Source organism: Myxine glutinosa, chromosome 6, assembly GCF_964187855.1.
Source record: "Myxine glutinosa chromosome 6, kmMyxGlut1.1, whole genome shotgun sequence".
NCBI lineage: Eukaryota > Metazoa > Chordata > Myxini > Myxiniformes > Myxinidae > Myxine > Myxine glutinosa.
In genome coordinates this window covers 41,449,710-41,521,798 of record NC_136266.1, presented here as the reverse complement: position 1 = coordinate 41,521,798, position 72,089 = coordinate 41,449,710, and the positions used below count along the sequence as shown (strand labels likewise).

At 46.9% G+C, this 72,089-nt stretch overlaps 1 protein-coding gene across 2 annotated transcripts; it reads left to right on the top strand.

The window, feature by feature from the left end:
* The first annotated feature begins 18,592 nt into the window (after positions 1 to 18,592).
* On the top strand, positions 18,593 to 66,467 carry CCNH (cyclin H). 2 transcript variants are annotated; one of them, XM_068119886.2, is made up of 10 exons: positions 18,593 to 18,646; positions 18,755 to 18,931; positions 21,619 to 21,741; positions 22,970 to 23,043; positions 60,334 to 60,544; positions 61,273 to 61,436; positions 61,610 to 61,677; positions 63,044 to 63,155; positions 63,752 to 63,818; positions 66,364 to 66,467. In XM_068119886.2, exons 2-10 carry the CDS (start codon positions 18,815 to 18,817, stop codon positions 66,394 to 66,396), a joined length of 969 nt encoding a protein of 322 aa, XP_067975987.1. In that variant the 5' UTR covers positions 18,593 to 18,646; positions 18,755 to 18,814; the 3' UTR covers positions 66,397 to 66,467. The 2 variants fall into 2 exon arrangements, with proteins under 2 accessions (XP_067975987.1, XP_067975988.1); XM_068119887.2 differs by having other exon boundaries at positions 18,614 to 18,646; positions 18,814 to 18,931.
* The last annotated feature ends 5,622 nt before the right edge of the window (positions 66,468 to 72,089 follow it).

Here is a 72,089-nt window from a genome sequence, read left to right as displayed (position 1 = left end):
TGTTGCTTATAGTTTGAAAATGATGACGTTGTAGGTCACGTGGTTTGGCAGCCATCTTGGATAGAAAAACGAACCTTATCCGATCAACACGAAACTTCACAAACATTATCCCATACTCATACGTATGCAGAGCGTACATTTTTGATGTCATATGTCACGTGATTTGGCAGCCATATTAGCTTGAAAGCCGATATTAAAAAAAAAGAAGTCCCTTCTCCAAAAACGCTTCACCGATCGATGTGAAACCTGTCCTGTGGTAAAAATGTGATACTTCAAAACAGCTGAAGGGATTTAAAGCAAACTTATTTATTTTTCGGACAGTGAATTAGGGCATCTACCCAATTGTCACGGGTGGGGACTATGAGGAGGCATATTGGCGACAGTCGCATTGCTCTAGTTTTTAGCTCACCTGGAACAAAGTTCAGTGGAGCGTAGGTGATGGTGCATCGTCCGTCAGTCTGTCCGTCCATCCGTAAACACTTGAAACTTCTTCTCTGAAACCGCTGATGGGATTGCGACCAAATTTGACACAAATTATATTTGTTGTGTTGTGACAAGTTTGTTCACAGCATTAAAAAAGATCGGGGTTTAAGGGGGTTTACCAGGGGTCAAATTGTGTCCAGGTTTGACCGCCCAAAATAGGTATTTGCTATTTCCTCTGAAACTACACACACTATTTCGATGAAACTTTATCACAACCTTCATCACCTGTGATGTACCGAAGTGCCTGACACCCACAGCACCACGACCGCTCTCTGGCTGTAAAACTCGGCACGTATCCCGGTGACATCCCCGATCGCTGCCTGGAGCCAAACAGTTCAATCTTGGTTTCATCAGGCCACAGAATCTTGTTTCTCAGTCTGAGAGTCCTTTAGGTGCTTTTTTGCAAACTCCAAACGGGCTTTCATGTGTATTTCACTGAGGAGAGGCTTCCGTCTGGCCACTCTGCCATAAAGCCCAGATCGGTGGAGTGTTGCAGTGATGGTTGTCCTTCTGGAAGTTTCTCCCATCTCCATACAGGATCTCTGGAGCTCAGCCAGTGACCATCGGGTTCTTGGTCACCTCTCTTACCAAGGCCCTTCTCCCCCGATTGCTCAGTTTGGCCAGGCGGCCAGCTCTAGGAAGAGTCCTGGTTGTTCCAAACTTCTTCCATTTAAGAATTATGGAGGCCACTGTGCTCTTGGGAACCTTCAATGCAGCAGAGATTTTTTGTAGGCCTCCCCAGATCTGTGCCTCGACACAATCCTGTCTGAGCTCTGCAGGCAGTTCCTTCGACCTCATGGCTTGGTTTTTGCTCTGATATGCATTGTCAGCTGTGAGACCTTATATAGACAGGTGTGTGCCTTTCCAAATCATGTCCAATCAATTGAATTTACCACACTTGGACTCCAATCAAGGTGTAGAAACATCTCAAAGATGATCAAGAGAAATGGGAGGCACCTGAGCTAAATTTCAAGTGTCATAGCAAAGGGTATGAATACTTATGTCAATGTGATATTTCAGTTTATTCTTTTTAATAAATTTGCAAAATTTTCTAAAATCCTGTTGTCTCTTTGTCATTATGGGGAATTGAATGTAGATTGATGAGGGAAAAAATGAATTTAAACAAATTTCAGCATTAGGCTGCAACATAACAAAATGTGAAAAAAGTGAAGGGGTCTGAATACTTTCTGAATGCACTGCATATATATATTGTAAATAATAGCACACTGAGAAGTAAAAACAATTTTAAAATCTTTATTAATAGCCTGACGTTTCGAGAACAAACTAGTTCTCTTCCTCAGAGGCATTGAGTGTGGTGTTAACCGTTAAGTTCCGTTGGGGACGGTTCGCGTCATGGATTGGTCCAAGTCCTTGCCAATCACAGGGCTTCCCTGCATTCAAATGACTCTGCCGTTTTTGACGTTGTAATTGATTGCATAGTGCTTTGTTTGTGGGATGTAAGTCGATGTGTCGGTTGATGGAGTTTTTATTGGAGTACCAGGCCTCGATAATCTGGCGGTTCTCTCTCAACGATCCTGTGCCAAGCATCGTGGTCTGATTCCATGAGAATGTGTGTTGGTGTGTGAGTGTGTATGTGTGTCACAACCAATGACAACCTGTCTTGTCGTCTTACAGGATGTTGGTGTTCAGTTAGCCTTGTTGTTAAGCGTTTGGATGTTTGGCCCTCATAATTGGCTTCACAATTTATAATCACACAATTCACAATCTTCACAATATATCTATAATTTCAAAACACACCTGGTCACAAGTGTGCCTCACTGACCGTGTCCTCAGCATCATCCCGTTTCGGCCTTTCATCCTCCATAGGATCAGCTAAGGTGGGCCAGCAGGGGCACATATGCCTCCACATGCAGCAGCTACACCTGGATGCGTACATACCCCCACCACCAACCAGTGAGAACACAGACAACAACAACAAAACCGCCTCCACTCCCAGAATCCACAGCCCCTCATCCACTCACTCATACACCAAAAAAACAAAAAAACAACTGACCACCACCCTTACAACATGCACCACTCAAATAAAAATACATTGATGCAAAATCACACCCACTCCAGCAAAACGCACACACACACACACACACACACACACACACACACACACACACACACACACACACACACACACACACACACACACACACACACATCTCCATTTCTCCTCCGTGCTGAGTCACTACCCCTTTAGGATGAAATGAACCACAACCCTCGACCAACACCGCTCGACGTGCCCCCATAAACCTCCTCCATATCCAAAGTGAGCCTTTCAAGGCAACCTGGGCCACTCTGTCACACATCCTCCTTCTTTCTGTCCCACATACACCAAGCCGAGCAAGAAATGCAGAAAAGGAATTGCCAATATACCCTCCACACCCCACCTCAAATGGCTGACAAAAAACTCGCCAACCCTTCTCCCGACACTCTGCCTCCAGCTCACTGTACTTTCCTCTCTTCCACTTGTGCACCTCCTCCATGTTCTCTTCCCAAGGTACCGACAATTCCCCGAAGATGAACTGTCTTGTTGCACCTGACCAGATGACAATGTCAGGCTGCAACCTTGTCACACAGCTCTCCTCTGGGAATACCAATTGTGGCTTTAGGTCTGCCAGCACCTGCCAATCACAAGCATCTGACAGCCCTTTTGCTTTCCACCTCCTCCTCTTTCCACCTCTTACCTCTTTGACAAACAACACCTCTCCCCCATCGGTCTCCTTCTCCACTCTTCTCTCTCTCGATCTCAGCACCTCTTGTTGCACCATCTGCACTACCACCGCCAGCAACTGATCATGTCGCCACTTGTATCTTCCTGCTGCCAATGTGACTGAGCATGCACTCAGTGCATGCTGCACCGTTTCCCCACCTCCACACAAATAACATCTCTCCTCCTGCAACAACCCCCACAATCTCAAGTTTACTGGTGATGGAAACACATCAAACGTTGCCCGCAACAGGAAACGCAACAATATTAGCTCCATCCTCCAAATCTCGTCACCTCAATATCCTCACCCACACACCTTCCCACCACGTCCAAGCACCTTGCTGTGCCTGACCGACTGCTTTCACATATCTCCCCTCCTCCTCCTTTCTTCTCACCTCCCTCTCAACCATCTTCCTCCTCTCTTTCACACATGCCTTTCCCCATCGCTCATGCTTCATCCACCCCAAGCCATGCTTCCCATGCTGTACCATCCCCACGACCTCCTCCTGTTATATATGTAATTATATTTTAATATCTTCGACATAATAAAACTGGACTGTCTGTCTGCCCCCAAACTACTCCCTCAGTTTTGGGGCTTGCCCCACCAAACCACCTGTGCAACGTTTTGGTGTCCCAGCTGATGTTGTAAGGTAGTTAGGAGGTTTAAAAAATTCCTCAATAAATTTATGATTTTGAAAATAACTCGATACGAACCTGCCCCGAATCCGGAAGTGGGCAGGCGACGATAATGAGGTGGTCTGATAATATCCCAATACAACCGTCATGAAAAACAGTATTTTATTGAAGTAACAATTTATTATTGGAATGTCGTTTGGAATTGAGTGAATACAATTATGAATTTTAATTCGTAATTGTATTCACCCAGCCATACAAAACTACTTCCCATCCGGATTTAAATATTTGTTTGTGTCATATAGTCATGTGAAAAAGTAAGTACACCCCATGTAAAGTTTTGACTTTTTCAACATATTTCAACATACAGCTATTTGATCTTCATTTGGACAGTATTGACAGATAAAGGTGATATAATATAACAAATATCATGAAACATTTACATTTTGTAGTCCATTGTATAATTTAAATAAACATAAATGCAAATTTCGCATGTGGAAAAAGTAAGTACACCCTTGGCTCTAAAGGTGGTATTGCCCCCTTTGGCAGAAACAACCTCAAGTAGGCGTTTCTAATAAACTGTCGACCAGTCTCTGACATCGACTGGGAGAAATTTTTGCCCACTCCTCCATGCAGCATTCTTTCAGCTGTGCGATGTTTGAGGGGTTTCTTGCATGCACAGCTCGTTTCAAATCCCCCCACAACATCTCGATGGGATTTAGATCCAGGCTTTGACTTGGCCATTCCAGAACCCTCCATTTCTTTCTTTTCAGCCATTCCTTGGTGGATTTACTGGTATGTCAATGTCATGTTGCAAGGTCCACCTTCGGTTGAGCTTCAACTTTCTGACAGATGGCCTCACATTATCCTCAAGAACCCTCTGGTACAATGAAGAATTCATAGTGGATTCTGTGATGGTGAGCTGCCCAGGCCCTGATGCAGCAAAGCTGCCCCAAACCATAATATTTCCACCACCATGCTTTACAGTTGGTATCAGGTTCTTGTGGTCAAATGCTGTCTTTGGTTTTCGCCAAACATGTCTTCTGGTACTGTGGCCAAATAGCTCTGCCTTTGACTCATCTGGCCAGAGCACATTTTTCCAGAAGTGTTGGTCTTTGCCTAGGTGTTTATTGGCAAACATTAGTCTTGCCCTGATGTTCTTTCTGGACAGCAAAGGTTTCCTCCTGGCACACCTCCCATGTAGATCAAATTTGTGCAGCCTCTTTCTAATGGTAGACTCGTGCACTTTGCCATCAACAGTGGCAAGAGCTACCTGTAGGTCTGGTGATGACATTCTGGGGTTCTTAAAGACTTCTTTCAGAATCTTGCGGTCTGCTCTCGTGCTGAACTTGCTGGAGCGGCCGGGCCTGAAGAAGTTGGCAGTTGTTTGGAATCTTCTCCACTTGTAGATGATCTTCTGGACAGTCGAATGATTGATTTCAAATTGTTTGGAGATCTTTTTAAATCCCTTCCCAGACCCGTAGGCATCTATAACCTTTTTTCTGAAGGCCTTAGAGAGCTCTTTTGATCTTGGCATGGTGACACCGCTCACTTCAACAACAAAGAGCAAACCAAACTAAATGTCTGAGGTTTAAATAAGACAGGTTCCTCCAAGATCCTCTCCAACGATGTTCTAATCATTTGCACCTGAGCTGGTGCACCTGATTCTAATTTTAGGTGTTTGAAGTAGTGATAAATGTGGGGGTGTACTTACTTTTCCCACATGCAAAATTTGCATTTATGTTTATTTAAATTATACAATGGACTTCAAAATGTAAATGTTTCATGATATTTGTTGTTATATCACCTTTATCTGTCAATGCTGTTGAAATGAATATCAAGTAGCTGTATGTTGAAATATGTTGAAAAAGTCAAAACTTTACATGGGGTGTACCGTGTACTTACTTTTTCACGTGACTGTATATATATATATATATATATATATGTGTGTATAATTATCCCTCGTGAATTTAAGTTGATATACGATGAGGGCATGATGGGTGAAATGGCCGACTCGTACCAAAGGTCGTTGCGTTTCCCAATGTATCACAATGTGGAGCTGTGCTCTCACGTCGAACTCCAACAATATGGACGCGACAACGAGCTGATTTTCACAAAGCTGTTTATTCTGAGCTCGGCACGAATGCACTGAAATAGGCTATGCCGAGCGGCAATATATCTTTCAAAATCAAACAGTAAGCCACGCCTCTCAACGGGGCGTGGTATGCAATCCGAGTGACCGCCCGCTGATTACGTCACCGGCCGGTACAGGAGAATTGTGTCCGGTAACCGCTACATGCGCCCCCCATAATTCACTTGTACAGGGAGAGTCAGTTTGTGGGGGGCCTTAATGACCCGGCTGAAACGACCCCTGGCGATTCGTGTGGGGGTGGGAGGCGGCTTGGCGGCGGATGGTCGGGCGTGGGGCTTGGTCGACGGGGGACGGCCCCGCCGTGGAGGAAGGGCCAACCATGGAGGTTGGTTGAGGTCCAAATGGGCCGACTTGAGGCGGTCCACGGAGATATGGTCCGGTTTGCCGCAAATGTCGACGACAAACGACTTGTCGCCTCTCCTCAAGACCCGAAAAGGCCCATCGTACGGCGGCCGGAGTGGTCCCCGGTGCGCGTCGTGGTGCACAAAAACGTACTCCGCTGTGCGAAGCGCTGGGGGGACATGGGGTTGAGGACAGCCATGATGAGACGTGGGCATCGGGGCAAATCTCCTGGCGGCCTCCTGGAGGACCGAGCGTTGGCGAGCCGCGGACCAGGGGCCGGTGGTGCCGGGGATGAACTCCCCCGGCACGCGCAGTGGTTGGCCGTAGACCAGCTTGGTGGTAGAAGCCTGGAGGTCTTCTTTAGGGGCCGTCCGGAGGCCCAATAGCACCCACAGAAGCCTGTCAGCCCAACCGTCGTCCTGGAGGCTGGCCCTGAGAGCGGCCTTCATTGAGCTGTGAAACCTCTCGCACAAGCCATTGGCCTGGGGGTGGTAGGCCGTGGTGCGGTGAAGTTTGACCCCCAAGGCCTGAGCGACCGCGCCCCAAAGCTCAGAGGTGAACTGTGGGCCTCTGTCAGAGGAGATGTCCGAGGGGGTGCCGAAACGGGCGACACAGGTGCCGATGAAGGCCTACACCACGTCGGCGGACGTCGTTGACGTCAGCGGGACGGCCTCCAGCCACCTGGTGGTCCTGTCCACCATCGTGAGGAGATGGTTGAAGCCCCGTGAGGGGGGAAGGGGTCCCACCAGGTCCACATTGACGTGGTCTAAACGCCGCGCGGGCAAGTCGAATGGTGCCAACGGGGCCTGGGTGTGCCGGTGGACCTTCGCACGCTGGCAGGCGACACAGGCGTTGGCCCAGTCGCGGATGTCCTTCCGGAGCCCGTGTCAGATGAATTTCGCTGCTACGAGCTTCTGCGACGCTTTCCGGCCCGGGTGGGAAAGGCCGTGGATGGCGTCAAAAATGAGCCGTTGCCATCCAGCGGGCACAATGGGACGAGGTTGGCTCAGGGAAACGTCGCACAGAACTGTGCCTGTGTCCTTGAAGGGGACGTCGGACAACCGCAGGCCCGTGTCCGCTGTCCGGCGGGCTTGCACCGCGGGGTCGGAGACCTGGTCGGCCGCCATGCGGGCGTAATCTACGCCGAGGTGGACGGCGCCCGCGACGGACCGGGAGAGGCAATCGGCCACAGCATTGTCCTTGCCCGCGACGTGCCGGATGTCCGTCGTGAATTCGGACACGGCGGAGAGGTGGCGCTGCTGACGAGCCGACCATGGCTCTGAGACCTTGGCCATGGCGAAGACCAGGGGTTTGTGGCCCACAAACGCCGTGAATGGGTGGCCCTCTAAAAGGTGGCGGAAGTGGCGAACCGCCAGGTAAAGGCCGAGGAGCTCGCGGTCGAACGTGCTGTATTTGCGCTCGTTAGGGCGGAGCTGCCGGCTGAAGAAGGCCAGCGGTTGCCAAGCCCCGTTAACCCACTGCTCGTGTACGGCGCCCATCGCGTAGTCGGAAGCGTCCGTGGTAAGGGCGATGGGCCAGCATGGTTGCTTTGGCGAGGGCCAGCTTAGCGCCCGTGAACGCCCCGTCCATCTCCTCGGTCCAGGCGATGTCGTGCTTGGCCGGCTTACCCCTGAGGGCCTCGTACAGGGGGCACATGAGTTGGGCGGAGCGAGGCACGAACCGGTGGTAGAAGTTTACCATACCCAAAAACCCTTGCAGGGCCTTGACGGAGCGGGGGCGCGGGAAACCTTTAACGGCCTCCACCTTGGTCGGCAGCGGAACGGCCCCGTGCTTCGTGATGCGGTGTCCCAGGAGGTCGATGGCAGCCACGCCAAACTGGCATTTCGCCGGGTTGATGATGTGGTCGTGCTGGCTGAGGCGCTCAAAGAGCATGCGCAGGTGAAGGAGGTGCTCCGCCCGGGAAGGGCAGGCGATGTGAATGTCATCCAGGTAGACGAACAGAAAGGTGAGATCACGCAGCACACTATCCATCAGCCGCTGGAAGGCCTGGGCCGCGTTCTTAAGGCCGAACGGCATTCGGAGGAACTCGAAGAGGCCAAAAGGTGTAATTACAGCCGTCTTCGGAACGTCGGCCGGCCGGACAGGTACCTGGTGGGAGCCCCGAATAAGGTCGACCTCGGAGAAGATCACCCGCCCCGCCAAACGGGCAGAAAAGTCCTGGATATGCGGTATCGGGTACCGGTCGGGGGTGGTGGCGTCGTTGAGGCGGCGATAATCGCCGCACGGTCGCCATCCGCCACCCGGTTTGGGTACGATGTGCAGGGGCGAGGCCCACGCGCTGTTCGAGCGCCGCACAATGTCCAACCGCTCCAGCGCGTCGAAATCAGCCTTTGCCACGGCTAGTTTGGCAGGGTCGAGGCGACGAGCCCTGGCGTAGACCGGTGGACCAGAGGTCGGAATGTGGTGTTCGACACCGTTTGACGGCGACGGCCGAAAACGTCGGCAGCGTGAGGGCGGGGAACTCATGGAGTTGGCGGGTGAAGTCGTCCGCGGCCGGAAGCGCGCAGGCTAGCCTGGTCGGTGCGGAGCCGCTCAATGAACAAGCGAGAGAGCTGAAGGTCTCCGCGTTGATGAGCCGACGACGTTTTACGTCAACCAAAAGTCCGTGGGCGCAAAGAAAATCCGCACCCAACAAAGCCATGGGCACGTTCGCCGTGACGAAATCCCACGCGAAACGCTGGCCCCCGAAGCAGAGTGCGACGCTGCGTGAACCGAAGGTGCGGATAGAGGAGCGATTTGCGGCGACCAAGGCGGGGCTGCAAAGCGCGGCCTGCATGTCCTGCCCCGAGGCGGGTATAACGCTCACCTGAGCTCCCGTATCGCACAGGAAATGCCGCCCGGACGCGGTGTCCGTGATGAACAAAAGGTTGCCGGAATGGCCGATGCCCATGGCAGGAAGTGAGCGCCAGCCTGGTCGTTTCCCGACCCGCCGAAAGTGCATGGTGGGTGACACGTTCTGGCCTTCTGCCCGAACCTGGCGTGGTAATAACACACGGTCCACCCCGGTGGTGGCTGCGGCGCCGGTCGTGGCGAGTGCGGCCGACGGGGTGTCATGGCGGCCGCAAGGGGCGCTGAATCGACCGGTGGCAGCGACGGTCATGGCGGGGGCGTTGCCTCGGCCGGGCCAGGTTTCCAGGCGGCCGCTCCGAAGTACCGCCCGGCTGAGAAAAATTTGTCGGCTTCCTTAGCCAGGGTGCGAGGGTCCTTGATTGTCGAGTTAGCCAAAGCTAAGCGTACCTGCCCATGTAGCTGTCGGAGGAACAGCTCGCGGAAGAGGAAATCTGGGCGGTGTTCGCCGAGCAGGGAGAGCATGTGGTCCATGCGCTCGGATGGTCGAGCCTCCCCGAGCTCAGGCAGATCGAGCAGCTGTCGCACGCGTTCGGCCTCAGTGAGGTCAAACATACCGAGGAGTAGTCGTTTTAGTGCGCCGTACTTGTTGTCGGCCGGCGGGCTCCGTAGAAGGCTCAAGACCCGGGAGGCGGTGGCGGCGTTTAGCGCGGAGACCACGTGATGGAAGCGAGTCTCGTCCGCCGTGATGTGCCGCAGAGCGAACTGGGACTCCGCTTGGGCAAACCAGACGGCCGCGTGCGATTCCCAGAAGCCAGGGAGCTTCAAAGCAACGGTCGACTCCATTGCCGTGTTCGTAAAAGAGGTCACCAATGTGGAGCTGTGCTCTCACGTCGAACTCCAACAATATGGACGCGACAACGAGCTGATTTTCACAGAGCTGTTTATTCCGAGCTCCCCCAAGGCTAACCCTCGCTCTTGCAGGGAAAATGGCCTTAAAATGCATGTTGTTGTTGTTGTTTATTCCGAGCTCGGCACGAATGCACTGAAATAGGCTACGCCGAGCGGCAATATATTGTTACAGACGCGGTTGTGGATGTTGGTTTACCGAGCGGTTTGGTATGACCGCGTCTGCACAGTTTACCCGATTATACTCGAACGTTGGCCGAGTCGCGCTATGCTAAATCAATTGAGGAAAGGACACAGCGGCTGGGTTAAATGACACGACACCAGGGGTACAGTTCTCAAGACCTCCGGAGGAGGTTATAATAGTTCGGAACGTTAGATTACAAGGACAAGAGAGACAGCATAGAAAGGTAGGCACTTAAATATGGTCTTATAGTAACCCCGACAGACGACAGATAAACGGGACAAGACTGACTCACACCGGGATTGATGGCAAGGAAGGGCAGGTAGTCGGTGGACAGCACAAGGTGCACTCTTGGCTCAGGGACAGGATCCACACGGTCCGAAAGATGCAGGGAGGTCTCTCAGCGCTCGGAGGTCGCGACTGGTTCTTCTTCAAGCTCGGGGCGCATCTGACGTCACGTCCGGTAAGTGGCTGCGTATATCCGGCGGGGAGTGACACGCCCTCGGCTCGTTAGCTCCGCCCCAGATGGAATCGGCCCGTTGCTTCTTATTGGGTGCGGGGGTTACCGGGCTCCGCCCTTGACGAGGAGCTGACAGCCAGCCCCTTCGTGGTAACCCCGTGGGCGCACATGGTAATGGCGGCTAACCAAGCCGGTGTGAGGACGCACACTCCCCGCACAGTGGCCGCGCCGCCCCCGCTGTGGTTGTAGTTGTTGTTGTTGTTATTGTTTCATGAGGAAGATGGGAGGAGGTATGGGGAGGTCCTAAACTCACTACTGGTGCCATACAATCACATTCTGGTGCAACGAAGAGTCAGAATTAATGGAAACGAGTCCTTAACTGACATAGACTAAGAATAACTAGCAAGAGGTCCTAAAGTTGTCTACGTGAGATGCGGTGGACCTGGGCACGACATTTAATGGGGGAAAAAGGGGAAGGTCGGTTCTACAGAGTGTTGTTTACAGACAATGGGACTAGGGAATGGGGGATTGGGGATAGTTGGGGAGTATTGGGGAAATAGGGGAATATTTACAAGCGGATATGGAGGCCAAATCCCATATCCGCAACATTGCACCCTTCTCTACCCTCGGGGCGTCCCGACCCGATAAATTTTTACCTACTTTAGTGTGGCACTCAGATGTAGTTCCCTCTATTATTATCTCTACCCTGAGTGCGACAGTTTTACAGATATTCACAAATGAGTAAATATGTCCCTCTGCGACGTTGCACCCTTCTCCTCACAGAAACACACCCACAGGATAACCGAATCGCGGAAAGAATTCGCAAACTAAACATACAGCCGGTAGGGAGCATTATTTACACAAGACTACACTGATATTTACACTACGATCCAGGACCTGTTTTTGGAGGAACACATGCAGATGTTATGCATAGAGAGAGCACGCATGCCAGCATCGATACACCAACCCACGAGTGCTCTGTGGCCTTACGGCCTTTAATAATGTGCAGAGCACCCCTTCCAAGCACCAAAAGCACCACCCCATCACACAGTCAGCACCATCCGGTGCACCAATAAAATGTTTAATAATCATGGTGTGGTGTCGCAGCCGGCCGATGTTCTGCCGCTGGTCTTGCCTTCATGTGGTGTACTTGGCCTTCTTGCTTCTTTAAAAATAAAGAAAGGCGCCAACCGCGTCCATTTCTTTATTGTGGCCGTCAGGGGGCCAACTATAAGTGGTTCACCTGTATGGCATAGGTGCCACGTTGACCCATAGGTCCATCCAAGGGTGGTGCTTGGCCGCAAAAGAACTGCGGTCCATTGTGGGTGGCCACCAAAATTGCGGTCCATATGGTGTATTGATCCAGGCAGCAAGCAGCGAAAGTGCAGGCCCACAACTGCGGAGCCAGCACCTCTCTCTCCTCTCTCTCTGCCCCAAAGCCAGATCCTCGGAGGTGGGAGACAAAAGAAAAGACAAGTGAGTAAGGTGGTAAGGGCGCAAAAGTGCACGCAATGTAAGGTAATGCACACTGGGGGCACATGGGAACCAGGTGAGACAGGTACGTTCCTACCGTACGCCCCCCCCCCCCACCAGGTAACCTACATGGCCCCTCCCTTACCCCTTACTGTATCCACAAAACACAACACTACCCATAAACATCTACTTTACAAATCAACAAACGTCCCTACTGTCTTCCCCGTTCCTCCCATATACCAAATTCGTCTTCTCTCCCTCCTAACCAATCAAATTTGCCATTTTCAACTCAACATCATAATTTGCCATTTCCAATTCATCATCAGTCCCTCCTAGGGAGGGAGAGATGGAATCACCCCAATGTCTCATCCACGGCGTGATGCGTCTCACAAATCCACACAGCAATTCTCCTTCCTGCAACACAAACAAAGAAAACACAGGTGTGGAGTCATCATCACCACAGGTAAGTGGCTGCGTATGGTGCGACAGGTTCATCAATCCTAACTATTTCCTAAATGACTTTAACAACTTTACATTACCCGGGGTCTTTCCCTGCCAATCCATTGGCCAACTTACACTATGGGTTCTAAAAACCAATTCCCATTGACCAAACTGTGGTGCTTTTCAATTTGGGGTCTCACTCCCCCGATTCATCTCCCGGTGCCCTCGCACAATTTCTGGGCCGCGACGTGTAACTCTCCCAGCAGGTCTACCCACCTGCACACCTCCACCACTGCAGTTGCCTCCGAGCTTACCTGCTCCTTACCCTAACCTAACTACCTGGGGAAGGCCCTCTGGCGCTCTCCCCACTCGGTGCCCTCTCTGGCACTGGGCTACCCGGGTCCGTCCTCCGGATCCTCGGGCCCCACTGACACTAACGGCTCCCAGAGCCCACCTGCGGCCTCACCTGGCCGACATCCTCACAGTGGTGGAGTGCCCAACCAACTACACACACTAACAGGCTACACGCCCAGCCATTTCCACAACACTAATGCACCCATCCGCAATACCATTCTGCAACCGCACCACAAATGCCAATATCCAACCACAATTTACCTATACCCTCTACCTAACACTTACACTACCCGCCCCGGGTACTCGTGAAAGGGGTCCACTCTTCCCCCATCCACACCTTCGCACCATGCACACCACTCCGTCCGTACCACTTACTCCAACTCTCTCCACACACCTGTACTTGCACACCTGTGCTCTCATTCTTGGTGCCGCCTGCACCCTTCTCTCCCCAAGCGCATTCGCGCTGATCCACACACTCACTACTCACACACTGCTCCACACACCTGTCCAGTTGCACACCTGTGCAATCACACCTGTTCAATTCTCACACAGCATCATCTCATCTAACTACTCCCCTCTGAAACTTGCGCTTCCCAGTCGTCCCTTTAAACTATTGCGCTCCCACGTCATTATCATCCACACTAATCTACCTGCGTCCCCACTACAGGTATCAGTCACTAACTAACCTTAACGTTACCTAATGTCATCTTCGCTAGATCCCTACAATATAACCTAACCCACCCGGGCTAGTTTTCACTGCCATACACCCCATAAGCTATTGCTCCTTTGCCCCACTCTGTGAGGGATGACAGAGTTGCCATCCCACCACATCGGGCATCTCCCACTACCAATTTTGCACATCAAATTTCAACAAATCAAAAATTTGCCAATCACTACTCATCATCTGCCAATCATTACTGCCACTCCTTTGCCAATCATCAAATTTTGTTTTTTTCTAATTTCGGGGCCAAAACACTATCCTCATCACACAGTCTACTCACTAATGCCTCTCGGTGCGCCAATTCCTGTCCAAAGCCCGGCTTCGTAAAGCCAAGCCATGAATGCGGGTTGTTTGGTGCCAGCGGCTGGACACGTCCCGCATTCGGTGCAGGGAAGGAGGTTTACCCGGGCCGAGATCCCACGCACCACCTCGGCGTGGAGCCATCCAATGTCCCGATCTCGACCTGCCGGCACGTCTCAACAAAACGTGGTCGCCATGACGACCCTTCCTATCCAGCTGCCCGCTCCGCCTAGTGGAGCACGGACGCGGCCGTTCAAAGCGAGGCCCGGCACGCACCGAGGGCCCGATTCGGCTAAAAGTCGACCTAACCGCTGCTCCGTTTAACGTCGATGCTTCACCTGCATGCTTACACCCCGCAGCCCGTTCCTTGCTCACACATCCAGCCGTTCCCATGCTCCTCGTACCTTTCCTTACACACCCAGGTACACTCATTCCACTCACAGACTTGGTCACACACCTGACCACCGAACACCTTGGCACACATTCGTTGGTCGCACACCTCACCAACACACCTCTTCGCGCCCCCTCCTCGGTCACCTCCTCTGTGACAATCACAGGTGTGCTCTCATTCGCACACCCAACCACGTGCCTCACTACCAATTCCAGCGTGCATTCCCACTCACGCTCTACCATTCCAGGTGTGCATCCTTCCATTCCAGGTGTACATCCTCGCTCACCTGTCACAACCAACTCACGCTCCTTGTCACTCTCACTACTCTCACCTCCATTCTTGACAGCGCACTCTTTCCTCATGCACCTGTCCGTCACACACCTTTCTCGCGCACACTCTTGCGCACACTCTCCCGTCACACCCTCTGTAACACTTACCACACCGCGCTTCCATGTGCTCCCTCGCACACGCGCTACGACCGACTCACTCTCGCCAGCACCCTCACTCCATGGCACGCACTTTTTCCTCACACACCCCAGAGTCGGACTTTCTCGCACACCTCCTCTTTCGCACACCAGACCGGTCGCACACTTCACCAACGGCCTCTCACGAACACCCGGGTCCATCTCGACCCCCAAGCTTCTTAAATCCCCTGGCGCATCATACGCACGACCATATTGGTCACCACTTACACCGGGTCCTCTTCCTCTTCGCTTCTCCTCCATCACCTGCGAATCCCTCATCCGGTTAATGAGCACATCATCACGATCCGAACACAGACTTCGGACCAATTCTTTTATCTCCTCTTTTATCTCTTTCTTATCCCCTCTCCATCGCTTCTTAATTTCGCTCACCCCTTCTTCCACTTCTTCTAATTTCTGCTTCACCTCCTTTATTCCCCGGTACGTCTCCTCAAGCTCGTCCTCCAAGGCTACCTTGACCGTTTCCATGTGCGTCCTCACCTGCCGGTCCTTCGTCTCCATTACCTCTACCACCTCGTCCAACCTCGTTGTCAGTCCCTCACGTACCATCTGACATTCCCTCTTCGTCGCTATCAAGTCATCTTTTAGTTCTTTCTGTGTCGCCTTTAACCCTCCTAATACCGCAGTGTTCCTTTGAACCTGCTCCGTTAGTCCTTTTTGTCCCTCCGTCAGCTGTTCCACCTCCTGCGTCAGGTCCTCTATGCCCCCTTGTAACTTTACAGTCCCCTTTCTCACCTCCTTCTCCATGTGCTCCTTACAGTGCCTCACCTCCTCGCGCACTCCTCCGACCTCCTCACTCACACCTCTTCTGATCTCCGCTCCCATCACTTGCATCTCCTGCCCAGATGCCACCCTCATCTGCTCCATTTCCTCCCTGTGAGCATCCAGTTTGGTCTCTACCCCCATTCTGACCCCCTCTATCTGCTGCCCCATTTGTTTAACTTCCCTTTCCGCTTGGTCCCTCATGTCCCTCAATTTGCCTTCCATCCTGTTTTCTAACCCCTCTAACCCCTTTTGCATCCCTTCCATTTGATTCTCTTGAGCGGCCATTCTGTTTTCTACCCCCATTAACCCATTTTTCACCTCTTTTATCCCGTTGTCTAACCCCTCAAATTTGTCGTCTAACTTCCCAAATTTCTTGTCTAATCCCTTAAAATTATTGTCTAACCCCTCACCGGTACCCCTCGCTTCGTCCCTCATTACTCCCAATTGCTCACTCTGAGCATCCATCCGGTTCCCCATTACCCCCATTTGGTTTCCCATTACCCCCATTTGGTTTCTCAAACCTCCAATTTGGTCTATAAGGGCCCTCATTTGCAGGAGGAAAAGGTTCGAATCCACCAGCGGCGCTACCACGGTCGCGGGCGTGGTCGCCGTGGCCATGTGCGAGGCGCCATTTCGTGCCTCTGCTACCCTCACTGCTTCGCTCTCCTCATGTCCCTCAATTTGGTCCTGGATCGACCCTGCTTCACTCCCTACTACCGGAACCCAGCCGTCTTGGTCTGCCGTAGCGCGACTTTCAAAATTCGGGTTTTTATATATTTTTTTTTTGTAAGACACAATCAAATTTCGCTGTTATAATTTCGAGCGCGTGAAACGCGCTCCGGATCGAATTCCACTTCCCGACACCAAAATGTTACCCTAATGGTACAATTGGTGTTCCAAAATTTGGGCCTAACTGAATTTAGTCCCAGGTCCGAATCCCACTCCTGACACCAAATGTTACAGACGCGGTTGTGGATGTTGGTTTACCGAGCGGTTTGGTATGACCGCGTCTGCACAGTTTACCCGATTATACTCGAACGTTGGCCGAGTCGCGCTACGCTAAATCAATTGAGGAAAGGACACAGCGGCTGGGTTAAATGACACGACACCAGGGGTACAGTTCTCAAGACCTCCGGAGGAGGTTATAATAGTTCGGAACGTTAGATTACAAGGACAAGAGAGACAGCATAGAAAGGTAGGCACTTAAATACGGTCTTATAGTAACCCCGACAGACGACAGATAAACGGGACAAGACTGACTCACACCGGGATTGATGGCAAGGAAGGGCAGGTAGTCGGTGGACAGCACAAGGTGCACTCTTGGCTCAGGGACAGGATCCACATGGTCCGAAAGATGCAGCGAGGTCTCTCAGCGCTCGGAGGTCGCGACTGGTTCTTCTTCAAGCTCGGGGCGCATCTGACGTCACGTCCGGTAAGTGGCTGCGTATATCCGGCGGGGAGTGACACGCCCTCGGCTCGTTAGCTCCGCCCCAGATGGAATCGGCCCGTTGCTTCTTATTGGGTGCGGGGGTTACCGGGCTCCGCCCTTGACGAGGAGCTGACAGCCAGCCCCTTCGTGGTAACCCCGTGGGCGCACATGGCAATGGCGGCTAACCAAGCCGGTGTGAGGACGCACACTCCCCGCACCGCGGCCGCGCCGCCCCCGCTGTGGTTGTAGTTGTTGTTGTTGTTATTGTTTCATGAGGAAGATGGGAGGAGGTATGGGGAGGTCCTAAACTCACTACTGGTGCCATACAATCACATTCTGGTGCAACGAAGAGTCAGAATTAATGGAAACGAGTCCTTAACTGACATAGACTAAGAATAACTAGCAAGAGGTCCTAAAGTTGTCTACGTGAGATGCGGTGGACCTGGGCACGACATTTAATGGGGGAAAAAGGGGAAGGTCGGTTCTACAGAGTGTTGTTTACAGACAATGGGACTAGGGAATGGGGGATTGGGGATAGTTGGGGAGTATTGGGGAAATAGGGGAATATTTACAAGCGGATATGGAGGCCAAATCCCATATCCGCAACAATATCTTTCAAAATCAAACTAAACCACGCCTCTCAACGGGGCGTGGTATGCAATCCGAGTGACCGCCCGCTGATTACGTCACCGGCCGGTACAAGAGAATTGTGTTCGGTAACCGCAGCAACAAAACATATTTCAGTCCTGTACGATCGGGTGAGGCAAAATACGTTTTATTCAATACTTCTCTTTGAGAGTTATCCTGTATCGAACGTGTGTGTAATCAAGTTCGGATGCTCGTACGTGATTTCAATTTGAGAGAAAAACTGGAAACTGGTTAAAACAACGATTCATGCAAATACGGCGGAATACTTATCAACTCAACTAAAATTCCACACGTTGTCTTCTTCTTCTAAACCTGCTTCTTCTTCCTCTGGTGCCCTTCTTCTTCTTCTTCGTTTATACCACACCAACGGATATTGAAGCTTGGCGGGTGGAGGTACTAAGGTGATTTCGAAAGAAATATTGGAACACTACGAAATATTATATTATTCTCGAAATATTCTGAAGAAAATATTCCAAGGAAAAAAAAACAAAGGAAATTCTTCATATAACAAGTACAAAACTCCGTTAATCAACTGGGCCAGTGGCGCAATGGATAACGCGTCTGACTACGGATCAGAAGATTGTAGGTTCGACTCCTGCCTGGCTCGAGTTTTTTTTTTTCTTTCCCTCTTTCGTGGTTTTGAACAGCCATCTGGTCATGCTCGTGAATATGTAATAATCATACTTGATTTGAACAAAAGAATTTGTCGAAGTATGTACATTCCACTTTATATATTTTATATTATAATTATTAGCTTTGTGTCCTGCGCAGTTATTCCGTTATGGCGTAATTTGCTTGACTGACTTCACAATACGTTTGTTGTGTCGCTTCGATGTTTATTTGTTGTAAAGTTTCTTTGATTTTTTTTTTGAATGAAAATATTTCGAGGTGGAAAGTTTATTTGGTCACTTCCGCTGCCGGTTCACGTGTCATCGCTCGCAGTTGGCAGTTCAAGGTTTGAACCTGTGATCGCGTTCTGCATCAGATGCTGTTTTAAGCTCAATTTGAGCCCCGATGATGGTTTATATTGCATGATGTTGTATTGTATGTTCGCTTTCCACAGACTGTTCATTGTTCACCCCCAATCGCTGATCCCTTGATGTGATGATGTTTTTGGTAAAGCATGTTCCACAGCGGGACGCAACGCAAGCACTGGACGTTTCAGAACCCGGAAGAACTGGAAAAGTTACGGACAACGGCGAACGACACTTACAAAGTGAAGATGAAGAAGAATTACAAGGTATAGCCTGGTGTGGCCTTTTGATAATAACGAAGCCTGGTGTGGACTTAACCTGTTAAGGTGGCTTGAAATCTTAGGGTCCTGAGCTCAAGCCTCTGTCAAACCGTTGAATTAACACCAGGTGGGTTGACTCAGATTGTCATCCTTCTGAGGTAGGCAAAATGAGTACCAGCTTACTTGGATGAATGAGCTCTTCAAGTTCAAGTATCCTGCGTCAGAGTGTCGGCCCAACCAGGATTATGCCTCCTAGTGTGGAAAGTGCTTCAGCAACCCAATGCATCTGAAGATGTATAAAAGGAGTAGTCTTCTTCTTCCTCTTAATAAGAACGGTATTATTTTGTTATGCAGGATATGGATTGTTGGGACAGTCAGGTGATAGACGGTTTTTTTTTTTTGTTTTTTGTATACAAGATCGAGGCTCGTGAAAGAGCTAACATTAATCACACAAAAAGTCAAACCGACACATAATAAGAGGAGCAGTAGACAAGATGGGGAGAGAGGGGGAAGGACACAAACACAACATTTGAGAGCAGGGACATCGAGAGAAATGTGCGAGGGAGAGGGCTTGGGGGGGAGGTGGGAGAGGTATAAAACATATGAATACTGCAAGGACTTTCAGGAAAGAAGTTGTAATTTCAAAAAAAGTGTATCTGGGGTGAATTAGCGGGGGTAGAAAAGATCAAGGTTTTGGATGGGGGAAGATAAGAGATGGTGGTGAACAGCTGTTTTAAAGACCTGGAGGGAGGAGTGGGATTGAAGGGAGTGGGGGAGTTTGTTCCAGAGGCGGGAGAAAAGGGGAATGAAAGAGCGAAGGTGAGCAGAGAGCCTAGATTTTGGCAGTTTAACCATAAGAGGGTTGCTGGCAGATCTTGTGCGACCTGTAGGAATATTTGGGGGACAGAGCACAGAGAGAGCTGGGGGAGCAAGGCCGGAGAGGAGTTGGTAGAAGACAGAAAGACCACCAACCTGCATGCGGTGAGTGAGTGAAAGACCCTCGGAGTTAACTTCATCGCAGGAGATTCCAATGATTCTGAAAGCTTTGGTTTCAACAGCGTGAAGCCGAGCCGAGTAAAAAGTAAATTGGTGGCAGTGGTTTCAAATTTGCACAACAACCAAGCGAGCATTTGTTTGCATGGGGTTTATGGGGGTGGAAAATATCACGTGTATGGATGTGGGATGACGTGAGATGGCAGCGCCGGATTGAGGATTTGAGGGGCTCTTGTGGTCTCGTCCTCATTGCCAGCACGTTTAACCCATAACGCACGTCAGGCCACGATGAGGCCGACACGCACAGGTCTACTGGCCACAATCGTTGCCCTACCAAATAGGGTCGTTATATGGCTGTGTTTCAGCCACTCTTTGTATGCAAATGAGTTTAAACTGACGCCAATCCAAAGAACGAATCATGACTTTTCTTGCAATGTATAATACCAGGGTAACTCATGAAAGCTTGTTTATGATTGGTGGAGAAACACCGATGACAAAAAATGTATTTCTGGGCTACGGACCAGTAAATCCAGCACTTTATGGGTTAAGAGTTTGGTTTAAAATACGTATTATGTAATATATCAGCCTGTTCCGGCTATATACATATATATATATAGTGTGATTGTTGTAAGTTGTAAATATTAAAACCAGCAGATAACATGGTTCAAGTTGAGGAAGTTACTGTTTTTGCTTGAGGAAGAATTGCTGAAATCTATATATCTGGGTTCTTCCCAACATCTTTGTTCCTTTCACATTTCTTTCTACTTTTTCATATTTCTCTTTATTCATTCTAATTCTTCCTTTTTTTTAATTTCTCTTTCTTTATCTATCTGTCTTGGGAGAAGTGAATTCTTGCAGAAATGTTTGTCAAGTTCACTTGGCTGCGCCTGGATGGGTTTGAGGGTTGACGAGTAGCAGCTGAAACCCAAATCCTATCCAGGTTCCTCCTGATGACTCCATCTTTGCTCTACTTCTTCTGGTTCCTTCTGATGACTCAAATGCATTATTTAGTTTTCCATTTCATGAAGAATCTTATTCGCTCTTGTAAGGAAATTAGTTCCCAATGGAGTGGAGTGTGGAATATTTTGGGAGGTTGACGAGGAATGTCCTTTGACTGCATAATGGAGGGACCCTTGGAAAGTCTGTTTAATGTCAAATGTAACTTAAAGTCCTCAACCCCTTTCTTCTTTGTCTTCACACCCAGTCCCAGGTCCTCAACCCCAAGTCTTCAAACCCCCCCCTCACAACTCTGCCCCTTCTCCACCCTCCTAACACCCACTCCCCCCCCCCCCTCCACCTCCACTCCAACTCTCTCTCCCGCACTCCTTTTTTTTCTTCAGGTCCTTCACTCCCCTCTTACCACCCCAGGTCTGCAGTTCCCCCTTTCTTCTTCAGGTTTTTAACCCCCCTTCTCAACTTCTTCCCACCCTCCAACCCCAAGTACTCAACCCCCAACTTTGTCCCTTTTCTGTCCTTCCCAACTCCAAGTCTACATAATAGTCACTACTGTGAAGATTGCTGAGGTTTCTAGGTGAAGTAAATCAACAAGTTGTTTTCCCTGTTTGTGGTTTTGGTTTCATTAACTTTTAATGAGTCAAAACTTTCATTCAACAACTAACCCTGCCATCCCCATCATTTGACCTCTTCTGCATCATTGTCTCCCCACATCTGGTATTCCTGCTGTTCACCTGTGCCTGCAGACTTCAGTTGATGAGAGCCGGTTGCTGTCCAGAAGAGACGAGCAGTTGCTCGTTCAGCACTACGAGCGCCGCTTGCAGGAGTTTTGCAATTCATTCAAGCCGTCTATGCCCCGATCAGTGCTGGTTAGCATTGTTTTTATTATTCCTGGATTGTTCGTTTGCTTCAATATTTTTCTCCTTTTCATGCATCCGCAGCCGAAGGCCAGAGGCATTATGTTTTTGGGGTCTCCGTCTTTGCGTCCTTCCGTCCGGCTGTCCGTGCGTGCATGGCAATGTTCCTAATAACTTGCAAACGGCTGAATGTATTTTGACCAAACTTGGTACAAGTATGTAATATGATGCAAAGATGAACCTGTTCAATGTTGGGGTCAAAGTTCATTTGACTTTTATTGAAAATCATTTTGTTGATGCAATAATTTGTCAACCAATGAAAGGATTTCAACAGCTTGGCACAAGTATGGATCGTAATGCAAAGATAAACTGATTCAATTTTAGATTCAACAGGTCAAAGGTCATGCACCATTTGAGAATCATTTTGCAGACCATAACTCTTTCTCCCCCCCTTCATGTGACCATTAAGTTTTCACGTAACCTTTTAATTAAGATTGAATGTAAGTGGGTTGACATCTAATGTGGGCAGAACCATATCCATCGCTGCATTTACGTCGAATGCTACTTTTTCTCTTTCGTTGTTGGTTGTTGTTGTCGTCATTGAGACCTTGTTGGGAGACCTCATTGACAATAGGTTATCAGTTTCATAGTTGGGAGAAAATTAACTGGTAGAGTATCTAGGAACAGCTAGGCCAGTGTTTCTCAGCCAGATTTGCCAGACGACCCACCCATCCTGGTATTTGGTTGCTGCAACCCCATGTTATCCTCTATAAGGTTTGAAAAAAATATATGAAGGGGATTTTGAAAAACGGGGACATTTTTGTTTGCTTTTTGCACAGGTGGCAATTCTGGGACTAGTTTTACTCAGCGAATATCATAGCTCGCTCTCGGCATCGATCAGCCTGGTCTGGCTTTCGTTTTGATCACCACTAAGATTGAGAATGCAAGTTCACATGGGTATGGGAACATCACTAAGTCTACTTACATCACCAACTACTTAGCGCACAACAGCTCCCCGACCCTCCCTCCCCCCTCCTCCTCTCCTCACCATAAACCCACTCACGGCCCCCTTGGGGATCATGACGCACCGTTTGAGAAACACCGACCAATACAATGTTGTAAACTAAATCGAGAGGCAAAACCTTGTTGTTCTAGATGTGTGAATGAGAGTTTGTGCAGTTTGTGCAGTTTGAAATACAATTGTGCAGTTTGAAATACATTATTTACTCCCTGTCTGTAGGGTATCGCTTGCATTTACTTCAAAAGGTTTTATCTGAACAATTCCGTGATGGACCACAATCCAAGGAACATGTTGTGAGTTTTTGGAATCGCACATCTCAAACGCATCGCACTTCACATTACTTCCAATACACAGTAGATTTGTTAAAACAGACAAACAGACCACTCAACATTTTCCTCTTTGTGAATATTCATCTTAATCATGATTTTGTATGAAGTAATAACGTTTTCAACGAGTTGATGGTGTGCACATATAGATTGAGACTTTGAGAGTATGATGGCCAACTTTGTTATGTTGAAGTATCCAGTCACGGACTATATAGTGCTCATCGAGGCTTAGAGTGTAAGATGGTTCCGGGCACCACTTTAACGCTCCTACGTCCGAACGGTAGTACTACCCTGGGCGGTTGCTGTCTACAACATACTACCTAAGACTTGATGATGCAGTGCAGAACTTGATGTGCAGGCATCGACAGCAGCAGAATGCTGGGAAGTAGCTTTGAGTTATCTCATGGACTTTGAACTGAATTGCCAATCTACAGTTACGTGAAAAAGTAAGGACACCCCATGTAAAGTTTTGATTTTTTTCAACATATTTCAACATACAGCTATTTGATCTTCATTTCAACAATATTGATAGATAAAGGTTTTTTGTTTTTTTTGGGGTTTTATTTGTATACTGAATCGAGGCTCGTGAAAGAGCTAACATTTACTTCACAAACAAATCAACCAGACAAACAAAATATATAAAAAGAGGGAGCGGAAGACAAGATGGGGAGAGAAGGGGAAGCACACAAACACAACATTTGAGAGCAGGGAGATGTGTGGAAGGGAGAGGGCTTGGGGGGAGGAGGCGTGGGAAGGGGGTTGGGGGGGAGGGAGAAGTTTTAAACACAAGGACATTAAGGACTTCCAGGACAGAAGTTGGTATTTCAAAAAAGTGGAATTGGGGTGAAATTAGCGGGGGTAGAAAAGATCAAGGTTTTGGATGGGGGAAGATAAGAGATAATAATAATAATAATAATTCATTTATTTTGTATAGCGCTTTTCAAGAAGCCCAAAGGCGCTTTGACAGAGTGGAAAACATAATGCATAACAATACATGAAAACAACAATTGCAAAAAGACAAGAATCAATCGGGGAAATATTTAAAGCAAAAGGAGGGAGAAGGAGAGGAGCTAGTCAGGGGTTAAATGCTGTGGGTTGAATGTTGAATGCAGTGTTGAACAGGTGGGTCTTTAGTGATGTTTTGAATGTGGTGTGTGAGGAGGAGTCTCTGATGGTGTGAGGTAGTGAGTTCCAGAGGGTGGGAGCAGCGATGGAGAAGGCCCTGTCCCCCCAGGATCTGAATTTGGTCCGGATGGAGGGGGTCAGGAGGTTGGTACCAGCAGAGCGGAGGTTGCGGGTGGGAGTGTGTCTGGAGAGGAGGTCAGCCAGGTAGGATGGGGCCAGGTTATGGAGGGCTTTGTATGTCAAGAGGAGGATTTTGTACTGGATTCTCTGGGGGATGGGGAGCCAGTGAAGCTTGTAAAGGACGGGGGTGATGTGGTCACGGGTCCGGGAATGGGTGAGTAGACGGGCAGCGGAGTTCTGAATGTATTGGAGTTTATTGGTGATTTTTGAGGGTGAACCACAGAGGAGGCTATTGCAGTAGTCCAGACGGGAGGTGATGAAGGCGTGGATGAGGGTTTCTGCATCCGTGGAGGAGAGGGATGAGCGGAGACGGGCAATGTTTTTCAGGTGAAAGAAGGCTGACTTTGTGATCTGTTTAGTGTATTTGTCGAAGGAAAGGGTTTGGTCAAAGATGACGCCAAGATTCCGGATGTGAGGGGAGGTGGATACTGGGATACCGTCGATGTTGAGGGCAAAGTTATGGGTGGATTTTATGAGCGTTTTTGGGCCAATGATGATTATTTCAGATTTATCACAGTTAAGTTTGAGGAAGTTGATTTGAAGCCAGGATTTTATTTCAGTGATGCAGTTTGTCAGGATAGAGTGGGTGGCGGTGGAGATGGACTTGGTGGAGATGAAAAGCTGGATGTCATCGGCGAAGCAGTGGAATTGGAGACCATGACGGCGGATTAAGTGACCAAGGGGGGACAGGTAAAGGATGAAGAGGAGGGGGCCAAGAACTGAACCTTGGGGGACACCTTTGGGGAGGGGAGCAGTGGGGGATTTGCAGTTATTGATGGAGATGAACTGGCGTCTGTCAGAGAGGTATGATTTAATCCAAGAGAGGGCAGTGCCGGTAACGTTAAAGGTGGATTCAAGTCGGGTGAGGAGGATGGTGTGATCGATGGTGTCAAAGGCAGCGCTGAGGTTGAGGAGGACGAGAATGTTGAGGTTGCCAGCGTCAGAGGAGAGGAGAAGGTCGTTGGTGATTTTGAGGAGAGCAGTTTCAGTACTGTGGTTGGAGCGGAACCTGGATTGGAATGTTTCATACAGATTATTGGCAGAGAGGTGATGTTTGAGTTGAGTGGCTACAGCGTGTTCCAAAACTTTTGACAGAAAGGGTAGGTTGGAGATGGGTCTGAAGTTGTTTAGGGTGTCAGGGTTGAGACCAGGTTTTTTTAGAATGGGGGTAACATATTAAAAAAAAATAACCACCTTTAGAGGCCATTTTTCCCCGCAAAGCAGGGGTTGGCCTTTTTGGGGAACCGTGGTTGTTGTTGTTTTTTGGTCCCCTTTTTGAAGCAATGTTTTACGGCCGGATGCCCTTCCTGACGCCAACCCTTTTTGCCGCCTTTAACGACAAACAGGGAATTACCAGCAAGCTGGTACTCAATTAGCCGACCTCGGAAGGATGACAGGCTGAGTCAACCCCCCTGGCGTTAATTCAGCGATCGACCGGGATTCGAACCCAGGATCCTAGGATCCTAAGCTGGCACCCTGGCCGCTAGCCCAACACCAGGGCCTAATGGGGGTAACAGCAGCAATTTTGAGGGAAGGTGGGACGATGCCTGTAGACAGGGAGGAGTTTATTGTTGCAATGATAAGTGGAGAGAGAGCAGGGAGGGAGGCCTTGACAAAGCTGGAGGGGATGGGGTCAAGAGTGCAGGTGGCAGTTTTCATTCCTATGAGGAGTTCAGAGAGGTCAGTAGGGGAGATTGGGGAGAACCGAGACAGGGGATGGCAGGACAAGGGGGGCAGGTGGTTGGAGGGGGAGCGGGTGCGGAGGTGGTCAAGCTGTTGTAGATGTTGTCAATTTTGCGTTGGAAGAAAGAGAGGAAGGAGATGCAGTTGTCTACTGTGAATGACTGGGTCGTGGTGTTCAGGGGGCGGAGGAGTTTGTTTATTGTCGAGAAGAGTGCTTTTGGGTTTCCGGAGCCAGAGTGGATAATTTGAGAGTAGTAGGCGGAGCGGGCGCGGGAGAGGGCATCTTTGTAGTGTTGTAGGTGGTCCTTGTCGGCTTGGGAGTGAACTGTGAGACCTGTTTTATTGCGGAGTCTTTCAAGTTGGCGAGCACGAGTTTTCATCAGGCGGAGTTCAGGGGTAAACCAGGGAGCAGAATGGGTGAAATAAACCGTTTTGGTTTTTACAGGCGCAAGCTGGTCGAGGCAGGAGGAGAGAGTGTGGTTGTAGTAGTCAGCGAGGTCGGAAGGGGTGTGGAGGTCAAAGAAGGGAGAAGTGGACATTTTTTCAGAGAGGGTGGATGAGAATGAGGTAGGTGAAAGAGCGTTTAGCTTACGGAAGGTGATAGTGCGATAATGTCTTGGTGTTGGGGTGGGGATGTTGATGGTCATAGTGCTAGCTAAGTGGTCAGAGAGGGTGAGGTCGGAGCCAGAGAGATGGTGCAAATTTAATCCAGTGGAGCAGACAAGGTCCAAAATGTGACCACGGATATGGGTAGGAAAGTCGACATGTTGAGTGAGGTTAAAGCAGGTGAGAAAATCAGTGAAGTCAGTGGTTATTGTGGAGTCAGTGGAGTCCATGTGGATATTGAAATCACCAAGGAGGAGGATTGAGGGTGAGAGGGAACATAGCTGGGTCAGAAAGTATGAGAAGTCAGACAGGAATGATGGGTGTGGCTTGGGAGGGCAGTAGACGACAGCCATGACTGACTGACTGCGTGCGACCAGAGAGTTTAAAAGCCAGGTGTTCAAATGATGAGGATGAGGCGATGGGGATGAGGCTGGTCCTGATGTCTTGATGGTGGATAACGGCAATTCCACCACCTCGGCCCTCCAAGCGTGGTTTATTGACGTAGGAATATCCATTGGGTGTGGTGAGGTTGAGTGTGTAGTAGTCCAGAGGTTGTTGCCAGGTTTCGGTGAGACAGAGAAAGTCCAGTTTGTTATCCAGGATGTATTCGTTCAGGATGAGGCATTTGTTGTTGAGGGACCGGGTGTTGAACAGGGTGAGCTTGATGTTGTTTTGAACAGCAGGGATGAATTCAGGTGATTTAGCCAGGGTTCGTAGGCAGGAGGTGCGATTGTGTGCGTTGTTGTGACCAGATGCGCTGGGACGATGAGTGGGAGTGCGCTGAGCCGACCAGAGGACGGGGATGGAGTGACCCGATTGCAAATATACAAACTTATGACCGGAGCCACGGTGAATGTACCTGGGTCGTCGGAGGAGTCCATTTGATTTGATGGCAGAGATGCATGATGGGGTGGAGCGGGTATTGAGCAGAAGGAGCCTTCCGGCGGAGTACCGCAGAGCCATGTCAGGCAGGAGCGGAGAGACGAGACGAGGCCAAGGTTGAGGAGGTGAAACAATGGTCCCAACCCATGGGAGCGGGCCTGAGGAAACGAAGGAGCCAGGTAGGTGAAGCCAGGAGCAGAGCCGGGACCAAGCAGAGGGCAGGCAGGAGCAAAGAGACGATCACGAGGCCAAGGTTGATCACGGCAAAGCGGCAAATGCAGCGGCAATCAACCGCCGCCGCTACAAATCTAGATCACGGCGGGAAACCGCCACCAAACCGCTGCGATGGTCACAACCCACGAGAGCGCGCCCGCGGAAACAGCGAGCAGGCGAAGGAGCCGGGCAGGCGAAGCAGGGAGCAGAGCCGGGGCTATGCAGAGGGCAGACTCAATGGCCAAAAAAGCCGCACGACCACCAAAAAAGCAAGCAACTGACAGTGGCCCGGTCGAAGAAGCGGCGAGCATGTGACGCCTGCGTCCTCTTCATACCGGACCGGAAGCGGAAGCGGAGATGGTGGTGAACAGCTGTTTTAAAGACCTGGAGGGTGGCGTGGGATTGAAGAGACTGAGGGAGTTTGTTCCAGAGGCGGGAGAAAAGAGGAATGAAGGTGATATAATATAACAAATATCATGAAACATTTACATTTTGTAGTCCATTGTATAATTTAAATAAACATAAATGCAAATTTCACATGTGGAAAAAGTAAGTACACCTTGGCTCCAAAAGGTGGTATTTCCCCTTTTGGCAGAAACAACCTCAAGTAGACGTTTCTTATAACTGTCTACCAGTCTCTGACATCGACTGGGAGAAATTTTTGCCCACTCCTCCATGCAGAATTCTTTCAGCTGTGTGATGTTTGAGGGGTTTCTTGCATGCACAGCTCGTTTCAAATCACCCCACAACATCTCGATGGGATTTAGATCCGGGCTTTGACTTGGCCATTCCAGAACCCTCCATTTCTTTCTTTTCAGCCATTCCTTGGTGGATTTACTGGTATGTTTTGGGTCATTGTCATGTTGCAAGGTCCACCTTCAGTTGAGCTTCAACTTTCCGACAGATGGCCTCACATTATCCTCAAGCACACTCTGGTACAATGAAGAATTCATAGTGGATTCTATAATGGTGAGCTGCCCAGGCCCTGATTTTTTTTTTTTTGTATACAGAGTCGAGGCTCGTGAAAGAGCTAACATTTATCAAACAAACAAATCAAACAAACAAGCAAACAAAGTATATAAAAAGGGGAGCGGTCGACAAGATGGGGAGAGAAGGGGAGGAAGCACACGAACACAACATTTGAGAGCAGGGACATCAGGAGATGTGTGGGAGGGAGAGGGCCTGGGGGGAGGCAGGATAGGTATAAAACGCAAGGACACCAAGGACTTCCAGGAAAGAAGACAAAAGTCACCTCAAAAAAGTGGATTTGGGGTGAAATTAGCAGGGGTAGAAAAGATCAAGGTTTTGGATTGGGGAAGATAAGAGATGGTGGTGAACAGCCGTTTTAAAGACCTAGAGGGAGGAGTGGGATTGAAGAGAGTGAGGGAGTTTGTTCCAGAGGCGGGAGAAAAGAGGAGTGAAGGTGAGCAGAGAGTCTTGATTTTGGCAGTTTAACCATAAGAGGGTTGCAGGCAGATCTTGTGCGACCTGCAGGAATATTGGGGGGACAGAGCCCAGAGAGAGCTGGGGGAGCAAGGCCGGAGAGGAGTCGGTAGAAGACGGAAAGACCACCAACCTGCCTGCGGTGATTAAGTGAAAGGCCCTCGGAGATAGCGTCATCGCGGGAGATTCCAATGATTCTGAACGCTTTGGTTTCAACAGCGTGAAGACGAGCTAGGTGTGAGGCAGGAGCACCAGCCCAGAGGGGAGAGCAGTACTCCATTGAGCTGCGGATGAAAGCCTTGTATGTGGTGAGGAGCTCAGGTGTGCCAAGGAAGGACTTCGCACGACGGAGAATGCCCAGTCGGCGACTGGCTTTGGAGGCCAGCTTGGAAATGTGGTTTTCCCAGGAAAGATCATGGCAGATAGTGAGACCCAAAAGCTTGAGTGACAGAACTTCTTGGAGAGGATTATTCAGAAAGTGGATGGGAGGGTTGTCCAGTCGGTCTTTTCGGAGAGACATCGTAAGAGTGTGAGATTTGTCAGGATTGAAAGACATGTTCCACTTGTTTGCCCAGTCTGTGATTTTGTCCAGGTCTGCAGAGAGTGAGGAGGCTGCAGACTGCTGATCTGAGGGATGAGGAATGGAGCGGCAGAGAGTGGAGTCATCAGCAAAGAGATAGAGAGGATTTTCAAGAGAGTCAGAGAGATCATTGATGAAGACCAGAGAAAGCACAGGGCCCAGAACACTGCCTTGGGGAACTCCAGCCTGAACAGGAAGAGGAGATGAGAGAAACCCATTCAGGGCCAAACGTTGACTACAACTAGAGAGGAAGTCCGCCAGCCATGCGTGGAGATTTCCATGGATACCAAAGGAGGAGAGTTTGGTGAGCAGAGCGGGGTGCCAGACCGTATCGAAGGCACGTGATATGTCGAGGGAGACAGCTCTAATTTCCTGTTTGGCATTGAGGACCTCCATCCATTGTTGAGACAGCAGAAGCAGCATGTCCAGAGTAGAGTGACCTTGTCTGAAACCAAATTGATGATCAGAGATCAAGCCATTGGAGAAGAGGAAAGATTTCATATCCGAAGCAATGATGGATTCCATGACTTTGCTGATATTTTGGAGAAGGCTGATTGGTCTGTAGTTGCTAGGATCTGTTTTTGCACCTTTTTTGTGCAAAGCGGTGATGTTGGCTGATTTCCAAGCAGATGGCAGTTGACCTTGAGCAAAAGAGAGGGTGAAGAGAACAGAGAGGGGGAGTGAAAGAGTGGAAGAACAGGATTTTAGGACCCGTGGGCTGATGCCGTCAGGTCCAGTTGCAGAATCAGAGTCGAGGGTTGACAGAAACTTTTCCACCTTGTCAGGAGGAAAGGACACGAAGTCTAGGAGTAGCTGGGTACGACTGAGTATGGTGGGTACAGAGAGGGATGGGTTTGGAACACAAGATTTAGAGGCAAACACAGAGTTGAGGCATTCAGAATTCAGCTGATGCAGCCAAGCTGCCCCAAACCATAATATTTCCACCACCATGCTTTACAGTTGGTATCAGGTTCCTGTGGTCAAATGCTGTCTTTGGTTTTCGCCAAACATGTCTTCTGGTACTGTGGCCAAATAGCTCTACCTTTGACTCATCTGTCCAGAGCACATTGCTCCAGAAGTGCTGGTCTTTGCCCAGGTGTTCATTGGAAAACTTTAGTCTTGCCCTTATGCTCTTTCTGGACAGCAAAGGTTTCCTCCTGGCACACCTCCCATGTAGATCAAATTTGTGCAGCCTCTTTCTAATGGTAGACTCGTGTACTTTGACATCAACAGTGGCAAGAGCTACCTGTAGGTCCCGTGATGACATTCTGGGGTTCTTAGAGACTTATTTCAGCATCTTGGGGTCTGCTCTCAGGCTGAACTTGCTGGGGCGGCCTGGCCTGAACAAGTTGGCAGTTGTTTGGAATCTTCTCCACTTGTAGATGATCTTCCGGACAGTCGAATGATTGATTTCAAATTGTTTGGAGATCTTTTTAAATCCCTTCCCAGACTCGTAGGCATATATAGCCTTCTTTATGAAGGTCTCAGAGAGTTCTTTTGATCTAGGCATGGTGATGCCACACACTTCAACAACAAAGAGCAAACCAAACTAAATGTCTGAGATTTAAATAAGACAGGTTCCTCCAAGATCCTCTCTAACGATGTTCTAATCATTTGCACCTGAGCTGGTGCACCTGATTCTAATTTTAGGTATTTGAAGTAGTGATAAATGTCAGGGTGTACTTACTTTTTCCACATGCGAAATTTGCATTTATGTTTGTTTAAATTATACAATGGACTACAAAATGTAAATGCTTCCTGATATTTGTTATATTATATCACCTTTATCTATCAATATTGTTGAAATGAAGATCAAATAGCTGTATGTTGAAATATGTTGAAAAAGTCAAAACTTTACATGGGGTGTACTTACTTTTTCATGTGACTGTATATGCTTCTCAAAATTGATGTCACAAAATCTTTTCAATACAAACTAGAAAGAGCAATCGGAGATTGCAGACCTTCGCCAGGAGTAGTTTTAGTGTGGCAAATAAATGGAAGGATATAATAAATGAAAGGTCCAAATGGTCCAGTTATAAAGGTGTAATTGCCGAGGGTCTGAAAACTTGCAAAGGTGTAAGGGTCAAAATGGTCTGAAGAGTCTTAAAAGGTCGAAGGGGTCTAAAGGGTATGAAAAGGTGTGAAGGTCTAAAGGGTAGAAAGGAGTCTGAGGTTTTAAAGGGTCTAAAGGCATCTATAGCATCTAAGGGGGTCTAAAGGTATTTAGTGATCTAAAGGATGTAATTGTCTAAAGGGTCTAGACTCTTAAAGGGTCTGTAATTAATACACCTACTCACGTTCTGATTAGACAAACGGACCCAAGTGCAATTTACCCGGTCCTCTGGCAAGGGTAACAAGCTTTTCAATGCAATCACTAAGTCTTGATAGTATACACTATACAAAGACGTTACCTTGCTTCCCACGCACCCATACCAAAACCACTTTTGTAACATTTTATTGCTGATCTTTCCCCCATTTTCATCCAACTTTTGTATTCTCTTGGTGGTTCATTTTGTCCCATTTTGCGGATGATGCTCAACAATAGTATGGCTGGAAAAACTACTTAACGTAATTGGTAAGTCGCATGACGATTGTCGCATGATGCGAGAATGCCATACCAAACAAAATCTATTAAAAGCCTAGTTGCTAATTCTAGTACAACACGAGAGGTCTGCGTTGGCGGCACAAAATGATAAAAATCCATCCGCATCTTGCAATGCTTTGCGGTGGATAAATCTAACCATTTTATTCTTGTCTTTTAAAATCAGTCAAACCCACAAGAAGCACCCGCTCCATACGGGAGCCATCAGGAATGAATGAATGAATGATCGTTTTAAGGCCATTTTTCCCCGCTAGAGTGGGGGTTAGCCTTGCGGGCTCCATGACAATCATGGTTCCCTGTTTGAGGCAATGTTTTTATGGCTGGATGCCCTTCCTGACACCAACCCTTGGTCACGCTCTTACGATGCGCAGGGATACAGTGTGCCTATTCAGAATCGGGGTACACACCGTGATCATTCATCCCAGCAAGCTGGTACTCAATTTGCCGACCTCGGAAGGATGACAGGCTGAGTCAACACCCCTGGCGTTAATTCAGCGATCGACCGGGATTCGAACCCAGGATTCTAGGATTCAAAGCCGGCACCCTAACCGCTAAGCCAACATGTTATTATCTTTATGATTATTAATACCATGCAGAGTACCAACCCTAAGGGCGATCTTGTTCCCAAGTGGGCAACATGTTCTTCTGACATCCTTTTATTTGAGTGGTGTATAGGCAACAGATCACTCCCTCAAACGCTCCTGGTGTAATTAAAATTATCCCGGGTTGCGGATATGAAGCGAAAACAAACATATTGCTTATGTGCATACTTAATACATTGTTGTTGTATGTCACTTGGATAATTCAAATTTCCCTTGTCGAATCGATATCTCCAATGAAGGACTAATCAACACCATCTGTGGGATTTAAATGTAGGATCCCAGCATCATAAGCTATAGATTCCAATTGGAAACGCTAAACAGGCCAACTCCGTTTTAAACTGACGCGAGGTTCATGAATATCCTGCATTGAGGTGGAAGAAGATTAAATGCTTCTTATGCATAAACGTTATGGGGAAGGTTAAATGTTGATGTCAGAGGAAGTACAATGGAGGAGCAGAGTGAATGAAGCCTCAACAGTCCTGGACTCTTGAAGTTGCTGATTTTTGTCTTCTCATGATGGACTTAAAACCTTTGTTTCAGTACTATTTTAAATGAGGGTGAAAGAGTACAGTGTGTGGGAAGTGCTGAGCTAAGTGGCAACTCTGATTGGCGGAATAATCCATAAATGAATATATTCTCCCTAGTAATATGCAGCTCCGATGTGAAACGTCCCTTTACGGCATTCCTTGTGAGCATAATTGGCTTGGAGAGTGGATTATTTGAAATGTCTCCAAATCTTAAATATATATTATTCATTTCAATCAGTGGATTGTTGTTCGTGTATGTGCGCAAAGCGGGACACCACGTGATCGCGCATTACATTCTGCTGGCCCATTTGATTGGTTTAAACACGACGTAGATATAATGTATATCAATGGGTTCAGTTCCACACAGTTCCATAAAAAAGCAAATTGTGCTCTTATACAATAATACATCGAGGATCAAATATACATCAACACTAATAATGTTGTTTTACGACAAATGCAGCAATGAAAGTGGTAAATAATGCTACAAAATATGAATAAACATTGACGGAAACATTCAGTTCTGTTTACGAAGACAGTTTAAAGCTGGCTCGCTTTAAACTCTATTGTGAGTGTTTATGCTTAACAATCACCTTACTTTGTCTCATAATGAATGAAAAAGATTAATAAATTGACACTACTCAAAATGGTTTTGAGCAGTAAGGAAGAAGGAATGCAATAATTGTCTTGTTTTTCTTTGGGTTGCTTGGAGTCTGAACATAAATCAAAAAAAAAAATAGGGGAAATACACCTGGTGCTCACCTGGTAGAATAAAGTGGTATACTACACTGACTACAGGTATTTTAAACAAATTTCAGTGGCTGAAATGAAACTTGGTACAAGTATGTATAACGATGTAATATTGTAGTCGGAGGTATTTCGGTTGATGTTGCGATGTCGAAGAGTGTCGTTCTAGTTTATAATTATTTTGGAAGTGAAAGAGGTTGTGCTTACACCCCACACGCGTTTTTTATTTATTTATTTGTTGAGAGCAATTGCTTGTTTTCTTGTGACGTCATCGGAGCACGCGTGCAGGGCACCCTGGGACACCTCGGCCATTTTGATACCCTCTCAAACAACGTCGTCAGCGGATTCACTTTAAATAGTTTTTGTTCACGACCAGTCATGCCAATTTGCGGCGTATTTCGTTGTTCAAAAAGGCCAGGAGTTAAGTTTTACAAAAGGCCCAAACTTCTACTGAATCAGGGTGAGGAAACAAGAAATTTAAGTGAAGAGAGGCGGCGTTTGTGGAAGGCTGCCATCAATCGCAGTGACATCCAAACAGAATCACAGTGGGATTGCACACCTGTCTGCTCCGAGCATTTTGTTAACAGTAAGTAAGAACATGTTTCATGGAATGCGAAACCTGGAACATAAAAGTATTGAATTTGAAACTGTCCAATAAACTTTCTAAAGTTATGTACTCTTATCAACTCGGTCAAAATGAATCTCGATTTTATCATGTGAAGAACGTGCTCTGTATTCGTTGCTTACATGATAAATATAGGTGATGACTTATGGCCATACGCACAAAGCACACATGGCGGCACTCACTTCGCACTGTGCGTCACATGTCTACAAAGTATGCACACATGCATGCACAGCTTAAAACTGCAGTGGTTTTTGAACAAATGGAGGGCACTTAATCAATCAGGTCCATAACATTAACACAAGCAGCTTTAAAAAATACATGTTTGTTTAATATATTAATACCTTGGATCGAATCAAGTGGACGTCATTCAGTTCTTTGTGTAGGATTTGTCGCACCCATCCATCTTGGTACAACCTGTATGCCTCGAGGGATTTATACTTCTTCAACTCATCTTTGGTATAGGCCGATTTGCTGAACAACAGGTAGTTGATCACGTCGATGTGGGTCACCTGAGGCCACTTGCTCACATTCTTCTCAAATTGATCATTTGATAGACCATAAGGGTCACACCCAATGACAGAAATCTTCTCTTTGTAACGAACAAGAACGTCCGGGGGGAGCGTCTCTTGGTAGCCAAGGTTGGCACTCGCACTGCTAGCCATACTCAAGCCTGGATCTACCGTATCCTTACGTACACTCCAAGTCTGTTCTACAGGTAGTTGGTTGCAGGTTGACCCACTGCCCAGGTGTTCACCAGTTCACTGGTCCACGGCAAACTTAAACCGAATGTTCTGTGTTTGTTGGGCAACAATACGTAATATAAACTAGATGGCACCACACTCCACATGAACGTGACAAAACAAACAAAATTACTTTATAAAACAGACTTTTTGCGATCCGCATTCACCATAAACCAACGCAACAAATCAATATGAGCGCACACGGACAGATTATCTTGGGTATCAAAATGGCCGCCGCGCAATGCGAGATGGGTAACTGTGACGTCAGTGAAAACAAAGGATTGAGGCTGTGCTTAAACACCGTTTGTTTGTGCATTTCGCCTTCACACTTGAAGCACATCAACGAAAGGCCACATAATGTTATGACCCATTCATGTTTAGAATCCCGCTTCGACCCTTTCCCATTTCTCATTCCCTTATTGCAAATAATTTGACGGACGTTATTCATGACTTTGTGTATTTGTAATCCTCTGTGTTGTGCTGAGTTTTGTGCACTGTCTTTTTGACAAGCTTTTCCCCTGACATGTGTATATATATATATATATATACAGACTTGGCATTTAATATGGAATATATATTTTTTCTTGACTTGGGTTTACTTTCTTAACTCAGTATATCAATCTGGTGAGTTTCTTTTATACTTTGGTGATTTATTTGTCAAAAGAACCATGTCACCGATTGTCTGCCACAGCAAGACGTCAACAACAGGATTATATCACAGGTGGCATGGCAAAATGTACGGACAGGTGCATTTGATGATTGGCTTCACAGTCGGGTATGCAAGGGTTGTTGCGTTCTGTATTAGTGGAAAACAACTGCTGCATGTCTACAAAAGTTATTGCCGCTTCCTCTGGAGATGGTCCATCAACTTGACAATGCTGTTTGTCATGGAGTGGTGGCTTTACGAAATTCTGGCATGAAACAGTGTGCTATTGCTCGGCAGTATGGCATCACTCAAGGTCAGGTGTCAAAGATCCTGAAACGAAATGCTCAGAGGGGTGTCACTACTCCAATACCGAGGCCAGGACGTCCACACAGAACCACAAGGAGAGATGATCGCCAGCTGCACCGGTTAGTCTGCAATGGCTGTACCAAGTCAGCTAATCGGCTGAGGGCTGAGTGGCAGCAACTGACAAATGTGCCTGTATCCAGAAGGCTAGTCAACCAACGACTGTTTCAAGCAGGCTATCGTGCCAGGCGTCCCCTGAGAAAGCCATGCCTGAGCAGACAACACAGCCAGCGCCGATTGCAGTGGGCCAGAGAGCACCGTCAATGGCAACCAGGACACTGGAATCACGTGACCTTCAGTGACGAGTCTAGATTTCTGGTCTATCGTCAAGATGGCCGCGTCCGAGTGTGCAGACAAGTGCATGAAGCCCACAACGAAGATTGTATAGTGCCAAGAGTCCAAGCTGGAGGTGGTGGGGTGACCGTTTGGGCTGCTTTTCATGCAGGGGGAAAAACTGACCTGGTTGTTCTGAATGGAAACCAGAACCAGTTCAAGTACAGGGTCATTCTGGAAGAAACATTGCTTCCATTTGCTCGTGCAGCCTTTCGAGGAAACTTTGTCTTCCAAGATGACAATGCACGGCCTCATCGTGCTCGCATGATCCAACACTTTCTTGCTGACCGTGGTGTAGAGCATATGGAGTGGCCTGCCATGTCCCCGGATATGAATCCGATAGAGAACTTGTGGGCAGAATTAACGCGTCAAATCGACAACTTGGACCAGCAGCCTACCTCTGTGCGTGAATTGCAGCAGACTATTGTCACTGCATGGCAGCGATTCCTGTCCAAACCTTGGCAAATCTCGTGAACAGCATGCCTTAACGTGTACGTGCTCTCCTGAATGATCGTGGGGGTTACACGAAGTACTGAACTGTAATTTTACTGTCCGTAATCCCAGTCGTAATTTAACTTTTGTTTTTGTTAAAAATAAATTTGGCTAATGTGCAAAATAAAGAGATACTTCTGGAAAACGTACATAAGTTTAACACAGTACTGTCCATGAAATGAGTTCGATATCAGTTTACATCACTTTCAAAGATCAATTTATTTGTTTCAAAATGTCAAATGTGGTTTTTGTTTCTTTTAAAGGTCACATTAACAAAATCTAGAATAATTTCAACATAATTCCAATGAACTTTTGGTTCTAAGACATCTTGAAAAGTAAGTTCACCCCCACAAAAAAAATATTCCATATTAAATGCCAAGTCTGTATATATATATATACAGTATATATATATATATATATATATATATATATATATATATATATATATATATATATATATATATATATATATATATATATATATATATATATATATATATATATATATATATATACACATACACATACACATACACATACACATACACATACACACACCCATCCTAACCCTAAGGCATCAATCCCCTCCCCACTTCGAGTCTCTACCCACCACAACTCCTCAATCCTACACCCCACTCGTCCCACCCCCCCCTCCCCCCACCCTTAAAACCATAACCTCCCAGTTCCAAATCTGTCCCACCTTTACTCTCCTCCCCCTCCCCCCACCTCAACTCTGTCCTCTCCCTCCTCCCATTCATAAAAGCAAACGATCATTCCCTCCACATCGAAACAGTGGGATATTTATCAATTTCCGCATCTCATATCATGCTGTCATTCACTTCACAGAAACCCATCACGGTCGACTGTCCAACTCATAATTCCATGAGATACGCGGAAGCTCTGTGGCATTGGAACTCTCGAGTGGCCATTGACTCGAGTGACAAATTGTGCCAGTAAACGACCCAAATCTAATTATATTCTTCCTGATGCATATATGAACATCGTTAAAAGTAAATACTGATGGATGTTTTCTTTCACGATGTCCCGAGATTTGCGGAAGTCCTTGGCAAAGACCTTTATAACAAGATGGGTTTTCCCTGTGCTGGCATGATGGCCTCGATGTATATACACTCGCCTCTGACGTATCTAAGCCCACCTGTGAACTGTCATCTTGGTGTTTCACAAGCAGGGTAAATCAACCTGTGTGCTGTCCCTAGGCTGGACGTCAAACAGGAATCCCGTCTGCCAGCATTAAAGTTGGTGGACATTAAAGACCCCACGGTATGACGGTATCCTTCGTAAAGAGTAGGCGAGCTATTGCAGGCCTGGGGATTTCAGATCTCATCGGTAACCGTTTTTCGGTTCTGTGATTTAAGTTTATGGGAACCGATGGGAAACAAAATTCCGGTCCCGTGCCCAAACCTAATGGGAAACGATTTTTTCCCCTTTAGAATTTGGAAAGCAAAACATTTGTAATACAGAATTAAAAATGTTGTCTCCAATAATAAATCCTGTCATTTACATGTATGCAATGTGTTATGGATTTATGTGAATTTAGGTGAATTTATGTGAATTACTATTCAGGTCTTTGCTTATTAATGTGTAGTCGATTAAAGGTTGTTGTGATTAAAGGGTCAGGAGCCCTTCTGGAGAAAAGGAGACCGGAAACGGAAGAAGAAACGACACGAGGTTCGGGAGAAGCGGCGATCTTCTTCCTCTTCCTCGCCCAGCGCCGAAAAAGAGCGGTATCGATATTGAGCAGCGTGGGGAACGCTGCGTTTGACAGCCCGTCTGGCGAGAGGAGTTACCTGGGCGGGGTAATTACCCCTTTACACGTCAAGTCGCCGTGGGTTCGTGCGCGGAACCCAGCGTCCGGCACAGTTCGCCTCCCCGTCTACAAGGACGCGTGCGGGTCGCACCTTGGGCCTAGCGCGCGTTGCGAGCCGCGCTTGGTTTTGCCCCGTTGCTTGGCAAGGAGGTGTGCGCTGCAGCGGCTGTCCCCGGTACGGGACGTGCACGGTGGAAGAACGTCAGGAAGGGTCCGTTCAACCGCCCACGTGCGGAGATCGAACTACAGGAGTACGGAGACATTGTGAGAGACATTGACCATGGAGGGAGTCGGGAGTGGGGCTCACGTGAGGAATGTATAAGATGGCCATCTTATTGCTATTGTAGATGAGTTTACATCTTAGTGATTGATTGCTGATTGTTGATGGTTGTTGATTCCTTGGGGGAATATATTATTGATTACTCCGGATCCTTGGTGTGGGGGTTTCTTATTGACTGGAATTCATATTGATTGCGTTACGAAAGCGTATAAATCATGTATCTTTCTGGCGGGGTGCCTCCCACGGTCCGGGGGTCGCCGAGACCAGGTAGTTACCGGGAGGACCACGTAACAAATGTAATTAACGCATGTTCATGATTGAGGTTGATGTTTATTATCAGAGAAGAGCAAATTCTGTCAATTTGAGGGGCTTATCCTGTTTTAAAATTAATAAATTGATATTATTAAATTTTCGTTCATTTTTAAAACGTCAACAACAACAACATGCATTTTAAGGCCATTTTCCCTGCTAGAGTGGGGGTTGGCCTTGTGGTCCCCATGACAATCTTCTCCATTTTGCCCTATTAGTAGGAGAGCCAAAGTGCCAAAATGTGCCTATTTAAGGTTTTAGGTGGTCAAACATGTTATATTTTTTCTTATGTGTTGTTGGGTAGGTATATGCATTCCGCATATGAAATGACTTGTTAACTTGGCCGATCTTCTTGCGAACTCACGGTATGGGCTCGAATCTGAACTTGCGTCCCGATTTGATTAGAGCCAAAAATTAGGGAAATAAGAATGCCTTTATTATATATTTGTAGTTAATAAAACCACTTGTATTGGGTATCATTGGAAAGGCCTTGCATCAGGCTAGAAATTGGTGATATGCAAATTTTGTTGACGTCACCGATGACTTCATCAGAGGTCAAAAGGTCAGGAAGTTGAAGGGGAAGTCAAAATCTGGGATACCTGTGCAATAAAAGGGTTAAAATCAAAAAATGCAAAGAGGTAAAAAGAAAACTGACTCATATTTTAGAGGACCTATGTAGGAAGTTTTTAATATCAAGAAACTTTACAAATATATTACCATTACAGTGTTAACCCCTTCTGTTTCAGGGACAAAATTTGCGAAAATGGTAAAAAATTGGAATTTTCAGACATTTTCATAATAATGAAACAGATTCTTTTGAAGCAGGGAAGGACATCCAATCAGGGTATCTTGATGCTTTAATCACTCGATGAGTTCTGAACGTCTCTTTTAACCCTTTGTTTGGCAGTTAACCCTTATTGACTGATAACACGAACCTGATTTTTAATACGTTAATTGTTAAATGATGGTTACTGGTATTTGCTCTCAATGATAACTGCAGCCTACAAAGGCAAACATATCCTCACAAATAAACCAGCAATAATGAAGAGACTCCTGCACTACATCAGGATTAGTGGGTGAGAGGGTCCATAACCAATTACTGTGGCATTTTCCCTTTCACCAATGAGGGCCTCATTCAAAGTTCGCCATGAAATCGGACTCATTTCAGGTGTCGGTTCCACCAATTTAGTTGAGCCTGCTGGCAAAGTTTGAAAATGTCTCTGAGGTTTTCAGTCCCTTCAAACGCTTTGTCGTTTTCTTCATCATGACCAGGTACAAGTCTCGTGCCAGTAAGGGAGCGACTTTGCTGACGATCTTTAAGGCTAACACCACTCTTCCTTGATTTTAAGCCAGCTGATCTCTTCACAGATGTAGACCGACTCCTGCGGCATGGGATACAAGACTTCACTGGTTCGGTGGAACGATTTGGATATTGAAAGATGATGTGAGTTGTCCCATGGGTGGTTTTTCCATCAACAGTATTTTCATGAAAATCAAGGTTATCGATGGCAAATTGGGTAAAAACCTCTTCACAATGTTGTGAGGAATGAAGTAACCTTGCAAATCGACCTGGTCATCTGTTTCCAAAGCAAAATGTGAAATATATCTCTGGGCGTCAGTATAGCTTACACAATGACCGAATCTATTTAGCAAAGTAACTGTGTCCTTACTTCTCGTCTTTTTCATTATGTCTAAAGCAATGCCTACTTGTTTCGGAGTTTTCACCTTTGCAGTAGCAGCGCAAATATCCTGGGCAAGGTTCAAAACCTGTTCACGCTCCTTCTTTTCAAGAACAACACGCCCATCAGCATCCAATTCGTCACTTGCCTCAAACATAACCCAAGCCATAAAATTGTGCAGGTCAAGGGGGACACGTTGCTCAGCTCTTTCATACGAGATATCCAAGTTTGATTCTTCAGGATTCATTTCCACTGAAGATAGCTTTGATTGCTTTCTTTCATCAAGACCTAACATTTTCACCTGTTTTCGAATAGATTTTGCGGCATGGAATGCCTTGGTCAAAGTTGCATGATACTCTGGTTTGTCTGTGCCTACATGTGAGCCATTATCATTTTCGCCACCAATAAACCCGACTTCAATGCATTGAATGTCCTGTAGGCAGCCACAGCTGAGACACAGCTTATGGTATCGGAAATCATTTGCAATCATGTCTATGCACTGATCTCCATTACCTTGGATCAAATGTAACATATTGTTACTGATCGCGGTTTAGATGTTATGATGGGCCGAGCGGATGGTCCAACCGCGACCGTTACAGGATCCCCGATTCACCCAGAACTTTGGCCGTATCGCACCGCAGCTGCCCAATCTGGGAAAAGACTAAAACGACGAAATGCAAAGAGGAAAAGGAATAAAACGAGAAGACGGACAGAAGAGTAATCGGATTTATTGTACACACACAAGCAAAAAGGAGCAATCAAGTTTATTTACAACACATAAGACGCAGGTGACACAGTGCAAATACTAGCTTATACAGACTTAATTAACCCAGGGACAGAACAAACAAAACAAACTCACGTACACAAGAAGGGTGGAAAGGCAGGAGGTGGATGGCTGGAGGGAGAGGAAGGTCCAAGGGGGTCCTGCAGCACGATCGGCGCGTTTAGCAGCCGCCGTTCCTTCACGGCCTTGCTCAAAACCGCCGTCCAGGCCCCAAGTGGCTGTTGTGGCTGCTGTGGACGTCGCGTGCTTTGCCAGGACTTGTCTGACTCGTTGGTGTCCAAACCCTCAACTCTTTCTTGGTCCACTCACTCCTCACCACCGACTCCTCACCGCAACCACTGACCACCACCACCGACTCCTCACCGCAACCAACGCAACCAACTGACCACCGACTCCACTGACTGACTCTGACTGACTGACTCTCCACCCGCTTCTTGCGCGCGCGCCTTTATAGCGCCTCTAGCGATCAAGCCGCCGGCCTTCAGGACACGCCCATCGGTGTGCTCACCTCGGCCCTGGTTGGTCATGCGACCCTCTGGCTCCGCCCTTGATGACGACGGGCGGGCACGCCTTTCTTCTCCGACCCGAGCGCTTGTTCAATGGTGGTTTTGGAGGGGAGGTAATTGGCAATCGAGGCTCGGCAATGAATAAAGGGGATGTAAAAGGAAATGGAGATTTTGGGGATGGGAATGAAAGGGGATCTATTCTTTTTCACTGGTGCAATGGAGTACTTCAATTAATGGGAGACACAGCCTTACCCTAAAACACAGAATAAGAGATAACTATCAAACAGGGGTATTCTATTATTTGGCTGACGTGTATGCTTGTGGACTAATTATGGGATGCCCTTTCACCTTTACACAGCTCCGGAGGCAGAGGGGCGCAGAATAAACAATAATCATCACCAATTTACCACAATACAACACAATCAAAAAAATACAGGCCTCATATCCGCAACACTGCACCCTCCTCCTCTTAGGCACCTCCCGGGCCTACAACTTTTATTTAGTGTGACAAGTAGGTGTAGTTCCCTCTACTTTTAACCTGACCCTGAGTGCGACAGTTTTAAAACATAAATAAATGTGTCCCGCTGCTCCATTGCACCCTGCCTAACAGACTTACGCCCACAGTTAACCGAATTGCGGAATTGTCTTCAAACTATACACTGACGGTGGGAAGCATTATTTACAATTGACGCTACTTTATTTACAAGACTAACCCAGGACCTGTGATTGTTCTTTCTGGGGGGGAGACAGTCTGCTCTGCATCAATGCACCATTAAAGCACCTAAAAACGCACCAATACACACCCAAGCACCAATCGGTGCAGTCACCATAGTTCATCAGTGTTCAATGCATGTTCAATAAAAATAAAATCAACAACCCCTAACCCTGCAGGTGATCTCTTGCTCTTCGGCTCCCTCTGCTGGTTATTATTATTTGGTCTTCCAGATGTTGTCATTCTTTTGCTTTGCTTACTGGCGGCCTATTTGCAATAAAGTGTGCCCAATGTGTCCTTTTTATTTTCTTTATTTATGGCCCACAGGGCCGACTACGTGTGGTTCACCTGTGGGGCATCGGTGCCCTGTGGCCAAGGTCCGCCAGCAAGATTTCGGGCCCTCATGGCCGGTTCCAGCAGAGGGGCCATGCCCCAACCCATGGGGTCCATAAGTGGTGCTCGGCCACAGGCATGTGGTCCATAATGTGGTGCATCGATGCAGACAGCTGGTTCTGGGAATTTCGGGCGCACAATGGCCGACCCACGCACGCTCCCCTCGGCGCCCAATGGCGCACAGGTCATGTGGGAGACAAAAGGGGAAAGACAAATGAGCGAGGGGTAAGGTCACAAGGGTACACATCAATAAGGCAATGCAAGGCGAAATGCGTACGGAGAGCGAAATGAGAAAGCTCGTCCCTACCGTACGTCACCCCCCTGTCACCTACACTACCCTTGCCCTTACCCCATATGTACAAAAATCTACACATTACCAATCCGTCGCTACCGTCACGTCTTCCCCATATTTCTCCTATACCAAATTCGTCTCCACAATCCCTCTACTTCAAAATTTGCCATCACCAAATTCATCACCAATCCTCATAAGGAGGCAGAGATGGAACATCAAAGCACAATGTCACACCCACGTCATGATGCGTCTCACAATCCAAACATTTGCACAATAAAAAATAATCAAAACATGGCATGGTGTGGAGTACCTGTCACCTCAGGTGAGTGGATGCAGATGGTGCGAGGAGATCCTTCTTCCTAACTATGCTCTAAATGACTTTAACACACTTTACACTACCCGGGGTCTCTCCCTGCCAATCCATTGGCCACTTACACTCTGGGTTCTAACAACCAATTCCCATTGACCAAACTGTGGTGCTTCTCAATTTGGGGTCTCACTCCCCCGATTCATCTCCCGGTGCCCTCGCACAATTTCTGGGCTGCGACGTGTAGCTCTCCCAGCAGGTCTACCCACCTGCACACCTCCACCACTGCAGTTGCCACCCGAGCTTACCTAGCTCCTCACCCTAACCTAACTAACTGGGGAAGACCCCTCCTGGTTCTGTCACCCCTTGGTGCCCTCTGGCACTGGGCTACCCGGGTCCGTCCTCCGGATCCTCGGGCCCCATCCACAACAACTACCGGCTCCCAGAGCCCACCTGCGGCCTCACCTGGCCGACATCCTCACAGTGGTGGAGTGCCCAAACCAACTACACACACTAACAGGCTACACGCCCAGCCATTTCCACAACACTAATGCACCCATCCAAAGACCATTCTTTCACCCGCACCAGAGATGCCAATATCCAACCACAATTTACCTATACCCTCTACCTAACACTTACACTACCCGCCCCGGGTATTCGTGATGGGGGTCCACTCTTCCCCCATTCACACCTTCGCACCATCCACTCCACTCCACAATTTCCACCATACTCACTCCACGACCATCCATTCCAATACTCCATTTATTCCACACTACCATTTATTCCACACAGCCACATACACCTGTTGTTGCACACCTGTGCAATCACCTGGTGCCACCTGCACCCTCCTCCTCTTCCTGGACCATTGGGTCAGCACAATACACAATCACCTTTACTCACTCATACACTGCTCCACACACCTGTTCAGTTGCACACCTGTGCAATCACACCTGTTCAATCCTCAACCACACGGCATCATCTCAGCTAACTACTCCCCTCTGAAACTTGCGCTTCCCAGTCGCCCCTTTAAACTATTGCGCTCCCACGTCATTATCATCCACGCTAATCTACCTGCGTCCCCACTACAGGTATCCTTGTCACTAACTAACCTTAACGTTACCTAATGTCATCTTCGCTAGATCCCTACACACAATATCCTAACCCACCCGGGCTAGTTTTCACTGCCATCAACCCCATAATCTATAGCGCATTTGCCCCCCCCCCCTGTGAGGGATGGTGGATTCGCCATCCCACCACATCGGGGAGGTCCTACTATCAATTTCGCACACCTAAATCCAACCAATCAAAAATTCTGCCAATCATCTGCCAATCACCGCACCAATCATCAAATTTCGCCTTTTTCTAATTTCGGGTCCAAAACACTAACCTCATCACCCGTCTACTTATTAGATCCTCTCGGTGCGCCAATTCACGTCTACAGCCCGGCTTCGTACAGCCTAGCAATGAACGCGGGTTGTTTTGTGCCAGCGGCTGGATACGTCCCGCATTCGGGGCAGGGACGGGGGCTTACCCGGGCCGAGATCCCACGCACCACCTCGGCGTGGAGCCATCCAATGTCCCGATCTCGACCTGCCGGCACGTCTCAACAGAAAGTGGTCGCCATGACGACCCTTCCTATCGGGCTGCCCGCTCCGCCTAGTGGAGCCCGGACGCGGCCGTTCCAAGCGAGGCCCAGCGTGGATCGCGTACGGCGGTCCTTTCGAACCCGCCGTGGCTCGGATCCCCGCTGGTTCTCGCGGCACGCGAAGCCCGGCACGCACCGAGGGCCCGATTCGGCTATAAGTCGCTCTAACCGCTAACCCGGTTACCGTCGATGCCTGACCTGGATGCTTACACGCATACGCTACCCCTTTCTTGCTCATACCTCCAGCTGTTCCCATGCTCCTCGTACCTTTCCTTACACACCTCGGTACACTCATTCCGCTCACAGACTTGGTCACACACCTGACCACCGAACACCTTGGCACACATTCGTCGCTCGCACACCTCACCAACACACCTCTTCGCGCCCCTTCCTCGGTCACCTCCTCTGTGACCATCACAGGTGTGCTCTTACTCGCACACCCAATCACGTGCCTCACGACCAACTCAAGTGTGCATTCCCACACACGCTCTACCATTCCAGGTGTGCATCCTTCCATTCCAGGTGTACATCCTCGCTCACCTGTCACAACCAACTCACGCTCCGTGTCACTCTCCCTACTTTCACCACCACTCTTGACAACGCACTCACCCTTACTCCCGACAGCGCACTCTTTCCTCATGCACCTGTCCGTTACACACCTTTCTCGCGCATCCTCTTGCGCACACTTTCGTTACATCCTCTGTAACTCTCACCACAGGCGTGCATTCTCCTTCACTCTTGACAGCGCACTCTTTCCCCATGCACCTGTCCGTTACACACCTTTCTCGCGCATCCTCTTGCGCACACTCTTTCGTTACTTCCTCCGTAACACTTACCACACCGCGCTTCCATGTACCCCCTCGCACACGCGCTTCGACCAACTCACTCTTGACGGCACACTCACTCCTCGGCGTGCACTTTTTCCTCACACACCCCATGGTCGGACATTCTCGCACACCTCTTTTTTCGCACACCAGACCTGTCGCACACTTCACCAACGGCCTCTCACGAACACCCGGATCCATAGCAACCCCCAAGCCGACTGAAGCTTTCCTCACATCATATACATTGCCGAATATTTCGCCACTCACCTTGGCACCTCGTCTCCGCACCTCTTTTGCCACCTGCAAACTCTTTATTTGGTCAGTGAGCATCACATTATGAGTTGAGCACCGACCTTGCACATATTCCATCACCTCCTCCTGGATTTCTCTTTTAGTTTCTGTCCGTCTCTTCTTAATTTCACTCACCTCTTCTTCCACTTCCTCTAATTTTTGCTTCACCTCTTTTATTTCCCGGTGCGTCTCCTCAAGTTCGTCCTCTAAGGCTACCGTGACCGTCTCTATGTGCATCCTCACCTCTCGGTCCTTCGTCTCCATTATCTCTGTCACCTCGTCCACCCTCATTGTCAGTTCCTCACGTACCATCTGACATTGCCTCTGTGTCGCTATTAATTCGTTTTTAATTTCTTTTTGTGTCGCCTTTAACCCTCCGAGTACTGCAGTGTTCCTTTGAACCTGCTCCACTAACTCCGTTTGTCCCTCCGTCAGCTGTTCCACCTCCTCTGTCAGACCCTCTATTCCCCCCTGTAACCTAGCCGTATTATTTCTCACCTCTTTCTCCATACGCTTCTCACCTCGCTTTACCTCCTCGCGTAGCCCCGAGACCTCCTCACTCACACCTCGTCGTATCTCCTCTTTCATCTCCTCCATCTCCCTTGTAGATGCCACCCTCATCTGTCCCAATTCATCCCTCTGAGCATCCAATTTGGTTTCTACCCCGATTTTTACCTCCTCTATCTGCTCTCCCATTTGTTTAATTTCTCGGACGGATTGCTCCCCTATCTCCCGCAATTTGCCTTCCATCCTATTTTCTAGCCCCATTAACCCATTCTTTACCTCTTTTATCCCGTTGTCTAACCCCTCAAATTTGCTGTCCATCTTCCCTATTTGGGCACTGGTACCCCTCACTTCGTCCCTCATTACCCCCATTTGCTCACTCTGAGCCTCCATTTTTGCTTCTAGCCCCATATTTGCCATTAGTATGGTTGCATTAATCTGCGCCATGAGGTCCCGCACATCAATTCCCGCTGTTTGCGCAGCGGGCGCGGCTACCCCGCGCTCGTGCGAGGTGCCTTTTTGCGCGCCTGAAACCTCGTGCGCGAGAGCGCCATTTTGTGCACCTGATACCCCCTCAACCACACCTTCTTTACTCTCCTCCACCATTTTCCCCACTTCTTCCCTGGGGTCCTGGGTCGATTCTACCCCGTCTATCTCTCCCACCGGCATCCCGTCGCCTTGACCAGCCATGGCGCGATTTCAAAATTCGGGTTTTCCTTTACAACAACACAAATTTCCAGCACTTTATAATTTTGAGCGCGTTAAGCGCGCTTCGGGTCCAATCCCACTTCCCGACACCAATTGTTACGGATCGCGGTTTAGATGGTATGATGGGCCGAGCGGATGGTCCAACCGCGACCGTTACAGGATCCCCGACTCACCCGATTCACCCAGAACTTTGGCCGTATCGCACCGCAGCTGCCCAATCTGGGAAAAGACTAAAACGACGAAATGCAAAGAGGAAAAGGAATAAAACGAGAAGACGGACAGAAGAGTAATCGGATTTATTGTACACGCACAAGCAAAAAGGAGCAATCAAGTTTATTTACAACACATAAGACGCAGGTGACACAGTGCAAATACTAGCTTATACAGACTTAATTAACCCAGGGACAGAACAAACAAAACAAACTCACGTACACAAGAAGGGTGGAAAGGCAGGAGGTGGATGGCTGGAGGGAGAGGAAGGTCCAAGGGGGTCCTGCAGCACGATCGCGCGTTTAGCAGCCGCCGTTCCTTCACGGCTTTGCTCAAAACCGCCGTCCAGGCCCCAAGTGGCTGTTGTGGCTGCTGTGGACGTCGCGTGCTTTGCCAGGACTTGTCTGACTCGTTGGTGTCCAAACCCTCAACTCTTTCTTGGTCCACTCACTCCTCACCACCGACTCCTCACCGCAACCAACGCAACCACTGACCACCACCACCGACTCCTCACCGCAACCAACGCAACCAACTGACCACCGACTCCTCTGACTGACTGACTCTCCACCCGCTTCTTGCGCGCGCGCCTTTATAGCGCCTCTAGCGATCAAGCCGCCGGCCTTCAGGACACGCCCATCGGTGTGCTCACCTCGGCCCTGGTTGGTCATGCGACCCTCTGGCTCCACCCTTGATGACGACGGGCGGGCACGCCTTTCTTCTCCGACCCGAGCGCTTGTTCAATGGTGGTTTTGGAGGGGAGGTAATTGGCAATCGAGGCTCGGCAATGACGAAAGGGGATGTAAAAGGAAATGGAGATTTTGGGGATGGGAATGAAAGGGGATCTATTCTTTTTCACTGGTGCAATGGAGTACTTCAATTAATGGGAGACACAGCCTTACCCTAAAACACAGAATAAGAGATAACTATCAAACAGGGGTATTCTATTATTTGGCTGACGTGTATGCTTGTGGACTAATTATGGGATGCCCTTTCACCTTTACACAGCTCCGGAGGCAGGGGGGCGCAGAATAAACAATAATCATCACCAATTTACCACAATACAACACAATCAAAAAAATACAGGCCTCATATCCGCAACAATATTTTGGTCTTTCAGTTCTTTCGCGCTTTTCCATACTGATAACTGTCTGTCACGTGTGGCAATTACAGTCAATTTTCTATCTCCTTTTTCGTCCCTTTCTTTATCACAAACAAAACAATTCCGCTTGAAGTCGAATTGTGCACTGAGTTTTGACCGTGTTGTCAAACTTTCCTTTGTTGAATCTTTGGTTTCGTTCAGGAGTTCAACTTTCACCTTTTTATGATGGATAGCCTTCTTACTTATGTACACAGACCGGCAGGTGGGGTGGAACTTTGGGCCTTTGCCAAGGAAGGAGTCCATGTTGCTTGCATCGTGCAGGAGACGTTGAGAAACTTCGTCATTTCTCTGTGATAAAGCTTGCAGAAGGTTTGGGTAGCCTACGTTCGTGAGGTTGGATAGAGAACATGACGTATTCTGTTGATAGATAACGCAGGCATCATAATCTGGCAGATTAGAAAACTGCCTCTTCTGGCCAATTATCATTGGTTGTTCTTCGGTCTCCATTCTGGTGAACAGGCTCGAAAAGTAGACCTGAAAAACAAACCAGTTCATTTTACCACTCATTCCCAATGTGGTATTATTCAAACATTCACCAAAATAGTGTATAAATTATAGGATTGAGACAAGGGATTTTAGGCTTTAGTCTTCATCATGAGGTCGGCAAATTGAGTACCAGTTCACTGGTAATTCCCTTTGTGTTGCAAGAGGCGACTAACAGGGTTGGTGACAGGAAGGGCATCCGGCCATAAAACATTGCTTCAAAAAGGGGACCACTGTGCCCGAAAAAGGCTAACCCCTGCACTTTTTTTTTCTTCTTTTTTTTGTATACAAGATCGAGGCTCGTGAAAGAGCGAACATGAATCACACAGAAAGACAAACCGACACATAAAACATATAACATCTGGAGCGGTAGACAAGATGGGGAGAAAGGGGGAAGGACGCAAAACACAACATTTGAGAGCAGGGACCGAGAGACATGGAGACATGGAGAGATCTGAGAGAGGGCGAGGGCTTTGGGGGGTGGGCATGGGAAGGGGGGGGGGGGGGGGAGAGGTATAAAACAGATGGACACTGCCAGGAATTCCAGGAAAGAAGTTGGAATTTCAAACAAGGTGGATCTGGGGTGAATTAGTGGGGGTAGAAAACATCAAGGTTTTGGATGGGGGAAGATAAGAGATGGTGGTGAACAGCTGTTTTAAAGACCTGGAGGGAGGAGTGGGATTGAAGGGAGTGAGGGAGTTTGTTCCAGAGGCGGGAGAAAAGAGGAATGAAAGAGTGAAGGTGAGCAGAGAGCCGACATTTCGGCAGTTTAACCATCAGAGGGTTTCTGGCAGATCTTGTGCGACCTGTAGGAATATTTGGGGGACAGAGCACAGAGAGAGCTGGGGGTGCAAGTCCCGGAGAGGAGTCTGTAGAAGACAGAAAGACCACCTACCTGCCTGCGGTGAGTGAGTGAAAGGCCCTCAGAGATAGCTTCATCGCGGGAGATTCCAATAATTCTGAAAGCTTTGGTTTCAACAGCGTGAAGCCGAGCTAGGTGTGAGGCAGGAGCACCGGCCCATAGGGGAGAACAGTATTCCATTGAGCTGCGGATGAAAGCCTTGTATGTGGTGAGGATCTCAGGTGTGCCGAGGAAGGACTTCGCACAACGGAGGATGCCCAGTCGGCGACTGGCTTTGGAGGCCAGCTTGGAAATGTGGTTTTCCCAAGAAAGATCATGGCAGATAGTGAGACCCAAAAGCTTGAGCGACAGAACTTCTTGGAGAGGATTGTTGAGAAAGTAGATGGGAGGGTTGTCCAGTCGATCTTTTCGGAGAGACATAGTAAGAGTGTGAGATTTGTCAGGATTGAAAGACATGTTCCACTTGTTTGACCAGTCTGTGATTTTGTCCAAGTCTTCAGAGAGTGAGGAGGCTGCAGACTGCCGATCTGAGGGAAGAGGATTGGAGCGGCAGAGAGTGGAGTCATCAGCAAAGAGATAGAGAGGATTTTCAAGAGAGTCAGAGAGATCATTGATGAAGACCAGAAAAAGCACAGGGCCCAGAACACTGCCTTGGGGAACTCCAGCCTGAACAGGAAGAGGAGATGAGAGAAACCCATTCAGGGCCACACGACGACGACTAGAGAGGATGTCCGCCAGCCATGCGTGGAGATTTCCATGGATACCAAAGGAGGAGAGTTTGGTGAGCAGAGCGGGGTGCCAGACCGTATCGAAGGCACGTGATATGTCGAGGGAGACAGCTCTAATTTCCTGTTTGGCATTGAGGACCTCCATCCATTGTTGAGACAGCAGAAGCAGCATGTCCAGAGTAGAGTGACCTGGTCTGAAACCAAATTGATGATCAGAGATCAAGCCATTGGAGAAGAGGAAAGATTGCATATCCGAAGCAATGATGGATTCCATGACTTTGCTGATAATTCGGAGAAGGCTGATTGGTCTGTAGTTGCTAGGATCTGTTTTTGCACCTTTTTTGTGCAAAGCGGTGATGTTGGCTGATTTCCAAGCAGATGGCAGTTGACCTTGAGCAAAAGATAGGGTGAAGAGAACAGAGAGAGGGTGAGATAGAGCGGCAGAGCAGGATTTTAGGACCCGTGGGCTGATGCCGTCAGGTCAAGTTGCAAAATCAGAGTCGAGGGTTGACAGAAACCTTTCCACCTTGTCAGGAGGAAAGGACACGGAGTCCAGGAGCAGCTGGGTACGACTGGGTATGGTGGGTACAGAGAGGGATGGGTTTGGGACACAAGATTTAGAGGCAAACACAGAGTTAAGGCATTCAGCTTTTTCACGTGCGGAGTCAGCTGTGTAGCCGTTGGAGGTAAGGGAGGGGATGGAGGGGGAACAAACACCAGAAACGGATTTGACCAGACGCCACCAGGATTTGGAAGAGGGAGACAGATAAGAGAGTTCGGTCTCTGCAGGCAAAAATGGCCTCGACAAGGTGGTTTTTATACTTGAAGGTTATAATCCTCATGGGCTTCCGTACATTTTGAAATACTTTAACAAAAGGGATAAAGTGATGAATTTAGAAGAAACGCTTCATCTATCATACTTAATAGATTGTTGTCCTTGATTATGATACAACGGCAATCCTTCTAACCCCGTTTTTAGGGTTTTATCAGACACCTGAGAAATGTACAGTGTGGTTTCATGCATTGAAGTACAGTGTCATGAAAGGTCATGCAATGCCCTAATTATTATATGTCTCTGTACTATTAATTACAAACAACATACCTTGGTCTAGTTTGCTGACAGATGAGGGTTTCTCGGCATGCACCAATCAACTCATTTTCCATGTGACATTTTAAAATTTTCACTTGAAACGCCTGTTTTCCAAGGAAGGAGATTAGCATCTTCAATTACTGAAGAGCCCTTTGTTTTATGAAAGTATGGTGGCCCGTTAGGCTCATTCTTCGAAGACAGCTATGGTGCAGGAAAAGGAATTGCATTGAAATGGTTAACTAGATACTGGTGTAAAGGGGTTAAATAATGGGCTTTGGCATGGTATAGTGTATAAAAAAAAAAATAACCACCTTTAGAGGCCATTTTTCCCCGCAAGCGGGGGTTGGCCTTTTTCGGGAACCGTGGTTGTTGTTGTTTTTTGGTCCCCTTTTTGAAGCAATGTTTTACGGCCGGATGCCCTTCCTGACGCCAACCCTTTTTGCCGCCTTTAGCGACAAACAGGGAATTACCAGTGAACTGGTACTCAATTAGCCGACCTCGGAAGGATGACAGGCTGAGTCAACCCCCCTGGCATTAATTCAGCGATCGAAGGGGATTCGAACCCAGGATCCTAGGCTATCCTAAGCCGGCACCCTAGCCGCTAGCCCAACAACAGGGATTTGTGTATAAAGTATAATAATTAATATCATTCATCCCTCACCTGAATGCATATATATGTATATATACGACGTACGAAATACAATTTTTGATTGCTTTATAAAGTATTTGAATTGTATGCAAAAGGCGAAAAGGGGTTAATATTGTCATACAAAGGGTTAAAAGAGGCATTTAGCACTTATAAGAGTAATTAAATCATTAAGATACCCTGGTTTGGTTTTCTTCCCTGCTTCAAAATTAACTTTGTAGCATTATTCGAAAAATATCTCAAAATCTCCATTTTTTTTTTTACCATTTTCTCAAAATTTATCTCTGAAACAGGAGGGGTTAACACCGTAATGCTAATATATTTATAAAGTTTCTTGATATTAAAAACTTCCTATATAGTCCTAAAATATGAGTCAGTTTTCTTTTTATAACCTCTTTGCATTTTTGGATTTTAACCCTTTTATTGCACAGGTATCCCAGATTTTCACTTCCCCTTCAACTTCGTGACCTTTTGACCTCTGATGATGTCATCGATGACGTCATCAAAATTTGCATACCACCAATTTTAAGCCTGATGCAAGGCCTTTCCAATGATACTCAATCCAAGTGGTTTTATTAACTAAAAATATATAATAAAGGCATTCTTATTTCCCCTACCCCTAATTTTTGGCTCTAATCAAATTGGGACGCAAGTTCAGATTCGAGCCCATACCGTGAGTTCGCAAGAAGATCGGCCAAGTTAACAAGTCATTTCATATGCGGAATGTATATACCTACACAAAAACATATAAGAAAAAAGTATAACATGCTTGATCACCTCCTTCAGAATTTTGGGTATATGGCTCCCCTACTACTATTTTCTGCATCTCCCCTTGTTAACCCCCTTGCTCGCATTTCTTCTTCCACCATCTTTAGCCAAGTCTTTCTCGGTCTTCCCCGTCCTCTACTTCCTTCTACATTCATTTCCATCGCTCTTCTCAACCAGTCACTTTCATCCTTCCTCAACACATGACCAAACCATCTCAACCTGTTCCTCTTCACAGCATCAATCACAGGCTCTATTCCCATCATCTTTCGCAATTCATCATTTGTCTTCCTCTCTCTCAACGATACTCCGCACATCCACCGAACCATTTGCATTTCCATCCTTTCCAGCCTTCATTGCTGCTCTACGTTCATTACCCATGTCTCGCTCCCATAAATCATAACATTTCTCACACATGCAACATACACCTTTCCCTTCAGCTTCAACGACACTCCCCTCCTCGTCAGCACGCCACTCAGTTCCCGAAACCTCTTCCATGCACATTTCACTCGAGCAACCGTTGCCGAGTCTGATCCAGCTTCTCCATTCAGCATGTCTCCGAGATAGCAAAATGTTTTCACACCTTCCAGCTTCACGCCGTCTCCAAGATCCAACTCAACATTTCCTCCATCTGCAGCTCCCTCTGTGCACACCTTACATTTGAATGTAGCTGCCACACTGGTTAATGACCCTCTCAGACCACTACATTTTTGATGAACTCACTCAGCGCCCATTGTACATTGAATGGAGTTCACTCCGACACCCTTCCTGCACACAGCACACGGCCACTTCCCAGTTCTTTCCACCTCACCACATGCTTTACCACTTGCCATCACCTTCGTCTTTCCGATATTCACCTTCAGACCTTTTGTCTCCATACATTCCTTCCACTTGTTCGTCTTTTCCTTCAGTCCATCCATACTTTCCGCAATCAACACCAGATCATCTGCATACAACAACTCCCACGGTAAACCCTCCTTTACGCTCTCAGCCAGCACCTCCATCACAGCTACAAATAGTAGTGGACTTAGTACTGACCCCTGATGCACTCCCACCTTCAAATCAAACTCACCACTGTTCCCGTCCTTCGTCCTTACAGCTGTGCGCACTCTTTTGTACATTGCCATCACTACTCTGATCAACCACTCCTCCACTCCTAACTTCCTCAATGCCCACGTCAATACTTCGCGTGGAACCCTATCGAATGCTTTCTCCAGATCAACAAACCCAAGAAACAACTTCTTCCTCTTCTCCATGCACTTCTCCTGCAACTGCCTCACAATAAAGAGCGCGTCTGTCGTTCCTCTTCCTGGCATAAATCCAAACTGCATTTCGTCGATGTTCACCTTCTTCGTTATCCTCCTCTCCAACACCCTTTCCAATACCTTCATTCCATGCTCCAATAACTTTATCGCTCGGTACGAGCCACACTCCAGAGGGTCACCTTTCCCCTTTTATAGAGGGACGAGGGTACTCAGTTCCCAATCCACTGGAATGCTGCCTTCTTTCACCACCAGATTACAGATCTCTGTCATTCTCTTCACACCCCAACTTCCTGCTGCCTTCAACATATCTCCCGCAAATCCCGTCGGCCCTCCCGCTTTTCTACTCTTCATTGCTTTTATCGCTTCCTCAACATCCTTCTCAGTTATCTTCTCTGCCGGTCCTAAAACTGGGTTACTCTCTATGTTGCCATCCCATTCATTCTCTGTATTCAACAGCATTTCCATATATCTTTTCCATCTTCCTTTAATTCCATCTGGGTCCACAACGATTTGTCCCACTTCATCCTTCAAGCAACTCACCCCCATCACGTCACACCTCTCTTTCGCTTTCTGCTTTGCAATCCTGAATACCGCTCTCTGACCCTCTTCCGAATCCAAGCGTTCTCCGAACATTTTCCTACATGCCTCCTGCGCCTTTGCTACCTCTTTCTTTGCAGCCTTCTTGGCTGCCTTATAACTTTCATGCTCTGCTTTTTCTGCTCCCATACCCTTCGCCTTCTGCCACTCCTTGAACTTCTTCCTCTTCTCGTCAATCCTCTTTCCAACTTCATCATCCCACCACCATGTTTCCGAGTGCCTCGGTGGTCCTTTTGTCCATCCACATACCTCACCAACGGCTCCCAACAGACTATCTTTCATTGACATCCAACCACTTTCAAGCTCAACCACATCATACGCTCCCATACTCAGACTCTCTTTTAATGCCTCCCTTACGGTCACCTCTTTCAACCTCCACACCTTCATTCTCAGTTGGTAGTTCACACGCCGAGCTCTCCTCGCACCTTTCACCCTTATGTCGCAGACAACCAAGTGGTGCTGTGAAACAGCCTCCTCCCCCGGGATCACCTTTGTGTCCCGGAGGTGCCCCCTATCTCGCATACGCACCATCAGGTAGTCAACAGTTGTCGTCGACCCACCTGACGTGTATGTAACAAGCTTATTATCCTCTTTCTGGAACTGAGTATTACAAATCAACAAATCAGCTCCATCAACAAACTCCAAAATCCTTTCACCTTCTCCATTTCTCACACCATATCCGTAACCCCATGAACTCCCTCAACACCGTCCATACTCCTTCCCACATGTCCATTTAGGTCTACTCCTACCACAACAACTTCCTCATCTTTCACGTTTTCCATCAGCTTCTCTATCGCACACCAGAACTTGTCCTTCTCTTTATCGCTCCGACCAACCTGCGGAGCATATCCCGAGATGGCATTCACCAAGAGCTTTCCAATCATCATTTGCACCATCATCAACCTATCACTCACTCTAGTCACACTCACCACACTGTCTGCAAACTCCTCAGAAAACAGGACACCAACACCATTCATGCCCTCCGGGCACCCTTGCCACACAAACTTGTATTTCTGTCCCTGCCTACCCTTCACCATTCTCACACCACTTCCCTTCCATCTCGTTTCTTGCACACAACATATGTCCACCACTTCTCCTGATCTCCCTGTCATTGTCCCTACATTCCATGTCCCAAACCTCAGAAACTGATCTCCACTTCGGGCTGTACCCTGCCCATATGTAGTTGTAATTGTCATAGTTCTCTTTTTGAGGCAATGTTTTTATGGCCGGATGCCCTTCCTGATGCCCAACCCTCTTAGTTGCCTCCTGCGACACGCAGGGATATGGTGTACCTATTCTAATCCAGGGTACACACCGGGAATTTTTAAAACGCCAATGATATTGTATTTATTTATTATTTATGAACTGTTGTTGTTGTAGACTGTTATCAATCTTTATGTTTTAATATTGAAATTATTTGCATTTCGCAAAGTAATGTAGGCCTACCCAGTACTGATATAGGCCTAAGTATTTGTTAAATAAATTCTTGATTGGAACAAATGTACTGCAGTAGGTTCGGTTGTCAGTGTCTCCCTTTACAATGTGAACATAGGTCACGCCGTTCACGTAGTTTACAATCGCCGTCAGTGGTGGACCGCTTATGCCCCGGCGCGATGCCTCCTTCCGTATCTCTGTGTAAAGAGTAGCACATACTTTGCAGCGAAGCAATTTCACCAAGCCTTCCCCATCTCGCAACCCGCTTCAAAAACGTCGCTGAATGACCATTTTTGTAATGTTTTTGAGGCGACATTTTCGTTTTTTTTTTGCTTAGCAACAGATGCCATTTTGAAAAGGAAGTCTGTGATTTAGACCGATGCGCATGTCCGTCAAAGTGGAAGTCATATCACGAACCTGAATGTGGGAAACTACATGCTATCTGCTTTGCCGGCCTAATTTTGTTGGAAATAAAACTCAACTTCTAAAATAGTTAGCTGAAAATCACACGTGAAGGTAAATACTACATCTTTTTGCCTTACACTGCCTTTCTGCGATGGGAAACGTACTTTCAGTTCCGTGTTTTTGCTATCACGTTACCGACACGCAACCGGTAACGATCGTTTCCGTGAAATCCGCAGGCCTGTATTGCCGGCACTATGGTCAAATTCATGCCCTAACTACTGCTGAGAAAGCAATAACAAACCACCAGTGTAACCTCGTTTAGCAAGCTGCTTCGGCAGCACCTCTGCAGTAAAGGCCCTGCCTGAGAGAATGCCACATTGTTATTTGGGTGATAAATATAAACAACAGATTACTGCCTCGATTGCTGAGGCCTATTTTCACAAGGCCCATGATGTCTATCGGCTCAACTTATTTAACTGTCGCTTTGGTCATTTTACACTGAAGGGAAAACTTGTAGGGAGGGCATGGTGATTTCAAAAATGACAGCTTCAAAGATGTCTTTGACTTTGAATAGCAGTCAACACCAATATGGTGGTGATTGTATAGAAATTGTGGGTAGTCAGGTGACTTCCACCCATTGGTTGGCCACTTGGACGCATGTGCACAGAGACACCCGCACGGCTTCTTTTATAGTATAGATATTGTTGCGTTTGTGGGGGTAAACAAATAAATACCTTAGGAAAGTTAGAAATGTGTAAATTAGAATGCTCCGTATGCCACGAAGAAGCTATCTCGATGTACATAAGTAGGCCGTCTGTCTGGGTAAGAGCGTTTGCATGTTGCCATAAGTGGCTTGGCTTTGTGCTAATTATTTATAGGGCTTAAAGATGAATTCTCCAGTGTGTAATTTGCCTCCTGTGGTCTTCCCTTCTGTTTTATTACATTCGGCCAGCCAGGAAATTGAGGGCTCAGTAAAACAACGATAGCGCTGTAATGGGACTCATGCGCTCACAATGCCGTCCGGGCCGACAAACAGCATTTGCCAGGAAACCCCGACATCATCCGAAGATAGATTAGACTCCTCCCCCCGACGACTCGTAACGAGGAGGCCACGCCCCAGTCTTCGTGATTGGTGGAGGCACGATGTGATGATTGAGTAGCGCTCGGTGATTGGACAGAGTGTGACGTCAGCGTGGAACATTCGTGAGCTGAAGGGAAAATACGCTATCTTGGTCTCCCTCTTTGTCCTGACATTAGTCGAAGGCGGTCGCGCTCTTGTCTCTTGTGTGCTGGCTTTCAATGAGGATGGATGTGTGCCTTTTGCTGTCTCTTCTCTTTGTGCTGGTGGAGGCGGTCGCATTCCTTCTTCTGGTCCTGGCATTCGTTGGAGGCAGTCACATTCTCTCTTCTGGTCCTGTCTGCATGGCAGACGGTCACTCCTCTCGTCTGTGCTTGTGCAGAGAACCTTCGGAGCATTGTGGAGTTTTTGCAACGTTAGGGGAGGGGGGTGTCATTGGACTGTGGTGTCTTTCCGGGGAGCTGGGGCCGCGTTTCACTTGGCGGTGGAAGCGAGGAAGGACTGGTTGAGTGCCTGCTTGCGCTTGGGCGTTTTCGGTGCCATTATTGGGGCACGTCCCGCGCAAGCGTCTACACTGAGAGCATGTCTACGCACTTTGGGCCAGAGCTGAGGGTCAGTCCTACAGTAAGGGAAGTTCTTTTTTATTAATCTTTTCCCCTTGTCTGTTTATGAGTCTGAGTGGAAACATCTCAAGTTAGGAAATCGTTTTTACCTCACATTCATTTTATTTGGTTTACAATTATTTTTAATAAATTCATTATTTGTTGCATTTTCAATGGTGTCGTGTTTATTTCTCTGTGGGGCTCGGATTAACCCAGTTTCGGCCGTCCAATCAGGTAAGGCTTCGGTCCCTGCACCGCGCGCACCAGAAAAAATAATCCCGCCAAGGTTCGAAGTACGCCTCAGAGTTAAAGCTCGTTTCGGTCATTCGTCCTTTTGGGGTGTTAACCCGGGGACACAACAATATACATATATCTATGGCAGCCATTTATAACTGTGCTTTACTGCATGTAGCTGATTTGAGTGGTGCTTTATCTTGAGTTTTCTTAATGCTTCCATATGTGCTCTCCATTTTACTCCTTCAAAGGCTGACCTGTGCTTACCTGGCTTGCAAGGTCGATGAATTCAACGTGTCGGCAACACAATTTGTTGGCAACCTTAAGGAAGATGAGTGTGGCCGTGAGCGTGCGTTGGAACTTGTCCTGGGCAGTGAGCTGCTTCTTATCCAAGAACTATCCTTCCACCTGACAGTGCACACACCTTACCGTCCACTTGAGGGACTACTTATCCATCTGAAGGTATGTTGTGTGAGGAAATGTGCCTCACGTTTAACAATCAGCTTTTTCCACGAATGATTCTCGCATCCTTGTTCCTTATTATAGGTTTTGTTGAATTAAGCCACGATACCAAAACATTCACGACATGTTATTTATTTTTGTGAGATTGTTCAAGGAAAGGTGTGTGTATATACTTTCCGCCATAAAAAAAACACATGATTGGTGTTGATGTGATTTATTTATCATGGGACACACATGAGGCACAGACCAATGATTTGATTCCTCTCGTTTTATGTCGGACGTTGCATTGCAATGGATTGTTAAAGAATGTAGTCCATGTGTTTATTGGATGATCTGCATGCTGGCATCTCAAAGACTTTCAAATTTGCTCAGAATGTAACGTGTCACCTCTAAAAACCTAAGGGTGCATGAGTTGCATGAGGTAATTATGTTACGTGGGAACTTGCAATCAGGTGTTTTGCACATCCCTCGTGCCAAAAATGCACTTGGAATGAAGAGCAGTCCGACAATTACATTATAATTTCTACAAGTGTTTTTTTTTTTATGGTGGAGAGTATATTTTATGAGAATCTGGATTTCATATTTTGTGCAACTTGTGGAAAAAATTAATAAATTCTGATCCAAGCATTATCTGAGAAATCCGGTTGTTCCACTAGCTTTGCTCCATGCTCAGGTATGTTTACACCTCAAAAAAACGGATACGTGCACTTATTATCGTTCCCTGCCAGACATGCTGCCCGAGTGTGGAGCACCCTGAAAGTTTACGCAAGGGGACAGAGGAGTTTCTGCAGCGAGCTTTGAGCACAGATGTGGGGTTGCTTGCATCACCTTCGCAGATTGCTCTTGCTGCTCTCTATTTTGCGGCTTCACAAGCTGGTGTCAGCCTGGATAGGTTCTTGTTTTGGGTTTTTTTTAACATTACTGCTTTTGCAGTGTATACTGCCTTTTCCAGTAGTATTGTAGAAAAGAGATCATGGCAAATAAACATTTATTTTGAGCCTCCTTTTTTATTGTGCATTTATTATTTTCTTTTTTTTTCCTCCTACTAACCGCACTCCTTCACAGTTACATTTCTGAAATCCTGGTGCAACAGGACAAAGACAGATCTTCCCATTTGATGGAAACCATTCAGAGTGAGTGCGATGGCGACCAGTGGGATATTTGGGAATCCTAAGTTTATGCCTCAACTTTAATTTAAAACCTTTCTTGTGGTTTGTGGTGTTGGTGTTATTATAACCGTATAATATCTGATGAGCTTGCATTGTTACTAAAACTAGACTGGCACTTGGGAGAGCGCATAGCTCAGCCAGACTGAAAGGTTTACGTTTTGGATCCCACTGATGGACCGTATCTTCACCAAAATCTAATCGATTCATCTTTGTCACACACCCAACATGTCTGCCAAGTTTTCTCTGAACCGGTCTCAAATTTTTGCGATATGTTGTATATTGGTTTTAGCCCTCTCTCTCAATGGTGAAGAATCACTTGAAAAATGTTGGTATCCAGATTTGGATCTTCACCAAAATGTAATCAATTCGTCCTTGTGACACACCCAACGTGGCCACCAAGTTTCGTTCGAATCTACCCATAACTATGTGAGATATCCTGCTCACAGACAGACAAACAGGAGGAAAAATTACTTTTGTCCACCTTTGGTGGCAGAGATACTAATGCTTTGAGGTAATGTGTCTTCTTCCTCAAAAGGTTAATGTTCCAAATGGAGTTAGTAAATCTCTTCGATACCCAATATGGGTTATTGTTGGGGTTTTTTTGTATACATTGGGCGAAAATAACTTTGCGATCAACGTGCTCTGCACAGCCGGTTCGACCGTTGGCACTTGGGTAAATTGGGTCATTGGGTCATTCCCCCTCATTCCTTGGGTCATTCCCCCTCTTACCCAACCGTTGGCGTTACGTGGATCCAAGAAATGCATAATTGTAACTTTGATTGATTTGTGCTTTAGAGTGAGCCATATTTTGACAACTTTACATCATTCTTTTTTTTCTTTTTTTTTTGTTATGATGCATCTAACAATGTCACTGCTGCTTATATTACACTGGACATTTTATGATAATGGAAGTGCCAACACAGAAAAAGTGAAGGTTCCTCACCTTCAACTATACATTGGTTTGACATACCTCTACAACTGAGGTGGTTTCATAATCCAGAAGCAGCCAGAGATTCCCTGGAAATTTGCAATCTTTTCACCAGCTGTGAAATCGAACTTCAACATTAAAACATATCACCCTTATTTTATTCATTCATTCATTCATTCACTCGTTTCTACATTAGCATTGAGTCTTCAACTAACCTTATAAAGCCCTATATAATAAATAATTCCTTCTATTTTGAATCACAGGTATGCAGGCGTCAACATTGCACACACACATACACCCGCTAATAGTCACTGGTATTTAATTTGTGACTATGCATCTGTAAGTGATTTCTCGTGGTCATGGTTCTTTCGACACAATATTACAACGTGTGTCTCTTTGCAGAACTTGAGGCGTTGGTGAAGGCAGCTGAACCCCCATCTGTCGATGATGTGAATCGTGCCAAGCAAGCCTTCGAAGGAGCCACGGCTTACCTGCGCAGCCTCGGCTTTCTCCTGTGAATTAATTTATTATTATTATTAATTGCTGTGGGTTTGCACAATTGCTGTGGCTGTATTATTAATCCTGGTGTGTACCCCGGTTTAGAATAGGTACACCGTATCCCTGCGCATCGCAAGAGGCGACTAAGGGTTGGCGTCAGGAAGGGCATCCGGCCATAAAAACATTGCCTCAAACAGGGAACCATGATTGTCTTGGGGCCCGCAAGGCCAACCCCCGCTCAAGCAGGGAAAATGGCCTTAAAACGATCATTCATTCATTCATTCATTCATTTCATTCATTCATTCATTAATTGCCTTTTTCTGACACTCATCACTCTGTATTTGTGTTGCATTTTTGGAGGCCAAGTTTTAGTCACAATTTCTGGGAACATGACCGTGCCTTTCAACCATCCGATTTGTTTGTAAACGAATCGGAAGATGGAGCTCTATATGCGAGCATACACAATAAAGTCATGGAGCAATATTGGGTGATGAATTGTCCATTGCAATATACAGACATGCTCCTCACTGTCATTTTATCTAATATTGTGGGTGATCATTGTGCTTGTGGTTGCTGTTTCTGTAAATAAACGAGCGTGTGTTATGTCCACAGAGGAAAGAGAAAACAAAACCCTGAGGTGGAGGAAGACCCCACTACATCAAAGATGGCAAAATGCCAGGTGCTTCCATCTACACTGCCTACCTGGTGCCCTGTAAAACTCATTGATTTGCAAATATGATCTGGAATGGAGTCGCCTAAATGCAAAAGCAAACATTCTTCACAGATTCACAAGCAGAGCGAATCCTTCAGCATGTGTAGACTGAATGAGCAGCAGTGTAACCGTGCCTTTGTAGATTTTTACACCATAATATAGGTCACAGATGCACTGTAGGTATAATATAATAGATTATAAAACCGACTGGTGTCAGTTTTATTTCTGTCTTACCAGAGCTATAATCCACACGAGTGCTTGTAGAACCAAAATGCTGCTCAGTTAGGCCTCACATAACAATGGAGATGCCTTCCTGAAAAGTGTCATGTTAAGCGAAGCAAACTTTTACATTGGCCTAATCAGCGATTATATAAAGAGGGATTAAGTTATTGCGTCAGGCGATCTTTGGCCGGTTTCAACCCGAGCAATGACATCTCCTTTAATATAAAGGTTCGTGCTGCCATACGCTTTCAGTAAGGCCCTGTCTCATACACATTAAGCTCTTGTTGAGGTGTGTAGCCCCCTTCGATAATTTTGTTCAAACCGTTAGGGTAATTTGTGGCCACTTTATTGTCACTGATAAACTGAAGTGTTGCAAACTCACAGCCACATGAATCGTACAAATGGAAGAATTATGAGGTTAACTTGTATGGGGCCCTGGGTCCTATTTATTGATCAAAGTGAACTTGTTTATTATTTATATATTTGTTCATGAGTATTACCACAGAATCTCGTTATAACAATAGCTAGATTCCATTTACTTATTGTAACATGAAAAGTTTGTTTTACTGAACAATCTCCCCAATGATAAATAGAGGTTACCCCATGGCATTCAGAGTGCCTGAGTGCAATGTACTGCTATGGCAATGGCATTTTGTCTCCATCTCCACCCCAAAATGCTACATTTCACTTTATACGGTTTGACCTGCAAATCCCATTTCCTCTGAATCCTACTATTAATTTGCAATTGGTCACTGGCTTTGACACCAATACAATTTTTTTATTACGGAATTTCATTAGAGCCTAGCGCAGAACAACTTGTGAGTGCACGTGGGTCCCGGCGGTCCCACTGGCCTAGCGCTACCATGTTTAGACAGCGAAAGTCCGTCCCCGGGCACCACGTCTGACTGTCTTATTCAGAGAGCATGGCGACGTGCTTCGCTGCATACTCGGCATCAAAAGCTACGTGTATCAAATGGAACATCTCGCCACCATTAGAGCATTTACATTGCATCAGATGTGGCAATAAATGTGAATAGCTTCTCCCAGCTTGCCGGCTCGACAACAGAAGACACCATTTGCATTTTTGCCACCACATCCCTACCATGTTTAGAATTCTGTGTGGGCAGCAGTAACTTGCTAGTCATGCTTAATGATGAAGGAATACCATCGTTTTATTTAATTTCTCTACAATGGCTCAATGGGTTTTGATTGTTTTTTTTTTTATGCCTCCACGGAGGCATTATGTTTTCTGGTTGTCCGTCCATACGTCCGTAAGGGCTAAACCTAATTTTTCTCAGCAACCATATGTCCGATTGAGACAAAACTTTCAGGATAGGAGTGACACCCATGCAGAATGTTTTAATTATAATTGTGACGTCATAGGTCACGTGATATGGCAGCCATCTTGGATTAAATGCAAATAATTAAAAAAAAAATTCTGGAAAAATGTGAAACAGCATATTGTCAAGTACTCCGAATGGGGAACAAAAGCATGATAATGATGACATCGGTGAAGTGGTTTACCAGCCATAAATATTTTAATCGAATGCCTTATCCTAAAAATTTGAAATTGCATGCACATGATCTCTAACCCATTTGAATTGAAATATTAAACTTATGACATCATATATCACATGGTTTGGCAGCCATATTGGATTGAAGGAAAATATGAAATAACTATCATTGAAACAGACATTGAAACATTGAAAAATAACCCTATCGATGTGTAATTTTGCAAATGTCATCGACCACCATTGTTGCATAGTTTGAAAATTATGACGTCATAGGTCGCGTGGTTTGGCGGCCATCTTGGATAGAAAAACGAACCGTATCGAATCAACACAAAACTCCACAAACGTGATCCTCTACCCATACATATACAGAGTGCACATTTTGATGTCATATGTCACATGGTTTGGCAGCCATGTTAGCTTGAAAGTCGATATTTCAAAAAAATCCCTTCTCCGAAACCGCTTCACCGATCAATGTGAAACCTGTCCTGTGGTAAAAATGTGATGCTTCAAAACAGATGAAGGGATTTAAACCAATTATTTTATTTTTTATTTTTTTTAGGACAGTGAACGAGGGCATATACCCATTGTCAATGGCAGGGACTAAGTGGAGGCATATTGGCGACTCAGTCGCATTGCTTTAGTTAAATAAAAATAAATCTACATTTCACTTTATCATATTGTTCAAATTCACTCATTAAAATGGCATTAATTGTAACAATATTTCCTTGTATAACAAGACTTGTTAATAATGTCTTCCTCACAACTTTATTTTTCAGGGTTTCTCAAGTGATGAAGAACTGGATTTATGAACTTTGAAAATCTTTTTGCTACAAATGTATATATATTGTGACTTTTGTAATTAAATTACTATTTGTTCAGACTCATTGCTACGTCGTGTGTTTTTATACGTTGGTCAATTGATAGGTAGATATCAAAAGCCAATCTTTACGCATTATAAACCGAGTATATTTGGTGAAAACACTATGGCAGCAAATAGAATTGATACGATGCCCGAGAGACGTGCACAATCGCATATTGGCTGTCTATCCTGGATTGGATTGTTGTCCCAACTATAAACTGTCATCCTGGTATTTTACAGGTAGGTTGATTCATCAATGTGCGCACCGTTAAACTGGGAGTCCCGTCTGCTTATATTACTCGGTCGTTGGTCTTTCACGAAGAGTAGGTGAGCATATCGCCATATTGCCGATAGATACCCTGAACGAAATCCTACCCTTGAATCCTACCAGCAGACTCTTGCTGGTTGATGGGTGCACTGTCGTAAAGGGTGGTGTTGGGAATCCCGTGCAAATGATAACTAATTATCTTGATACACCTGGCATTGAACATCTTTCCTTCGACATGGAATTGGAGGCGCCAAGATCATCTGTCCTTGCAAAAGCTTGACTTTGTGCAGCAGTAATGCGGAGTGATACTTGTGAATACAAGTGTGAATACTTGGCATCCAACTTATCAGGGACAGTTTCCATTTACCTTTTCAAATTTATCTGGTGGTGATCTACTTGGGTTTGTCTACCTGATGCATGTTATGGTCCACTTCATGAGTCATGAAGTAGCAACTATCATCGACTTCTGATTCATTTTTATACTCCTGTTGTTGGTTTAACGGTTAAGATGGCTAGCGTACGATCTTAGGGCTCTTGAGTTCAAGCCTCTGTCATGCCCTTAAATAACATCAGGTGGTTGACTCACCCTGTTATCCTTCCAAGATCAGCAAAATGAGTATGTACCAGCTTACTGGAAATGGGGCACTGTATCAGTATAACAGCCACGCTCTGAGCAACGAAGCAACCTGCAGCCACAGCCTAATGAGTTATCACCCTGCGCTCTTGCGAAGTGAAAAGCAGGGTTTGGCGTACATGTGGCGTGTCTGCATTTTTAAAATTCATTTTCTAGGCAACCGTTGGTCCGCTTGACACAAAATTTTACCATATGAGCATGTCTGCCAGTATAATGTTTTTATTCATAATTATAACGTCATAGGTCACGTGGTATGGATGCCACATTGGAAAAATGTTACACCTCTATAGCTCCCAAAAACTGCTCAATGGAAGAAATTGAAATGTGGCTCATTGTAAAGAACTCCATATGGGGAATAAGTGTTGTTAACGATGACGTCATTGGTGCCTTAATTATGATGTCATAATTCGACAGGGACAATGCTTCGTCTGATCAGTTTGAAATTTATCGCGCGTGATCTCCACAACAATTATATTAGAGAATATATAATTTATGATGTAATCGCTCACATGGTCTGGTGGCCATGTTGGATCAAAGACAAAAACCCTTCAAAAACAGAAGAGTTGGCTCACACCAAGTTGACTGCGCAGGGTAAGTATTCTATGAATACCATCTAGTAACCTAGTTGGTACTAATGAGTCATTAGCCTCCATTGGACTTAGTCCAAAGCGGGGGCTTATGGGTTGTGTTACGTGCTCCTCCCCAAACCCCAGTCACCTCCGAGCCCCGGGAGGATTCACGGCTGAAAGATGTGTTATTCTGTGTGTCAAGGATCAATGGTGAAACCACACCAATTGTTACCAACAAACAAGTATTGTATTAAGATCACACAAGAATAACAGCACAATAACAATATTAATCAATTGTACAACCAATATATCATTCCTATGATGGTACCATCAGTTTCGTACAATATAACTCAATGTGCTCCAAGCGAGCGAAAAGAACATTCCCAATGTCTCTATCCCGGCATCAAGCCAAAGTCGATCCACGCTCCAGTGATCATCAGAACGATGTTGTATCGAGACCAGAATCCCGCTCAGTTGACAGTCACACTGCCAAAGATAGGCAAAGGTGTCCTCAAGAGGCGACTGGGAAATCACACCTTCGGGTATGGATGTTCAACGGCTCCCCACATGGCGAACCGCAAATTCCCATTCGAAATCCACGTTACACATGCAAACCAAGCTAACGGCTGGATGCGTTGAAATTGTTGGAGCGAGGTGAAAAACCTGGAGCGATGCGAAATCAGGCGCGAGGTAAAATGGCCAATGGTCCGTTCTCGAGACGTAACGGCACTCCAATGATTCTTTTAGGAATCAACCGCAAAACCTGTCACGCAGGTTTATCTGTCGCAGCGATAACAACTCTGTCGCAGGAATCCCTTTCCCAGGAAACCCCAAAGTTCGATAGTGACCCCCGTTCGCCAGCGTTTGCTCCAGACCTCCAAGCAGCTCGGCTCCTACTCTGACCTCACTTGCTCCGCCCCTTCTTCCTCCTCGTCTTCGTCCGGTTCCCGATCCCGTTTCCGGTTTCTTTTAAAACACTAACTTTTTTTACCTTTTGAAAACAGTAATCTCCAATTCACTTAAACGATAACAATAATAGTACATGAAACCAAAAATGTTTACAGTGGATGAGAACCACAACAACGGAAGTGACGAATCCATAACAGTTGGTTCTCGTTCGTCCATCCGCAGCCATATCTCGAACATGTATGGATCAATTTTGTTCAAGCTTGGCACAAAGGTAGAACATGCTTGCATACACATGCAACTCACTTTATTTTGTGATCTGATTAAAGATGGCCGACTGGTAGACTGGCGGCCATTTTAGTTATAAAAAACAACAACCTGGTATTGAACACTTCCTCAACTATTTATTGGGCATGCATTTACCGATCTTGTTCAAACTTGACACAGATAATGAATGATGGCCGACATACTGCATGTCATTTTTTAAAATTGAGATCAGATCCAAGATGGCTGCCTGGCGGCCATTTTTTTTTTACTTAAACATGTTCCCAACCATTTCTCGACATGCATGGACCGGTTTTGTTCAAACTTGGCACAAAGACGATACACGATGGTATACATAAGCAGAATATTTTGTTTTTTAATCCAACCCAAGATGGCTGACTGGTGGCCTTCAACTACAGTGCATTCAGAAATTATTCAGACCCCTTCACTTTTTTCACATTTTGTTATGTTGCAGCCTCATGCTGAAATCGTTTAAATTCATTTTTTTCTTATCAATCTACATTCAATACCCCATAATGACAAAGAGAAAACAGGATTTTAGAAAGTTTTGCAAATTTATGAAAAAGAAAAAACTGAAATATCACATTTACATAAGTATTCATACCGTTTGCTATGACACTTGAAATTTAGCTCAGGTGCTTCCCATTTCTCTTGATCATCTTTGAGATGTTTCTACACCTTGATTGGAGTCCACCTGTGATAAATTCAATTGATTGGACATGATTTGGAAAGGCACACACCTGTCTATATAAGGTCTCACAGCTGACGATGCGTATCAGAGCAAAAACCAAGCCATGAGGTCGAAGGAACTGCATGCAGAGCTCAGAGACAGGATTGTGGCGACGCACAGATCTGGGGAAGCCTACAAAAAAATTGCTGCTGCATTGAAGGTTCCCAAGAGCACAGTGGCCTCCATAATTCTTAAATGGAAGAAGTTTGGAACAACCAGGACTCTTCCTAGAGCTGGCCGCCCGGCCAAACTGAGCAATCGGGGGAGAAGGTCCTTGGTAAGAGGTGAACAAGAACCCGATGATCACTCTAGCTGAGCTCCAGAGATCCTGTGTTCCAGAAGGACAACCATCACTGCCACACTCCACTGATCTGGGCTTTACGGCAGAGTGGCCAGACGGAAGCCAAACAGTTCAATGTTGGTTTCATCAGACCACAGAATCTTGTTTCTCACAGTCTTTTTTTTTTTTTTTAATACAGAATCGAGGCTCGTGAAAGAGCTAACTTTTATTTCACAAACAAATCAAACAGACAAACAAAATATATAAAAAGAGGGAGCGATAGACAAGATGGGGAGAGAAGGGGAAGCACACAAACAACATTTGAGAGCAGGGACATCGGGACATGTGTGGGAGGGAGAGGGCTTGGGGGGGGGGGGGAGGCGTGGGAAGGGGGGTGGTGGGAGAAGTATAAAACACAAGGACACCAAGGACTTCCAGGACAGAAGTTGGTATTTCAAAAAAGTGGATTTGGGGTGAAATTAGCGGGGGTAGAAAAGATCAAGGTTTTGGATGGGGGGAGATAAGAGATGGTGGTGAACAGCTGTTTTAAAGACCTGGAGGGAGGAGTGGGATTGAAGAGAGTGAGAGAGTTTGTTCCAGAGGTGGGAGAAAAGAGGAATGAAGGAGTGAAGGTGAGCAGAGTCTTGATTTTGGCAGTTTAACCATAAGAGGGTTGCAGGCAGATCTTGTGCGACCTGTAGGAATATTTGGGGGACAGAGCCCAGAGAGAGCTGGGGGGGCAAGGCCAGAGAGGAGACGGTAGAAGACGGAAAGACCACCAACCTGCCTGCGGTGAGTGAGTGAAAGGCCCTTGGAGTTAGCTTCATCGCGGGAGATTCCAATGATTCTGAACGCTTTGGTTTCAACAGCGTCAAGACGAACTTGGTGTGAGGCAGGAGCACCAGCCCAGAGGGGAGAGCAGTATTCCATTGAGCTGCGGATGAAAGCCTTGTACGTGGTGAGGAGCTCAGGTGTGCCAAGGAAGGACTTCGCACGACGGAGGATGCCCAGTCGGCGACTGGCTTTGGAGGCCAGATTTGAAATGTGGTATTCCCAGGAAAGATAATGGCAGATAGTGAGACCCAAAAGCTTGAGTGACAGAACTTCTTGGAGAGGATTATTCAGAAAGTGGATGGCAGGGTTGTCCAGTCGGTCTTTTCGGAGAGACTTTTTTTTTCTTTTTTTTTTTTGTATACAGAGTCGAGGCTCGTGAAAGAGCTAACATTTATCAAACAAACAAACAAGCAAACAAAGTATATAAAAAAGGGGAGCGGTCGACAAAATGGGGAGAGAAGGGGAGGAAGCACACAAACAAAACATTTGAGAGCAGGGACATCGGGAGATGTTTTTGGAGGGAGAGGGCCTGGGGGGAGGCAGGATAGGTAGAAAACGCAAGGACACCAAGGACTTCCAGGAAAGAGGTCAAAAGTCACCTCAAAAAAGTGGATTTGGGGTGAAATTAGCGGGGGTAGAAAAGATCAAGGTTTTGGATTGGGGAAGATAAGAGATGGTGGTGAACAGCCGTTTTAAAGACCTGGAGGGAGGAGTGGGATTGAAGAGAGTGAGGGAGTTTGTTCCAGAGGTGGGAGAAAAGAGGAATGAAGGAGTGAAGGTGAGCAGAGAGTCTTGATTTTGGCAGTTTAACCATAAGAGGGTTGCAGGCAGATCTTGTGCGACCTGATCTGCTCCATTGAGTACTTACATCGTAAGAGTGTGAGATTTGTCAGGATTGAAAGACATGTTCCACTTGTTTGCCCAGTCTGTCATTTGTCCAGGTCTGCAGAGAGTGAGGAGGCTGCAGACTGCCGATCTGAGGGATGAAGAATGGAGCGACAGAGAGTAGATTCATCAGCAAAGAGATAGGGAGGATTTTCAAGAGAGTCAGAGAGATCATTGATGAAGACCAGAAAAAGCACAGGGCCCAGAACACTGCCTTGGGGAACTCCAGCCTGAACAGGAAGAGGAGATGAG

Bases quoted from the DNA above. Each gene is read 5' to 3' on its own strand.
- CCNH (XM_068119886.2), top strand. From the start codon at position 18,815: ATGTTCCACAGCGGGACGCAACGCAAGCACTGGACGTTTCAGAACCCG. The intron at 23,044-60,333 runs GTGAGTTTTTGG...ACTCCTTCAAAG, and splicing joins CACAATCCAAGGAACATGTT to GCTGACCTGTGCTTACCTGG. The intron at 61,437-61,609 runs GTTCTTGTTTTG...ACTCCTTCACAG, and splicing joins GCTGGTGTCAGCCTGGATAG to TTACATTTCTGAAATCCTGG.